Below are 72,089 nucleotides of genomic sequence, written 5' to 3'. Positions count from 1 at the left end.
CCTCCCCTCCGGGGGACCTAAATGCACACGAGGGAGCATTTCAAACATAAACGGACAGCAGGTTCTAACAAACTGTAAAGGTCCTGGTAGAGAAATAGTTGTCAAAATTCTTCTTGTATCACATTTGTGAATTATCCAAAGATTATTTTATTTTGGTGCAACGGCATAATTTTTATAGGGATCACTCTCCTTCAGCATTGCACGATCTCGAATTCCTTCCACCGAGAATGCGGCTCTTTTTTATCCGCTTTTTCCTGCAGTGTTTTATGTTTTTACAAATTTGCATTTTTAAAGATATTTTTCAATATTAATGGCAATCTCGGGTCTTTGATATGCTAAGTTGTCCTGTTATATATGCATCTGAAGTCACTCGTTAAAATGATGGTGTGAAATAAATTTTAAAGAAATCTGCTTGGGATCTGCAGTATGGTGGTAGGTGCGTTTGCTACCCAAATCTTTAAAAATCAATAATGCTCTATTATCAGATTGCCATTTAATAAAACTGACTGTCCAAACTATAATTATTTCAGCTTATTTTTTCTTCAAAACCTGAATTTCACATTAACTCCTTTATTTCAGTCTACTTCCTTCAAAGCAGCGAGCTTAAAAGACCCGCGCGCCACCACAGCCATGCGCTGGGGGCGCAGGGAAAGGACTAGCAGGAGCCGGAGAAACAAGCAAACGCAGAACCAGCAAAGGAGATTCAGTCCTCCCCGTGTCAGCGGACGTCAGACAGGGCGCGATGGTATTGCCGTATAGAGGATGCTGGACTTCCCGTCCACAAATGACAATTTAAATTTATCATCCTTGTCATCTTGACCAGGTGCCTCACCTCTTGGTGCTGTTTGTTTGTTTGTTTGCTTTTGGTGGTAGAGCATTAAGATGTTTCCAGTGCATTCCACAGCGGAGTACCGTTGGGGCCGGCTAGATCAGAGCGAGCAGAGTTGGGAAAGCCGGGGTTACACGTGGACCCAACAGAGCAGTATGGACCTAGTTTCCTACGTTCTGACGGTTTCTACGTCCAAGCCATGGAGCGTGGCATCTGAACGGACCGCCGTCCGACTTTTGTGCCTCGCCCCTTTGGGGTTCTACACTCTTTGCTGTGTCTTTAGCTCACCCCGGTCCTCTTCCTCCTGGCCTCCTACACGTGGAGAGCAAATGTCTGCTTATTTGGGATCCCTTCCACGTCACCCCGACTAGGACGCACTCACGTGGGAGCAGAGGCCACCACCACCTGGTCTCCTGCCACATCTCCCGAGGGAGAGGGACACGAGCGCACGCAAAGCAGACGGTGTGAAGGGACACGAGTTCAGTGCGTACATCAGAAACAACCCACGGTCTCCATCCCTGGATGATTCACCTCCTTCTGTTAGGACGGGCTGAGAGAGAATGCGTGTCTTCTGCAGCCCTGTTCAGTTTCCCTACCATGTAACCACAGACATGGGAAGCAATTTTTAAAGGACAACTTGGAAATACAGCGGGAGCATAAAGAAGCTACAATTTTGAGGGGACGAAGGCGATCTATAATCACTGTGTCACTTCTGCACCAGAGAAGGAGAGCTCCCACCTCGTGCGGTTATTGCGAGGAGAGGCGCCGTGAGCCCGCCAGGGTTGCTAGGACCAATTATCACCGTGCACGGGAGCACGCACATCCTCTGTTCGATGCAACAGTGCCACAGGTGATTAGCTGTATTTCTGTGGTACCGGCGAGAAAATCGCCGCTTGAAATAATCAGTAACTGGGTCACCGAATATTGCAATTCGCCAGTGCAGTGGTATCGATGTGTCTGTGGCTGTTTTCACCACGCCACTCCGTGGTTAGGCGGGCTATGGCCAAGGTGATACACACGGTAGAAGTGCGAGCATCTCCAAGGGAGTGAATTTGTCCTGTAAATTGAAAACGGAAAGCGAGACTATCTGTTACACAGGCAAACGATATCTCACACAGCCACTGCTATACGTTTTCAAGAAGTTGAAACAATTCTGGAAGTTTGAAGCAACTTGTTTCGCTCGTCTTCCTCTCTGAGTTGAAGAATCTTGACTGCGCTTACATCTCCTTCTAAGAGACATATAACCAGCTTAGTAATTTACTAGATGCATTTGTCACTTGTAAGTTAGTCTCTCCAGTTTGAGCAGCGGTCATATATGGAACTCGGCACCCACCAAGGTGAGCTCTTCGTTGGCAGCTGGGAGTCTGTGTCAGCAGCCACTTAGACCGCTCAGATACAGGGCTTGCTGGCAGGAGCAAATGCAGAGCTGGCTAATTGCCTCCAGTTTTTAAGGGAAAAGCATCTTCTTTGCGGCCCTCCAGCGCCACCCAGGCGGGGCCCCGGACCCAGCGAACGCTCTCTCCGCGGCTCTTCGGCGACTTAACCGCTGCCCTGGGTGGCCTTTCAGCAGCGCGCACCGGGCCCCAACGAAGAAAATACAATGCCCACTTTGAGTCGTTATGTAAACATCCGGAGGACATATTCTGCAAGGAAGGCAGTTTCCACTAATACAAACTTCTGTACGGACTCACATTTCACCGCACACAAAGCTCTCTGCGAACATGTTGCAGGAGGAGAGGGAATGTTCTTCTCCAGATGTCGCGCATTGGGTTGCTAACCCAGCCCTGAAACGCGCTATGACAGATAAATGGAAAACGGCTTTTCATTACTTGTTTCTCAGGTTTTTCTTCCCAAGAAGCCAAGTTCACAAATGTGTTTATTAATTATGATACTGTGTCTCCACTTCCCTGAGCACCCCAAAATAAAATAACGAAATACTCTTCTCTCCGTAACTGAGAAAAGTGAGTGAATGGATCCATTCAAGTGCTAGTAAGAGACTTTTAAAAACTCAGATTCAAACATTATGTGAAAACTGTCCTTACTTCAAAGGATAAATGCTATCAAATTCAAACTCCTTCAAAGGCCTTCTCTGTAACCCCAAATTAACGATGTTTCTCTCATTCTTGAAATTAGTAGCATTAAAACAGCATCTCTCGAAAGCTAAACATCCTTTCTCTTTCTTTCTGGCGTCACAAATGGTTGGAAACAGTCCTCTCTTCCATCCGACTTCAGTTCATGTCTTCTCACGCATTCTCATCCCATTACAGTCTAGCTTCCGCATATAACACTTCACTGAAATCGTCCTTGCCCAAGTCACCGAAGGTCCCCAATTCCTCAATCCAAGGACCTCTCATTGGATTTCAGCCTCACCTGTGTAATACCACCATTCGACTAGAACGTTCTCCTGGATGGCCAGATACCTCTGGTTATTCCTTCTCTCCGCATTCACTCAGACCGACATTTATTCTGTGGCTGCCCTATCCGTCATTGCACCGGACCCCAAAGCAAAACAGAGAGCAGAATGGGCCCGAGTGTTTCGGCATGCAGGTGAAATCCGACGACGAGTAATCACCACACAATGCCGTTAGGTGCTGCCAAGGCAAATGTCCACCGGTCGACGGGACAAAGAAACGTTGATTTCTGCCTCCTTCCTGATTTCTGGTTTCCCCTCATGCTTTCACTCACCCACGTGTGCTCCGTGTTCACTCATTTTATGGAGCCCGCTTTCACAGGAGTATGATCAGAGAACAAAAAGTAAAATTTGTACATGATTTGAACACAGAGTTTCATCTCCAGAATCTACTGTAAAGCAACCAGTACCTGCATCTATAATATTTTTATGAAAGTGTTAGGTATTTTACAATTGGAAAATGTACTGGAAAAACCGTCCATTCACAAAATGACAAATGTAAAATGCTGGAAAAAATGTGCCCAAAGGAAATATGTTACTTGTCATTCTTGTGATTTCAATGAAGTAGAAAAAATATTAGAGTGGATTGAAAAGGAAATGGCTACATAAATAATGATGTATAATCAGAGTGGGGGGGTCTTTCCACACGGAGAGTCACGTGGCCTTATCACACTGTCCACGGGGAACAAATCCGGAAGCACTGGTGTATATGCTTTCACACAGTGGTCTCACTGTGCTGTGAAAGAACGTGGGTCCAGGGAACAGGAGTGAGTGTGAAGGAGAGACGGCCAACCTCGCAGTGAAGGGGACCGCTTGGCCTGAGTCCCCAGGGATGGCTTGGTCCCTAGGGACATTACTCCTAGAGAAACAGCTGCTTCTCAGAACAAGACCGTTCCCTCCCCCGTGCCCAAGCTCCGTCTCGCAGGCAGCGACCCCTCTGCACGCCTGAGATACACGCATGGCAGCTGCAGGCGCCTGCTTCGGGGGAGCCCAGGGACCGAGGGCAGGGGGTGGCAGCGGCCGGGGGGCGGGGCTGCCGGGGTGAGTTGTCCCCCACACAGAACTGCTTGCGTCAGCAGAGCCCCTGTCAGGAGGCCTCGGTCAGGGACCGGGGGGAGGTGAGGCTGAGAGGACCCCGGAGGCACCTGAGATTGCGTGTTGGGTGGTCCCTGAAGTCCCAGACAAGGTCACGGTCCCCCAACTTTTTAACTGTGTTTGCTCTAGGGAGGAGAATGGATTTGGAACGACAAACCGAAACACTCACCGTTGTATGTACTTGTCAACTAAATTACTTTATGAGATAGTTCTGTAATTAGAATTGCAAAAGACAATATATGAAATTTTATGTATTCAGATGCCTAAAGGCAGAAATGATTAGGCCAGCCTTAATTAAAAAGCCAGTCTCTATAAAAGCTAACTTACTATCTCACTCCCGACCCTATTTTCTAGGTTGCTGCCATCAGTCTAGAACCGACCACCAAAAATAAAAACTTTAAGTGGCATTCTTAATCCCTCTCTTCTCCACTCCACGTGTAGTTGGTCACCATGAACACGGACTACTAAACAACCCTATACGGCCAGAGCAGATATTTTCAAAGTCACATAAAAGGGCCAAACCAGCCCCCAGGCCCAGTCCACTGTCACTGGGTCACAGGTACTTACATGTTTGAAAAAATGAGTCACTCAGTAAGAAGGGGCACTGGTCAAGAAAGAGCTAGAAGTTTCTTTCCCTCTCTATTCCTCAGTTTCCCCACCTGGAAAATGGACCCTAACAACAGTGCCTGCCTCGTGGAAACTGGAGACACGGAGGTTAATGGCGGCCAGGGGCTGCCCGCAGTAGCCAGACGACCATCTGTGCCGATCAATACTCATGTCAGGGACACTCCAGTTACAACAGTGGCAGCCACTGCCACTGCCATCCTCATTACAGATGTCTCACTCCGCGCCAGGAACGACCCCGATCGCTCACACGCCGCACCCACACAAACGTGCCCGTCACAAAAACCCAGTGGTTACTGCTGCTCTCACTTTACCGATGAGGAAACTGAGGCCCTGGAATGTGAAATATGTTGGTTAAGGACAGGAAGTGGCTACCAAAGGAAGACAGAGTTTCAACCACCATCGTGTCTGACTTGAAGCTCTGGCTGCTCCGGGCAGGACAGTATACAGTATGGCAACACTGACCGCCGTTATTCAGCCCGGCACAGACCAACGATGTTGAGGCTCCAAGTCTAGGAACCGAGGAAGAGACGCTGCGATTTGCTGGCACTGGCGGTGCGCACACGTGCCGGGTCTGGAGAGCACCGGCTCTCACGCGTGCGTCCGGTGCAGCTCCTTTGGCAAGAAGGATGATTTTCTCTCTGTGGAAGAAGAATGTGAACTTTGGGGACAGCTGCCCTGTCACTGCATCCTGTCCTCCCCTTTACTGTTTGCACCATGCTGGGCAAGTTTCCTTGCGTTTTTGTGCCTCGGTTTGTGGGTTTTTGGTTTTTTTTTTCATTTGTTGTGGCCCAACAGCAATCTCTACCTATAACGTTACAGCGAAGTTTAAATGAATTGATAATTGACTTAGAGCAATTAGTGGCACAGTCGGTGCTTAGTCTGATAATTAGTTAACACTATCATCATCTTCTCCGTGGATCGTACTTGAACTCCTCTGTGCAGCGCCTCGCTCTCCGCAGGGAGCTGAGGACGCGCGGGGCGCCCTGTGTTCCCAGCACTCAACGCCGGGATCACTGGGCCCCACTTCAAACACTGGTGGGACGTGGAGTGAGCGGAATGAGAGAGGCTGGTGGTTCATCCACTCCCAGACCCGCTTGTCTTTAAAATCTGCTTGCATCCTTCTCTTCCTGATTATCCCAGCGATCCTCACTCCATTGCTTCCCCATCTGGCCTTCGTTCGTATGTAATCACGCCACACCACATTTTCAAATGACTGGAAGTAGCTAACTTTTAACGTTTTCCTTAAAATATGCATGATCTGTACTCTAAAAATCACCCTTCATTTCACACCAGCTGATCTGGTCACTGCTTTGCTTGGTCAGCTTTACTCCCTTCAGCCCCAACTCCGTTTAAGTGTCTGTTCTTTGGTAAAGACTTCAAGACATGCAGGCCAGAGTGGGGTCCGTAAGCCACCTTCTCAGGCAGGCGATGTTTGTAACAATTTGTGTAATTGTTTGTCTGAGGTTCACTCCGTCCTCTGTACGGTGGGCCTCATGAGAGCTTAGGAATTGTCTGGCATGCTTTCTGTATCTCCAGGGTCAAGTACAAAACCGGTACATGGGATGTTCAGTACAGGGCGGGGCAAAAGTAGGTTTACAGTTCTGAGTACATGGAACAGAGTTCATTCTTGTACTATTTATTAATCATTATATTATTTCCCATACGAACAACTGTAAACCTACCTTTGCCCCGCCCCGTAAATTGTCATTAAAATGATTTTCCTCAGAGCTGTGTTTTGACTTCTCTCCTTTGGCTGAACCTTAAACACAGCACACAGCAGCAACTGTTGCCTGAAGTGATTCACTGGCAAAGGACAGGCTGGTTTTTATTACTGTTTTTTTTTTCCTCTCAGAAACTTGAGGCCTGGTAAAGCCCAGATTGGAACCCTGCCATGCCTCTGCCCACAATGAGAAGTCAAGGCTTCCCCTAAGGAGCTCACTGTGGGAAATACGACTTCTTTCCTGGGGAAGTCCATTCCGATCGGCAATAAAGTAATGGAATGGTGTAATCCAAAATGCTGACGTATTTCCAAGGAAACTCAGTGATTTTTCTAAACTCCTAATTCTAACCCATGATTAACATGGCAAGAAGATTGTCATAATTTATTTCATCATCGTAATGATGTTGTCTTTTCCATATACTCTGTTTATAAATTGAACATGTAATTGGCAGGCCGGGAGAACTCACACTAAAATCATGTATGGTGGACTCTTTGTCTATCCATCCATCTACGCGGCTGCTGAAAAGTCTAAATTCTAAAGATTGTAAAGAGTAGTTGGGGAAAAGATTCATGAGTAGAGTTAAGATTAGTTTATTTCAATTCGTTCAATTTATTAGTGGTTTTTTTCCTACACAATCAGAAACTCAATTACATCTGCCATCTGATTTAGCATTTAGTAACAAAATAGTCCAACCAGAATATATCCATAGTTTTCAAAATCAAGTGTGAAAATAATTTTAAAAGATAATCAATATAATGAATAAATAAAGCTAAACTAGACAGGAAGTTTCACAGGCACGCATTCATCTCAGGAAAATACAAAAACGTTCAAGTAAATGTCCACAATCAAGGTCTACAAAGAAGAATGAGTGATATACTAAAATGGGTTTCTATCCAAGACCTTCTTTAAGTGAATATTTCTAGGCTAAGTAACACATTGTTATTCTGAGACCTGATTATCTTGATTTAGAAATAGAGTCAGTCATTTCTTTCAATTCAATGACAATAGGATGGAATGCTGAATTTTCTCACCCTGGGTCTGTCTCACTGTACATTGTACATAAAAATAATTAGAAATTAATGTCAATAAGGTAATAATATGCAGGGGAAAAGGCTATCATTTCATTTGTAAATAGAAGTATCTTTTTGTTCACTGCAAAATTCAAATATGCCATGTTCTTTGAGTAAACGTGCCTATTTCCTGCCTAGGCATCACCAAGCTAAGAAAAGCCCAGAGTCTGCAATTTTAAAGAAATCTAATGGGCCACCGATCTAGATTTTTAAAAAAATGGGTTATTATGGGAAAGTCTCCTAGCAGTGGGGGGAGGCAAAGGATAAAACTTGAACTAGGGTAGGAAGAGACTAGTTCATTCTTAAAGTAAACGCAGCCAAGAAGAAAGTATCAGAGCTGGGCGCTCAGAGAGGAGACCCACACTGGCTGTGCTCCCTGGATGACGGGTCCATCGAACACATACAACAGCGCGCCCTGCGGGCACCAGCACAGTGAGAGGCGGTGCTGGCCAGCTCGGCCCTCTGAGATCATCTTTGCCACCAGAAACCTGCCTGACATCACCTGGTTCAGGAGAAGCATCACCACGTCTCATCCGAGCTCCCAGGGCCAGGGAAGAGCTCCTTATCTCATGCTGAAATACCACCACCCCAGTATCTCAGTGACACATAGGGCAACTACTCCGGCGACAAGTACCCAGGGCACTGTGGGCATGTCATCTTGTGTAGTATTTTTATTTGTTGTACTAGATATATATGAGGCAAACATTAGAAAGGTATTTTGTGACCTCCGACATCCACATTTACTATTTTCTCTCTCTCTGTCATGTGTGTCCTATTTTCTTCCTCTAACAAATGTTCTCTTTGATCATATGCAATTTAGCATTGATTTTATTAACTTCTATTAATGTCAGGTATCATTTATGTTGTTTTTCATTTCATTGATTAATTGTTGAGTGCTTCTTAATATACAGAATAACTTACATTTTAATCTTCACTGGTGTTTCAATCATTGCCTTTGCGGAGTTAGCTTTCTGCATTAATGAACAGTAGCGCATCAGCTGGCAGATTTTTGTTTTCAGTTCTTGTTTTTAATGCAGCGAAAGCCACTCATTGACCACTTTCTGTAAGTTTGGTTTTATGAAGTTCACAAAGAACCAGACCTGATGATTTTCAAGAAATCTTGCATCCTAAGATTGAACACATTCCATAAAAATAAGAAATGTGCAATTGAGACAAAAATAAATAAATCTAGAGTTGTGATTGAACTTCCTTTGTAAGTTCAGATTGGCATCTGGAATACATGTTTTTTACACTGATTTATCTTTTGCTCTTTCCTCTGGAATCCTATTACATTTTTGCTCAATAAGCTATGATCATATACAATATTTTAAATGGCTTAATTGCAATGCATCACCTCCTACATGCTCTTCATTGACCCGGGCCATGTTGAGAAGGTCGTGCATGTCCTTCCCTGTTGCTCATCTAAACAGTTCCTTACTCCTTGCAGTCTGGGCGACAAGTGCTTTTGCGATGCATACATTTTTGTTTGATTGGGAAGGTGGCATGAGGGGTGGGGACTGTGAGGCACTGATGATGCCTTCCTGCACTTGCGGGGCCCCACCCTAGGGCCAGGACGCAGCCGTGCAGGAGGGAGGACAGCGGCGGGCAGAGTTTACCGCCGGATCAGCCCAGACCCGAGGTCCCCGAGGAAGCCAGGGCAGGGGCAGAGGCTGTGGGACACGGGCCCACGGGGGCAGTTTGTGCGGATGACAAGGGCTATAGGAGTGTGTGCCCACACAAAGACGAGGTCGCTGGGTGGGCAGGAAGTTAAACCGAAAGACCCTAAAAACCAAGGTTAGATCATGACTATGAGGATCGTGTAGCTAGAAATGCTTTTACCACCAAGGGGACACTGCAAAGGAACACGGCTTGTCAGATTAAAGAACGGTCATTCTATTCCTACCCATCCAGCTTTAAGAAAGTAAACAGATGTTGAAATTAAACAAACCCCCTCCCAATTTGGAGGTGGTGTCATGGGTGTTGTCCTTTGTCTTGGAGATGTGACTCCAAGCATTAACAAAGGTGCTAATACTGAATGATACTTAGTGTTACTGGGATCAACCGCACAGGTCCTTGGCTGGCTTGAATGTCACGTGTTCATTGTCAGGGCCATCATTTAAGCTAGGCAGCTTTAACGATGACTCACCAGGACCATGATGCTCCTTTCTCACGTTACACATGCTTATTTTCCTGGTGAAGTGTCAATAATTTCATATGGAAAAAATGTCACTTACAAAGCCAGGTTTTATTGCCGTATTAAAAATGATGACAAATGCAATGGAGAAACTTATAAAAATACATATCTCCAGATACGCTGCCATATACAGAATGAGCAAAACTAAGTTTCAGTGTGCTGCAGAAGGAATACAACACAGAGCAGTGTCTTTCAATAGAGTATCGGTGCCTTTCTCTGAGCCACCTATTTGAGGGCTCCAGCTGTTCTTCAGCTCTCAGAAACAGCCGACTCGGAAGATTCAAGAAGCCTGAGGATTTTACGTGTGTTTGTCTTTACACGCATATCCGCATGTATACACATACATGTGTATCGTCTGTGAATATACATTGAAACTGTGCCATCGGAGCCCACGCATGCAGCGTCTCCTGGATCTCTTCCCTTAAAGAGAGGTGAGAAATGCCAGCACACGTCTTACCCTTCAAACAACATAAAGAGACAATGTGGGTATAGAGACAGGCTTCCCTATTTGCATTTGACAAACTAAGAAGTTAGTCTGCAAAGTTCTAATACAAAGTACTGACCTCTCTCCCTTGCTGACTTGTTAGAACTTTCAAGTACCTTTCCTTATCACAGACTTTGGGGTTTTCTCCATATATAGAAATCTAGGTTTCACCCCAGGGGTCAAGGCCAAAGCCTCTGCCCTAAATCAGTGAGGACGAAAATGAACTGTCTGAGGCTCTCAGGCACCACCACGAGGCTCATCCCTGAAGTGGCCACACACAGGGTGACTTTGTCAGAACACGTCACGTGTCAGAAGACAGCCCCGAGAAGGTATTCAAATCGAAGGAGAAGAATCACAGCTCCATCTGCAACTGAACAGTGACGCCAAAAAGATACCCTTGTTAAAGCAACCGTGTGCCCCTGAGAAGTGGGGTTTCCCTTTCAACAGCCGCAAATTAAATTACATGTCATGCCGAAGTGTTGTATACGTATCAACGGCTTCACTAATGCCAAGCCTGTGGCCTGCTTCTGAATACACGTGGCGCTCGGTGTAATCTCCACCGGGCAGGTCCACGTGCTGGTCCCGTGGCTTAAATTACACAAGATCATTCCGATAGAAAACACAATGGCTTCTCTTATCATTCAGAACACAGACCCCATTCAAGCCATGAAATAGGTTTCCAATTCATTCCTTAGCACTTCCAGGGGTATTTCTATCGCCGTATTATACGATTTTTGTCTAGTTTTCTGCCATCACCTCTCACATAGAGCTTTATTGATTCCATGACAAATAAGTCACTCAGCTTGTAACTACCATGTTATTTGAAATTTCTATTCAAGGTTTTCTGGACCATTCTCCTTTACAAATAGAGTCACTTTCTTATTATTTATTCTAGTGACTATAACAAAAGTGGATACAGAGGAAGTGATATTAGCTTTCCCAGGTGAAGAATAAAACTGACTTATGTTCTATCCCTGGTTCAGTTATAGAGGAAAACTTCTGCACATTCAAGATTTGTGCACCTTGCTCCCACTTCCTGTTTAAAATTTAAAACTCCATTATATTATAAATGTGAGTACGTTGAAATCATTAAGTTTTTCTATTTTGAATGAGAAAGTAGTATGTACCTGTGCGTAACTATATTTTTTAAAAAGCTCGGCCACAAAGTAATTTAAATGTAATTTGATATCATTCTCTTGCATTTATGAAATGCTGACCCACATTACTGACCGTACCGGCAAACTACCCCCGAATCTCATTTTAACCACTGGAAAGCACTGGTTAGAAACTGAGCGACTGGAATCGAAGGGGTGTGTGGGTATGTTAAAGCAGAACCACCAAGGACCACGAACACAGGATCTGCGATGAACAAGGCACAGGAAGGGGAAGTCTGGGTGCCAAGCGAGAGTCGCCTCCTGCTCATCCGGGGAGCATTAACTCTGCACCCCAAGGAACCAGGGACGGCGGGAGCTAGGGGGCTGGCTGAGGTGTCACCCCGACCTGCAGGAGCCCGTGGAGGCTTGCTCGTGCCTGTGGTCCCCGGTGGGGCCAGGCATCATCACACCACGCGTTAGGAGGAGTACAGTGGCAGGCACGCCCCCCTGCCACAAGGGAGGCAGCTCCCAAAGTCAGGAACAGCGGGTGAAGGTTCCTGAGCCAGAAAATGTCACAGAAGATGTAGCTTTGGTAGTAAACTCGGAAGGAAAGTCAGGAATCCACCCAAGTGTCCAACGGCAGGCAAAGGGGGAATGGAGGCAGGAAGGCAATGAAAAACCATTTTTCAAGGGGAGTGGCACGTAGAAAGTATGGATTTAAACAGGGAAGTGACATATCCCGCGAACAGAGTTTTCTGTGACCCAGCTGGGGCCGTGCTGCGCGCCCACGGCCGGCACGCTGGGGGACGAGGGGATGGGGAATCTGCCCCTGAGAAGTATCTGTTCACAGGTGGCTGGAGCCAACTCGTAAGCCCATGTGACAGGTCCAATTTCTGCAGACTAGACTTCTCTGTTCTGCTTGCAGCGGTAACCTAACGCTCCCTGATTGGGTTAGGTGTCGTCAGAATGATGGCTGTGGTCACAGGCATGGCTGGAGGAGGCCGCTCGATATATCAGTTTAATTCTATCATAAAAAATTAAAACAGCGGGACACCGGTATCCTCTATACAACAAGGACACGCGTATGAGCTCCCACAACTGGGAAAGACCTTACGAATTCTATCTCCAACTCATTTAATTTTCCAAATTAAAATGTGCATCAATATTCACGGTACTGAAGCGACATGCCCACTGTGACACAGTTAGTATTTCGTGTCGAGCTTCTTTGATATGCAAAAACACGTGATTGCTCCTTTTGTGTAACTGATCTGTCTTTGAGAATCCTCCACTTCCTGCCCCAAAATAAATTCCATGCTTTGGAGGAAATTTAAAATTGACTCCTTCCGTTTAAAACTTAGGTTGAATAAATGTCATTAAGAGAGTTTAGACTTGCGGGCGTCTTTGATCCTTGCCTTGCCCACGTGGTACGTCCGGTCAACGTGCCCTTTTGTGCCCAGGGATGGAAGTCGTTCTGGAGTCCACACGGTGTCCTCTCGGCCCTTCGGCCTGCCTCCATGTCCTTGCCCTTTTGATCCTCGCTACCACGTGGGCGAGGTGGCTTAATTCGGAGGAGGGGTTCACTCACAGGGAAAACCCCCCCTCGACCAGGTCAGGGTCTAGCCATGATCAGTGACCAAGCTGGCCTCCCCCGACTCCTGCCCGCACTACAGATCTCTCTGCACCTCCATGACTTCCTCCACTGAGCCCCGCTCTGGACCGTGCATCTGCAGAACCACCAGCCTCTCAGTCAGGTGGGCCCGTGGCCGAGCTGCGCATTCGCTACTAAGCCACCTTCTGATCCCGCCTTAGACCACAGGGCTCCCTCCACGCTGCACGGAAAGGTGGGGCAGTCGGGATGCTCAGTGGCAGCTCTCTGTCACCACACTGTGACACTGCACTTGCCCTTGAGCACCACCCTGCAGCTGTCACGGGCCAGCCTGCTGGCTCCCCCTTTCAGAGCCCCAAACACTATCCAGTCGACAACCCCCACGTGGGCATTTCTAGATTGCCTGCCTAACCCGTCTGGCTTGCAAGGGAGAGAGAAGGACCCACGTGCCTGCTCTCCGGCCTCTCTCACCTCCTGACCCATTCTTCCCGCAACCCCAGCTCCGCAAAGAGAGTTTCAGACGCCGCCCACCGCATCCTTCCCATTCAGATCTGTCCCGAGGCTCAGCCCTTTTCTCTCCATTAAAAAGGGAAGGGCTTCATCTGAGGTCTCTGGGTGCGGCTCATAGCATTCTTTAGATAAACCTTTAATATCTGACTCACTCCAAAATGCTACTTAGAAAACACCTCCTTTTCTTTGCCTTTCTTTTCCAAGAGTCCTAGCTTCCCAATCACACTGCCGGAGAGGAGAGTGCCGCAGGCCCACCGGGAGAGACTGGGGACAACGTGGAGGAAGGCGGGTGTGCGGCCCCGGGGTGTCCCTAGAAAACGAAGGCACTAATGAATTAACACATGAGTCTAAACCGAGACTCGGTACATCCCTGGGACGGCAATCATAGCCCATACTCTCGTTTTAACTTCCACTGAAAATGTGACAGGTGGGTCATGTCCTATAAGAAGAATTACATTTTCTTGGAAACTTTATGTCCTAGGAAAATCCAGTGCCCGCCACCTTTAATAACGTCCCTCCTGAGCTTGGGGAAGACGCTGTTTGGCCACAAAAACAGGTGGATGTAGGAAGACCTGGGGATACAATCTGTCCAGGGGGCTGGGGAGGAGGGGGCGGCGTGACGGTGAACAGGTGAAATATGAGGCCCAGAGAAAACTGGGTCAAGACTGACAGGGGAAAACGACTGGAAAGGAATGGACGATTTTTAAGGAGCTTCAGAAAATTGAACATTCTAGGATAGATACATAAAAAAAATGGGAAAACTCTGGGGGACAACAAGAAAACAGCTAGAAATTATTTCTCCATAAAGTGATAACCCAATCCATAACCCAACCCAATCACGAAATCCACCAAGGGGGTGGATTTCAGAAACTGTGTTTTCCAAGAGAGCCAAGAGTCATCTCTTAAGGGGAATCAGTGATACATGCCAGTTAGGGAATTATGCAAATCTGTCCAAGAAGCGGATTTGCGACAGAGCGCAGGTGGCTTAGCTAACAAACTCAGGAGGGCGTATTCTTTGGAGGCCCGCGTCATCGCGAGGCAAACGGCATCTGTGGGCAGAGGACAGAGGTGTGACGCTGCTGTTTCACCCTTTGAGACACAGCGCGTGTTCCCTGTATGAAATCTTCACCTTGTCTGTAAACCACTCAGCACCCCTCGCTACCTAAGTGCCATGTGATCACTCACGGGCGGTATGTCTAAGAGTTCAACATGGTTTCCTCGCTCCTTTTCCCTGGCTTCCCCTTTCTGATGAATATTCACCGAAGTTCTCCCGAAGTCCGTTGACAGAGGATGGGATGGCTGTGTGTGTGTGATTACTGTCCAAGGAGGGACACAAAAGAACAGAATTATCTTGTCGAGGGTGGGCCCCTTGTAGTCCAGGCCTCCCCCACTAGGGGAGTGCTCTGGGAACCCATCTGGATCAGGGGACCAGCTGGCATTGTTGTGAGAGGCTGTGTTCGGCTCCAGGGAATCTGTTTGAACAGTCTTTCAGTGCCTTTGCCCATTTCATGATGGCCGATTTACCAGCGCACCTGCCCACACCACGCAGAGTGCTCAGCAGTTTCTGATGAAACAGAGCACAACCCCTGTGGCTTACTCTGCCCATTCACCCGCTCTCACCTGGAGTGGGTTTTTTTGTTTGTTTCTTTCTCCAGATGAAAAAAGTCCTCAAAGGGAAAAGTTTTTGCTGATGTGGAAGAGGTGAAACAAACAAACAAACAAACAAAAAAACGGCAGAAGCACTAAAAGGCATCAAAACTGATCAGTTCAAAAACTGTTTTGAGCAATGGAAAAAAAAACATCCCAGGAGGTGTATTGTATCAATTAGAGAGTAATTTGAAAGTGAATGAAGTTTAGACATGTAAGAATAAACACACACCTTTTTATAAATAAATTGTTTGTAGGCGCCCCTCCCCCACTGTAAATGCAGTTACGTGAAATACCCCGCGTCCACAGATTTACTCAAAAATATTCACTGAGCACCTGGCACTCGCCAGGGCCTGTTCTCACCGGGGTCCACACAGCGGGACTGAAGTCTCTGCCATCTTGTGGCGTGTGCTCCTTGGAGGAGACAGGCCTCCATCGGCCACCGAGTGTCCCTGCACCGCCGGGAAGCCAGGGGGGCCCCGAGGGCGCACCCTGAGCTGGGGGGCTGATGCCCAGCACTGTAATTCTGCCCCAGCTAACAGGTGAGGCGTGTCGGCCGGCCACCAGCCTGCAGGCGCCTTGGAGAAAATTTCATGAATGTGTTCTTTAAAGGGTCATTAAAGCTGAAGTGCCCTTTCCCTGGGCAGCCCCACGTCAGAGCACATGTAGTGCGGGTTCTGGACACAGGTTCATCTGCAGGAGAAGGAAAACGCAGAAACAATTCTCTAACACACCCCCTTGTTGACAATGCCAGTTTGTGGTTCAAGTCTTAGGATTCCAAAGGCGATTCACGAATATACCTCACATATACAGGGTGGGAAAAAAGCAGGTTTAAGGTTGTTTGTGGGGAAAATAATTCCATGATTAATAACTAGTAATAATAAATAATGAACTATGTTTTGTGTACTCAGCGCCGTAAACCCGCTTTTGCCATACCCTGTATTAAGACCAGTGTTTTTTAAAAACAAAATCGTAATGTGCTGCCACCTAGTGGAAGCTTTGAGAGCCTACTGCTGTACTTGGGACTCAGCCACCCTAGGAGTATCCCTCCCTAAGGTGCCTGTACAAATTCAAAGTGATAACCACAGAGTAGCACTCCCATGCACTAGGCAGCCCTCACAGCAGCGTTCTCCCTGGGCGTAATCTGTGCTATTTCTGCACACTCTGTCCCCAGTGGAGTCTCTTTTGATCTTGGTCATAAATGTTCTCTTTGTTATGCAAAATAGCAAAACAAACAGACAAAAGGAAACCTCCCATCTAAACTATGAAATCTATAAAATATAAACTAGGCAAAACCCAGTGCTCTGCCTGCACCTCGCACTCAGGGTGTTCGGTGGGCTTGCACACGGCTTCCGCGAGCATTTCGCTTCCCTCCCATGGCTGAACACCAGCCTTTCCCTGTGGATTTCACACTCTCTGCTTATACCACGACTTCAAAATCCTCGTTCCTGGGCCCTGTCCATCTCCAGTGACCTGCCCTCCGCATGACTCCGTGCCTGATTTTCTGAACAGAACAGCCGGGCGCTCTCTGCCCGTGCATCTGACCCACCGCCCTCGCCGCCTTCCGAAAGAGCACCGTGACACAGGCAGAACCCGGCTTGGCATGTCACTGGTCATTTCTTTCCTGGTAGATCTTGCCGCCCCTCAGAACTGATGGATTTTTCAAGTTCTTACATTCTACAATTCCTCCTTCTGGCTGCAGCCTTCTAGGATTTTATTTTTGAAACTACTGTTTTACTTATTGATACTCTTCTTACAAAAGAGCACACTCTTAAGTGACGCAGGGAAAAGGGGGTAAAAATGAGAGTGGTCATTTTTAGGGGGCTGATTTTGTTTAGACCAGAATAGGACTCAACACTGGGACCTGACAGATGTCACTAACCAAGTCAGGATGGGCCAAAGATAGAAATGCAGACTCTCTCTCCATTTGTTTCTCATTTCTGCTTGTTTTTGTTTCTTTTAAAGGTAGGTCTTGGCCTTGGCTGGCACAGCTCAGTGGATTGAGTGCAGGCTGCAAACCAAAGCATCGCAGGTTCCATTCCCAGTCAGGGCACAAGCCTGGGTTGCAGGCCACGGCCCCCAGCAACCACACATTGATGTTTCTCTCTCTCTTTCTCCCTCCCTTCCCTCTCTAAAAAATAAATAAATAAAATGTTTTTTTAAAAAAGGTAGATCTTTCTCTCCTATTGCAAGCAGGCTAACTCCACAGTGACCAATGAAGATTACCACCAGCATCTCAGTTTATCCACTCCCAGGGGAAAAAAGTATTTCTTCTTATCAGTGTCTAAACAACAATCCTAAAAGCAAAATTCAATTGGCTCTGCTTGGGTCACATGACTAGTTTGTGGGCCAATCATTGGTGCCAGGCAGGTGGAGTGATATAATTGGTCAGGCTTGGGTCATGTGCTTACCACATCTGTGGTCAGAGCTCCGAGTTTATTCAAAGAAGGGGGTGAGGGATAGACAAGTTTACCAATGTGCTTGGACAAGTCAACTCATCCTGCCAAAGTATCTAATTTCTCTCTACTGGTCTCAGGGGTTGCTTGTTCTCCCCTCAACGAATTTCTGCTCTAGACTCTTCTCTCCTCCGGGAGGAACTCTTTGCTTAATCATAAGTTATTCAACCTTATTATTTCTCTTGCAAATTTTGCTTTAGTTCCTACTCCCAGGTAACTCAGTAACACATGTTCCCAACCGTCAGTCACCAATAGCAGTCTCTAATTGGCCAGCAGTCACCAATAGCAGCCTCTGATTGGCCAGCTCTTCTTTTGGAGGTGGGAACGGGCAGGCCTGGGAGAGTCACTTCCCCCACACCCACCCCACTCCAAGGAGGGGGAGTAACCAGATGAAGAACACAGTCAGGGAGGGCGGTGGGGCCTTTGGATGACACAGAGGCCATAAGCTTCACCTTGACTTTGGGACCCCTTCCTGTCTGGTCAGCTGGGGTTTCCTGCCCGACGTCATGCTCCAGGAATTTCCACGAGGGCACTGTGAGAACTGGCGGTTTCCGAACCACCAAGGGGCTTAATTTTCCCCCTAGTGATTAGTTTTGGGAAAATTAAAGTCGAAATTGTTTGAATGGACCAAAAATTAAATAATAGTTTCATTTTATTAGCCTCTTCTGCAACACACTTATGCACAAGATTGTTCCACAATACATCTATTAGAGAACAGTTCGATTCACGTGCATGCATTAAAATTAAATCACCAGGACAAATTAGGAAACAATATTGTCAGCCTCCAATAGCCTCCTCTCTGGGTTCTAAATTTATCACCTTTTGGGTTGAATGGGCTGTTTCATTTTGGACTCTTCCCAGAGCTCTCTTGCTATGTGGACATTTCATTTGCATACAAGAAGTCACACAGCACGGTTGGATGAACGGACGACCATCTGGCCCGGGCAGTTTATCTGGGTTGTTACTGAACTGCACCAAACTACGTAAATACAAATCCCTACACATTTCCAGCCGCTTCCTTCTCCCACTGCCCGACTGTGTTTCCCTTCAGGCACCCCAAGCCGACAGGAATGTTTGTTTCCCCAACTCCTGATGCACACAAACATACACACACACACACACACACACACAAACCTTCCTGCGCCTGGGGTTAGCAAGAGTCAGGTCGTACAGCCCGACCAGCCGGCCCACTGCCGGTCCACGCTCTTCACGAATTCTGCATATTCTCCCACATCACACAGGTTCTGTCTGGTTTTCCAAACCTGTGCTTTTGCATGCCATCTTCTCTACCCAGAATAACTTCCCTTAACCTTTATTTTCATCCTTTAAGTAACATGCAGCTTTAAGTACGTTTACGTTTCAGCAAGACACGTGTCAATTCCTCCAACCAATTCTCCACGCCCGGGCTAGATGCCCCCTCTCTCTCATGGCATCCCTTTCCCGTATGCTGTGCTATGTTCATTGCATTTTACTTAAGCCGTCTCTTAATACATTAGATGCTCTTTGCTGGCAGGAATAATGTAATGTGTGTACATATGCCCCATCCCTTTCAAAGTGCCTGTTCTTTAAAAGGCACTCCAAGCTATTTATCGAATGGATGAAAAAATGATTGGATGAATGAGTGGTTGCATCGGAGTAGCAAAACTCTCCAGAAATTGACCCTGGAAAGATGCTCAGTAACCTCCTTCATAGAATTCGGAAACCTCATTCATCCCCAAGACACAAAGCCGGCTGTGCTGCCCTGGTCTTTCTTTCGTGCAAAGACAGCGAATCACGTCGAATCACAGCGCCGAAGACCTCCCAGCCCATGCAAAATGCCCTGTAGGACATCCATCTTTCGTGCTGCGTTATATTTTTCAATGATAATTGTTGTCATGAGTGTTCTTACCCACAGCTCAGCTAGTTAAAAAAATGTTGCCTGCCTCCACCAAATGAAAGATGCCAGATTGTTTACAGATGAATTAATCATGACATTATCCCTGGAACTTTTAAATTACATCAATTACATTGCATTTAACATCACAAATAACCTGCATATTAAACAAATGGAATCTTTTCTCCTATTAATAAAGATCAAATCACTAACCACCACCGCCAAATAGCAACGTGTCTGCAGTCAGTGGCTCCCAGGACGCACAAGAAATCTGGCTCTGTCACAAAATATATGCTTTCCTTTGAGGGGCCTCGCCGATCTGGATGGAACCTGGGACCACTCGTTTTCTTCAGGAGCCCGTCTTTGAAGTGATGATAACAGGGAGATGTGGTGGGCTGCCCCGTGCTGAGAGCCCCAGAGAGCGCCCTGAAATAATTCTGTGTTAAAGAGCTCAATGCTCAGGCATCTCTATGAAACGTAGGACAGGCCTGGCTTCCCAGTTTCCTATTTAACTTTTCAGACACTGAAAACATTTGGATTTTCAGCTAATCAACGTCTTTCAAGCAGGAGCTTGGCGATGCTTGAATCAAGTCAGGCAGAGACATAAAGACATTATTTCCAGTGTCTTCTGTGAGTCATGCGCAAATATAGAATAAAGATAGCAATGTGCAATCAAATAAAAAAGTCTGTTTAAATATAATGATTTCAAAACATGCATAGAAGGAGTAGCTTTTAACTATGCTAATTTTTCTTACCCTTTATATATTGTAGAGTGCTATAAATGACAAAAAGCCTTCCAAAACCAAATTTCTCTTATCTGTGATCCATAAGTATTATGCTAACAACAACAACAAAAAACCCAATTACGATAGTTAGCCCAAGCATCGCTCTCCACACCCTCCTTCAATGCCAGCCTTCTCTCGGATGGGCAGGAGGAAACTGGACGTGGCGGCTGTGGCCCTCAGAAGCCACTTGGCCCCACCCTGGGGCGGTGCTGCAGCCTCCAGCCTCACCTTGTGCAACCTTGGTGGATGGGCTTCTTAGTAGAAACACTAAAATGCACTAGAACCAATGGGAACATCACAATTAAGACGCTAGCAAAAGATGCACAAGGGCGGCATCTTGTAATTCGTGTCTACCATCACTCCCAGTAATAACTGGATTTTTCAGACCACTCCGCGTGGAGCCCACAGCACTCACGGAGCTAAAACAGAATGTTCATGAAAAATGCCTAACCATCTATGCTTTTTCTCTTCTTGGCTAGTCTCTTCTCCTCTGTGTTTTCCCATTCTGTTTCATCTCGCTTTCAAAGGCTGGCGCACTGAGTCGACTGCAGGGGCGCTCACAGAGGTGCACTGTGGCTCCAGCAGCAAAGGCATCTGGGAAACACTGGACTCTCTGTTTAACTCTCTGAGACTGTTTAACTCTCTGGAGCCACAGCCTTGACTGACTCCCCAGAAAACCAGAATTCTGCCCAAAGATAAACACCTTGCACCCCGGAAGGAGGTTAATGAGTGTATGGAGTGTGATAACTGCCAATGTCACCTGTTCACTCAGGAATGCATCCTTTCCAGTGGCCTACCTGATTACCCACCACATGGTTTTACCAGCAACTTCCTGCGAGAGATAAGACCCTGCGCTGGGAAGGTGGGGATTCTTCCTGCCCGACCACCTCTGGAAGCACAGCTGCCTTGCCCACACACGTAAGGTTCTCCTGTTAATGCTCTCGTGCATCCGAATACGGCTACCTGTCAGTTCTTTGGAATGGATCCCGATTTTAGACTTGGGGGGCTCTCCCCCAGCCTTGGCCTATTATGAAGGATGGTTTTGGTGGTGAGCATTAAAGATATCTTTCAGTATCACGGGCCGGTTTGGGCTGGGGCGGTCAATACCCCGTTGCACTAACATTTTCCCCCCATTCACTTAGATGAACATTTTCCTCTCACTCCAAACATCGGTGTTTCCCACCCGTCTGCGCTTCCCATTCTATCTCTGCCTTTGCCTCGTTGTCCTCTAGATCTATTCTCTTTTTGCAAATGAATGTTGGATGCCTGCCTGTCTCACAGGTTGTAATTTCCCAAGGGTGATTTCCTTCTCAACCCCGTGGTAAGAAACCCAAGAGAAAAACAATACATAAGAGTAAAGAGGAACCCATAGTTCCGGGCTCCCCGCAGTGCGGACCTGCCCAGTTGCCATCCCGCAGGAGCAGCCACAGAGAAACGGGGCAGGGCTGGGGTTCGGCGGCACGTCTGTCCCTGTGCCCGGCAAAGCGCCCCAAACCACCTGAAGTCCGGCGTCAGGGTCGTTTCAAACACATGGTCAAGCACGACCGTCAACAAGTAGTGAAGTGCAATTGGACCATCACTGGCTAGATTTTTGGTTACATAAAAGATGGGGGAAATCCATCTTTTTAAATTTTTTTTATTTTTTTAATTAAAAACATAGTTTCTGAAAGGAAAAAAACTGATTTCTTCTGTTTGGCTTTTATTATGGAAGTCAGGAGTCGGAAGCCCAGCTTTGATTGGGAAAAGCCAGAGAAGCGAAATTGTTGATCAGTTAGAAAACGATCAGTTCCCCCCAAAGAAAAACACCTCTTCTGACCCCTCCCTTTGGGTGACAACCAGTTTGCCTTGGCTGCGGCAGAAACGACGCTCACAGGGTGAAAAATTAATTAGATTCAAGTGTCCACGGGTCGTGGGTGAGTGAACGGAGGTAATGTTTTCTTTTCTCCTGAAACAACGTAATATTTTGATGAGTAAACAGGAAGATGTAAAGAGATATACATTTTAAATATTTATTGAGGGAGTTTTGTTGTATCTAATTAATTTAGATCATATTAATTATATATATGAAACAAGGAACTCAAAGCCACCAATCCACTATCTGTGTTCATAAAGCAGAGTCTAGAAATAGCTAAGCCAGCATTAATACTGGTGCCATGATTTATTAACTTAATGGACTAATTATTCATTAAAACTCTTCTCACTAGCCTTTGTCATCAATCAACAAATATTTACAAAACAGATCTCAGGTATGTACATGTTCCCACTCTGCTATATTAAAAAAACCTACAGAAAGGAAAAAATAACAACAGCCATTTAGACCCTAGATAGGGAACTAAGATGAAATTTTGAATTTTGGGGCTTGAGTGTAGATAATCTATGAAATTAGAAAACAAAATTAAGAAGACCAGATTGGTTCACAGTTTATCTCATTTACTTCAGAGATTTGCAAGCAGAGCTGCTGACTAACACAGTGCTTAGATGACGAATAAAAGGGACTGGACAGGCGGAGAAAATGGAATACACAAGGATTCCCTAACTTTTATGAAGACCTCACTTTTCCAAGAAATCTACCATTACTCTCATTCTGTCTTTGCTCTGACTGAGGTAATGACTTATTCCTCCTGATTTAGGTTTTATATCTAAAGACCAATTCCAACTGAATTTTGTCTCAAGTAACATGAGGATGAGCATTTTCAGGCATAAAAATACCCAAGCTGGTGATGAAAATTTCCCCCTACAAAATGTTTTATACTAATTTTTGCTCCGAAAATATTTATTGAAATATTTCAATAAAATGTTTATTTTCTTTAGAGTATATTCTATATCTTTATATTCAAAACTAAATAATAATATAACAGTATACTTGGTGAAAATAGCACTTAATTTACCCTCTACCCTATTGGGCAAAAGTGTTATAACAATACCAACATCCTCCAAAAGGACACAGCAGTTTAGGATTTAACGATGATATATATTTACCCAGAATCTCCATCTCCCTGATGATTATTACATAGATTATAAACCATCCTAAGCCCTGAACCTGTCTCTTATATTTTAATCACTATAACCAAACTGCTACCAACTAACTTAAAAGGCGGAGTTCCCCGTATAAACCTTTCTGTGGCAACGTCAGAAATGTCTGGCCCTCTGGTCTCCATCTGCGAACAACTGGAATTGTGGGATTATCACCAGGGATGCAGGGGAAGAAAAGGCTCGGTACCAAGGAAATCAGAGAGACAAGTAAACCAACAATTTGAAGCAGGAGAATGTCCTCAGTTTCTCGATCCTGCACCACCCACAAGGGCATCTGCCTTTGGGTGCCCCGAGCGGGGAAGAAAACCTGCACCCACAGATCATGACTACGAGGTGATGGTTTTAGAGTTGTCCGTTTGGCTAGGCTACCCTTTGCCACCTTCAGTCAAAAACTAATCCGGGGGTTGCTGTGACTGCCTTTCGTATTTGTGATCAAAGTTCATTATCAGTTGCCTTAAAGACAGGTGATTATACTAGATGATCCCTCACCTGTGCGTGACGTGTGAAAGCAGCCAGGGGAAGCCAATTACCTTAGATAAAATGCGTGGGTTTGACTCAGTCAGGGGAGAGGCACGAACATTATTGCCAAGGCTTCCCCGGTAAAGGGGAGGTTTCCCCGTGGACAACAGCTTCAGCCCGTGCCCCGGAGTGCCAGCCTAGCCTAGGGATTTCGAAGATGCCCAGGCACCCCCCACAAGTGCTCAAGCCAATTCCTTGCAATAAATATCTCATCATATATATATATATATATTCAAATGCCTATCTCCTACTGGCCCTGCTTCTCTGGGAGAACCCCTGACAGCTCTCCACCCCCTCCCTTGGCTGCAGAGGACAAGGCCAGTCACCTCAAGGAGAGGAAGCGGTGACATCGAGTTTCCAGGGCCCTCGACATGTGACAAGCCCTATTCGGCCTCCAAAAATGGAGCTTCGGGCTGAGCTAGAAACTTTGCGACTGTTCAAGGAGAAAGAACACTACAAGATTAAAAAATGGTCTAGGTAATGTATAATAATTTTTCAATGTTATCTTGAGTAGGGGGAAAAAAAGGAACTTTTGTGGAAAATCTTTTTGACTGATGTCTCTATGGAGTTCTGGACCTTTTACTCACTCATTTATAAAAAAATAACCTATTCATTTATGTGGGGCCTGGCAAAGAGAAAGGCAGTTCTCTTGAGCTTAAGTCAATAAATCCTTGAAAATCTTTCCATTTTATTAAACATAGGTGACCTCACATATTAAAAAGAAATTTATTTTCTATATGGATCATTGGTATTTAATCATTAAAAACATTTTAATAAACTTTTTATCTATTACAATCTTGACATATACTTAAATTGATTTTTATCACACATATATATTTATGTAAATATGCATATGATTATGCCATTTGGCAAACATATATTTTTGAGAAATTATACTGGGGTTGAGGACTGTGCGTTTTATCTTGATTATGTGCTCCATAATAAAAGCCATAACTGAAGAATGCAAAATAAACTGATTTATACGTCTGAAAATATTCCAAGTCTCATTGCACCTGTCTCATAATATCCCTTTCTCAGGACTAATGATATAAAAATTCAGGATTAAAGATCAAAACCCATAAATCATAAACAAAATGATACCTGTTTTTCTTCCTACAAATCATTTTCCTGAAACCACAGAGCAGAGCAGTGATGATGGGCCAATCCATCACGCCTGAAGCTAAACCCAACATCCGCCCTCGAGGGTGTGCACGTTCAGGGTGCTGCGAACGCTCATTCGCTTCGTCACGGATGTTCGAGAAGACAGCCGTCGACAGGACAATAAGTAGAAGGAATTTACTAAACGATTTTTGACTTTTATGTTAACGAGGAAAAGCAGAGAGGCAGGCAGCTCACTAATCTGTGAAATACGAGCAGCATCCACCCCAGGGATTTTCCTGACGTCGCGGTTGTTATAAAAGAAGGGTGTGTGACCCAACAACTTTCTGCAGCAAATGGCTGTGAGCAGGCTCTGAAGTCCCTGAACTACGTGCGCCTCCAACACAGTTCAAGTGTACGATAAATGCAGCTTGAATTTGTAGCCTGGGAAATAAGAGTGTCAAAGTGTAGAGAGAAGCCACGGGAAGAGAAAAAGAGAAGGCGGGAGAGAATGAAAAGGGAGGGGAGACTGAAGAGGACGTTGAAGAGAATTTCACGGCTGGTCCCTAAAAGCTGGCCCCCCCTTAACAAACATTTTCTTATTCTTCTTCTTCCCACCCTCTCCCTCTCCTCCAGCCCGCTGCCCATCTCTGAGGCTTCCATGACGCCGGACACTGCCCGACGGCCTCTTCCAGGCGGAGCTCCCTAAACCCTGCAGATCGTAGGACTTGGAGATAACACTTGTTGGCACAGCCCATGAGCCACTACAAATTCATTTCTTCATGTAAGTTATTCAATACTGGGTTCAGGGCTTCTCCCTGGAAGAGGCACCTTCACGTCACAGGTTTACCATCATCTCCCCTCTCCTGTGGGCAGAGTTTCGACTTCTACTGCAGAACCTTTGAAGCTGCCTACTAACGCCCCAGTTGTAGTGTTTGCTGGATTTGCCTCTTTATTTCCACGATGGCTCTTCTGTTGGTAAAAGCAGCTTCTTCTGGGGGCAGCGGATGAGAGGGGCAGGCAGAGCCTCCTCGGTTACTCCTCATTAGTGCTGGCTCCTGCCAAACCAGCCAGGTCGGAAGACTTCCATAAAAATTTAATTAACTGGTTAATCAGGTGGACAAAAGGTCTAGCTGGATATTTAAAATCCTTGAAGGGAAAGCTAATTAATTACCTCAGAGAGCTCCTTATCGAAGAACTCCCAATTCCTAGGACCAGATTGAGTTCATTGGGCCCCAGTATTTCTGCCACCCAAGAGACAGAGACCTCTGCTGCCCATGAGTCCTGTGGGTGGGAGCGGATTTTTGTCCAAAGCAAATGGCATGTATTAATTTATGATGACTTCATCACTTTTATTAATCAAATGTATCTAGAACTGCTAATCAGAATTTCTAATAGGCTCTTTGCAATCAGATCCTATGTGGTCAAATGACAAGAAATTACCTTAGTGCCAGGTTCTTTCAAAAAGCAACCGCACTGATTGCAATCGCCTAAAATATGAGAAAATGTGCATTTGCTTAAAAAAGTCAAATTACTCACAATTTTGAGAATTTGGGGAGATTCCTACTTCACAATTAGTCATTATCTTTTAAGCATTACATTTATAAATTCAACATCAAAATATTTTTGTTCAGCTGATGGGAGAAAGAAAAAATGGAAAATAGGAAAGAAAACCAGATGCAGCCTTGCGAATTTCCCTCCAGGCTTTCTAATCATGTGTTATTCCCTTTTAGAGTTACGCGGAAGATTCAAGTGTGGTAGAGACGGTCTCATCAGCTGCCTGATTGGAAGAACTAATTTAGGTGGAACCTGAATGTGCTCTCCGCGGAGGAGGAAGGGGTTGTACTGCAATGTACATACATATTTCCTTTGAAGACTTCCTAATTTTCAATCGTAACATGCTCAATCCTTCATAGAATAATGTTTTTGTCTTATCCCGTCATACTGATTCACAGAATTTATACCACTGAGGATGAGCACACTTTATGTAAACTTTTGAAATGGAGTAGTGCTTTACACAGAATGTTTGACAACATGAAAATAAGTAGCTTCATGTAATTGCATGTGTTTATGCTACAGGTGACCTTAAACCTCTCCTAAGTGGTGGACACTGCTCATTCTGTGTTTCCTGTCTGAGTGTCGACTAAGTAACAGACCCTGCAAAAACAACAGCAAGTAAGACAGACAGGTCTCTGTCCTCGCAAGGCTTAAAAAGACCTTAATCACGAAAGCTGGCATTGACAATTTAAGTGGTAGGTTTCAGAGTGTCTTGTCTACACACTTGTGTACACAACTACCCTTAATTCCCTTTTTCAGTAAACTACCCAATAACATTGGTTAATCTCAACTCAAAATTATTTTTAAGATGCTAAAATGTATCTTAACACCAGTAGCTTGAAAGATGAAAGAATGGTATATTCTCTCGATTTAGAGATATAAGGTTATACATACATAATCATCAATAACTGAACCAAACTGCTACGATCATGATTTAAAATTCAGTTGTTACAAACTTTGAGTGCAGAATTGAGAATAAAATTCATCCAAATTTAGAAAATGTAAGAATTTCAATGCAGACAACGTATTACTTTTTCTGCCTACCTTTTCCATTGACAAGGAATTAAGAGTCCTTATAATTCACTACCTCTTGCCAGAATGCATAGATAAACAGCTAGATAAAATTTTTGAAACATTTTCCTTTTCCATTGCAATAGGCTTCCCTTCAGTTTTATCTTGTGGTACCAGCACTGTGTCTTCCTAAAAATGCAGTCCCTTTCCCTGCCAAGACCTATTTGTGGAATTCTCTAAGCTTCATGACAAAATTCTAATCCCGAATACACGGCTGGTCACAATCTGACCCTGACCTGACATCCTATTGATCACAGCACCCCATCCCCTCGGAGGTGATGAAGGAGACAGGAAGGACCCTGGTCTAAGAGTCGGGGGGCCTCCGTTCTGCTTCTGACCCCGCCCTCACCCGCTGTGGGAACCGTCTCCTCTTCCCCCTCCTCCTCTTCTCCTGCCTCTTTTAACCGGAATTACACGCGCAAGTGAGACCTGATATTTAACCCCTTCCAAGGAAGGGGAGGGGAGGAAGGGAAGCACAGAAGACTTTAGGGCAGGGACAGTACCGTGCGCGACATCGTAATGACCGATGCATGCCATCGCGCACTAGTCCAAAGCCAGAGCAGGTACAGCACCGAGAGCGAAGCGTGATGTCAGCTATGAACGCTGGGTGAGGGTGACAGGTGCTTGTAGGCTCATCCGCTGTGACAAGTGTCCCACGCCGGTGGGGGGTGTCGGCAGTGGGGGAGGGCGGCTGCACATGTGTGGGGGCGGGGGTATGTAAGAAAAGCCTGAACCTTCCCTTTAGTTTTGCTATAAAGACTTCTCTTAAAAAAAAAAAAGCCTTTAAAAAGCACACTGTACAATTGAAAGAAATACAATTTTATTTTTAAATTATGCCTCGATCATGCTGGAAAAAAAATATCACAAAAGGTTGACAGCAAAGAATTTCCTGATTAAAATAATTTATGCTAAAAATGGGCCTAAAAGTTATTATAAATGTTAATCCTGGGAACATTGTTTCTGGAAAAAATACTAATGTCTCCTCGTTGGGAATTGTGTAGACATTACTACACAAACATTCAGCAGGCAACCAATCCTGTGTGTGACGGGGGGGGGGGCGTGTTTGTACTCACAGATATACTCAACTATATTTAACTTATCCAAAAAGAACCTGAACACATTAAGTAATTAATGCTTGTCAGCCGCTGTGAGTGAGTGCCGCTTTAGTCTAATGCTGTATTGGCGGTAAGTAATAACAACCATCAAGGTAATGGGCTGTCCAATTACGTAGGTTGTTTGCTAGCAGCTTTAAAGCATACCATATGTTTGCCCAGGACGCAAATAGTTGAGTTTTTCTTAAAAGGGAAGGCCAGCCCTCATCGACCTAAACGAAAATGTGTTCAATGGGAGAGACGGATTGACCTGGGTGACGGCCCCAGAAGGGTCAGCCGGTCGGGCGGTGGTGCACCGGCTGCACAGTGAAGACGAGGCCGCCCCCTCACCTTCCACAACCACGTCCCTCGGGAGGGAGACACGTCCCAGTGCGGCCCCACCCGAGAAAGCCACCTCCTTCCCCGGGTGCCCTGGTTCTGCACAGCAGCTCCCGCCCCTCTCGTCAGGCCGCGACAGCCATCAGAAAGCACCCGATCACACCCTCATCTTCTGCAGGTAACCACTCAGAACGGTGTGGGACACTTGTGGGCAAAGGCGTACACGTCAGCCCCTTGGGACACAAGTCACTGTGGCCGGAACGGCTGCATCCCGACCCCTGCATTTTGGGATATCTAACCATGCTGTTAACAGCCCCTCGGAATCACACCAAAGGGGGGGATGCCTTTTCTGAAAAGAAATGGTGGAGGTCAGGAAGAAAAGCATTAGTGGCTGCCTTCTACTAATTCCCAATGGCCACAAATAACCCTTCCTGCCATTCACACAATTTCTTAACTTCCCAGAATACGGCGGAAGTGCATGGAGCCCGTTCATAAACAACTCTCACTTACTCTTCCCTCCCGGGGACACACTGAGGCCTTCCCCGATTGGCTCTTTGTGCTCTGAGCCCAGGTTTTCCGAGCGGTGTGGTGCAGTCTTCTCACTCCAGTCCACACAGGACCTCGAATCTGACAGTCCATGGCAAAATAACACAGTTAGCCACCACGGCACACTGAGCACTGATGGGGATAAAACAGGATAACCATCAAGAATCCTCCAACCGAGAAGGAAGCCCTGAAAGTTTACCACCCCTCGGTTTGGCCCTGCTCGTACAGAATTGTCTTTGCCTCTTGCCTTTCTCTAGGCAAACCTCTCCCCTCACAAACGAATGCCTCTCTCCGGGCAGTGGCACGGAGCTGCCCGCATAGTGGCCCAGGTGACTGCTTGCAGCCAGCGAGCCGCCGCCTCCCGGGGACGGGTTCTGCACTGAGGACGAGCACCTCCGCTGGGGTGCTCTCCCATGGCGATACGTGCACCGCTAAGATGAGGGCTGAGTGTCTGAAACCGTCCGAGTTGGCTCCCCAGATATCACCGAGAACCTGTTAGGGAGGCCCAGCTGAGTTGATGGCGTCCAGCGGCCAGGGAGAGCTCGGCCTTGGCAGTGGGTCCGAGGGGAGACGGGAGGGCGGGGCAATGAGGGGGAACTGGAGATTTGATTTAAGGCAGTTCTTTCAAAGAGGGAGCCGGATCAGGATGCGGCAGGACTCGGGACACAATAGCTCGGGGCTGGTGGGAGCGTTCCAAGAATCTTAGGGTTCAGACTCCAATTGCAATTTTAAATTAACCTGCATTTTTATCTTCCGGGACGACATAATGAAAGCAATTTTGCAGAAAAGTGACCTTGGATGCTTGGATGTGTATTCATACTGTCCCTCCAAGAGTCGAGGAGCCTTCTGAGAAGCGACTGTGATGACCAATCAAGCCATTTGTCTAGGCAAAAGGGTCCCCGAGACGTAAAGGGGCACCCAGGACGAGGGCAAAATGGCTAAGTCAGGCTCCTGCATGCAGGAAGGCGCGGCCTCCCTTCTCGGGGTCCCGGTGGAGCGTGGAGACAGGTGTCACTCTGGGACTGGGGGCTGCTTCACCCCGCTGAGTGTGCTGCCGACTCCGGAGAAGCCGAGGGTCCCTTCCAGCTGCAGGGGCTCAGAGTCCCGGCCGCCAGCAGGGCGGCGCTCCCACAGGAGGCCCCGGTGACCCAGGCCAGCGGGATTGACCTCGGGGGAGACTGTCTGGGAGGGACAGGTGGCCACGAGCACCCACGTGGACAGCCTGACAAACGTAAATATAAATCTTTTCTAGAAATTCACACATGCATTTGTGATTTGGGTAAATTATTTAATCTCTCCGAGTTTATGGGTCTATTCTGCTAGCTGAAACAGCATACAGAGGACATTAGCACGTAATAGACCCAACGAACATTGTTCTCCTTTCCATGCAAATCTATCTACTATGAAGAAAATGACCCAGACCATAATATTACACGAGCACTTATTTAATGGGAAATTATGAATTAAAATGTGATGCATCGTTCTACGGAGTAATCAACAAGAGGATTGTTTCCATCGTAAACATAATTGCCTGCTGACTGAAAAAACAGACATTGTTAGGTTTACCAGATTACTCTGCCCTGAAGGGGGAACTGTTTCTCAACAGTTACAATGTTTCAGTTTCACAAGAAAGATAAGTTCTCAATCTGCTCTACAACAGAGTATCCCTAGTTAATAATGTGGGAGAGGGTGTGCCCTTTGAAATGTGTTCACTGAATGGATTTCATGGTAAGTGTCCTCACCACAAACAAACAAACAAACATACAAAAAAAACCCCAGCAAAACCCACAAAAGACCATAAGGAAATTTTTGGAGGTAAGGAATATGTTTAGTAGCTTGGCGAGTTAAGGAGTCATTATAGTATCATGGGTGTTTGCCTATGTCCAAGCTCATCACAAAGTATGCAGTAAATATTACAATTTTTAATACATTGATACTTCAATAAGGCTTAAAAACATTCCTCACTGAACATGGAAGTTCCCATTAAAATTGCTTACTAAATTGACAGCTATCTAAAAGTTATTACATTTTAACTTCATATAATCAGACCCCTGTTGGATATTTACTTTAAAAAAAGTCAGGCTCGATGACATTTTAAGTTAATTTCACCAGCTTCAAATTTTAACTTTAAAAAAGTTCCCTGTTATTTTTTAATCCGGGTATAGTTGGTATGAAGATGTAATTGCAATTTTAAATTAACTTGTCTTGTACCTTCAGGGACAACATCATGAAAGTAATTTTGTAGAAAACTGACCTTTCCTGTATTGTCTCCAGCAAGAGGTGCCCCACCAATAATGAATCAATATTCCAGATTCTCTTTTCGCGGGGGGGGGGGGGCGGGGGGTGCGAGTTGGGGCAGGGATCTGTATGTTCTCTTCATAACCATTTCACTGCATTTCTCTTGAGTTGATTTCTCATCATAATCCAAGTATGTTTAATTTACATTTAAAATGAAAACAACACATTAAGCACCAACAAGTTTAGTGATACTTCTTCCTGAGTAGGGTGTTAATCTTCTAACCAAGCTTTGAATGGAAACTCACGCCCATGACCCTTACGAATAGTGCCGATATGTTCTGTCGTTTCAAAGTTACTTTGGACCACCTCCTCTGGTCTACATTTTGGTTCTTCTTGGTTCAGTACTGGGGGTGAGCAGACCGTAGCGGGATGCTGATGGGATGATGAACTCTTCAGGGGCAAGACCTGGAGTCGGGGCGGTCAGAATGAATAGACGCCCGGACAGGACACAAGCGCTCCCCCATCCCTCTTCTCTAGGGCGACCTCGTCTGCCTAGCCCCTAATCAATTTCTTGTTAAACATTCTACGGGGCATTTCAGCTTACACTCTGCTTCTGAACAGCATCAAGTTTGACAGACTTTCTAATATTATGGTTCGCCTTTTGTCCTTCAGTCACCTTCCGAGTACACACTGAGCCCAGGCCCATAATTGCCACCTGTCACCAAAGGGGATATGATCTGTGTTCAGGCTCTCGGTCACGGTGCCTCCCGACCAGGCGGGCTCTCTCAGGCCCCATAAGTATCTGGATCTTCCCCAGCTCACAGACGTCAGGTGGACAGACCTTGGAGTTCCCGGCTGCCATTGGTGGAATCAGCTCTGCGGCACTGTGGTTGGACGCCGGGCCCTGCTCCGTGCCCTGGTGAGGTCATCATGAGACCCCAAATCTCTGCCTGCTTTGCTGCTGGCACCCCAACACGCTCCAACAGGCACCTGTGCACAAGTGCAGCGCCCACCGTGGGGTGTGTGGAAACAAACCGGAGACAGAATTAAGGGCTGAACCTGTCCACGCGACGACACTCTCCCCAACTAACTTGTACCCACAGCAACTTTGTCCTTCAGCGAAAATAAGCTCTGCACGCTGAACCATCTACCGCAGCTGATGTTCACCCCCGAGTGTTCAGAGAATATCAGAAAACTTCAGACTGTTAGACATGACCCCTGCCTGACACGGGGGCCCCAGAGCACACACGCTTTCCCTTCACTGGGAACTGGACGGACACTCCGAAGTCTGACAAACTGGAAGACAACCAGGAGCCTCAGGATGGCGCAGCCGCTGCGGAATCAGAAGTACCCGAGCCCGGGGGGCAGGGGAGGGAAGGAGAAGGGCGCTTCCACGGCAGAGACTTAGAACTACGTCCACAAAATCTCCCATCAGACGCGGTGACTATGGACCAGAGACTTCCTTCACACACACTTGAAAGGAAATGTCATAGATGCTTCACAATTATTAACATTCTGTCAGTCCTGTTCACGGGAAGTCCGTTGACAGTGTCACTGTATGGCTCCCAAGCACAAACCCTGCAGTCGGACTCCTGGGGTTCAAATCCACACTCCCCCACCCAGAAGCTGGGCAAGGGTATTTTCCCCGCACCTCGGTCTCACCTGTGAAACAGGGAGAGTAGTCACAATCTCAAAGGAGTGCTACGAAAGCTGAGTTATTGTGTAGAAAGTCCTTAGAACAGTTGTTGGCTCATAAAAAGTACCATGCTGTGTGATATATGGCAATTTTATTAGATAGTAGAAATAAGGATCATTCTTTTTAAAACAATAGCTCCTTAAAGGAGAAAGCCAAGATAAAAAATATATAAGAATGTTTCCCTCATCGAATAAGAAGCAGTGACAATGGGATAAGAAAATGTTTTCTTTAAAGCTAGAGTAGTATGAAAAAACACCTTTTGATTTCTCTGCATCTAGCCATTCGTCAGGACGTGAGGCACCATTTACAAGTCTTCAGTGCTACATTTGTGCGACCTTCGTACCAAAGGAAAACAAAAACAGTCACAACACAGCACCGTGATCTGGCGACAGAAGACCGCGTTAAGAACCTAAACAAGGGAGCAGTGGATTTGGGACACGAGCTGGCTCCTGTAGGCATCACCCGGAGTGTCGCAGGCAGTGACGGTGACCCACGTTCCGTCACAGCGCATTGCGTCAAAGTAGCGTGGCGCCCAAATGAAAAGCATGCGTCACCCTCCAGATAAAGCACACGCACCTCCTGGGGAAAGCTAGAGCAAAGAGCTAAGCCAGCGCTTTAGCAAAAGATCGTGAAACGGGTTTTATGCACAAAGCGCACATCTCTTCACACAACAGAAATTGCTGTGAGTTTCTTTAACGCAGTCCTCTCTACCTGGTACAACACCTAGCTTGTCGCTCCGTGGCCGCTAATGACAGACGGCAGTCATTCAAGGCGCTGAACAGTCTGGCCAACACCATGGGTAGATCGTAGCAGGATTTGAACCCTTACCCCCAAACCTGTGTGTGTCTGCGTGTCTGTGTGATGCTTTTGAGTTAGTTTTTCATAGCAGGGCTTTCTCTGCTTTGGCAATGACATTTCACAACAGACTTATCCGGTAAGAAATCAGACGTACATTTTGACATGGATTGATGTTTATCATCTGCGTACTGACTGGCAGACCGGATATCGGAAATGTGGTGGAAATCTAAAATGGTGGCATTTTCAAGCCGTCTGCATAGAGAGTCATTTCAGAACCATGGGACAAACTGTCTTTCTTTTTTAAAAGAGAGAGAACAAGAACATATTTTCATGACTATCTACAAAAAGCCTATTCTGAAAGCCTCACACCCATTCCTGAACAAAGGCTACCCCTACGCAGGCAGGCCCACGGTTACAAGTTCGAATCCGATAGCAGCCACATGACAATGGATGTTTTTCTAGTCAATGGGACTGAGTTTAGACAAAGTTCGCACCTTTTCCTACTTTGTCTTTAAAATAAACCAGAACAACGTAAGCGATGGAGGTGGATTAGGGGTAGGCAGGCGAGGGAAGGGCTCGCAGGCCGCCTGCCGGTGGGCCCCGGGGTGCAGTGGATGTGCCTGCGGTGGTTCAGCCTGGTCCTGACAACAGCGGTGGGCCCCGAACGGTGTCTACACGGCTGCCTCCTGGGTAGCTTTGGAGGGCTGGCCCCGGACACCAGCAGCATGAGTTCTGTTTTTCTACATTGTTTCTCTCTAAGGGAATAGTAGGAACGATTCCACAAAGAAAAAAGCAGAAGAAGGGAGAAGCCTGAAGGAAACACTGTGCTGGAATGGACGGGACAGGGTCCTCCCGGCACCTCACCTGAGCAAGAAGGTCCTAAGCTCCGGCCAGGCGTGCCCACGGTCCGTCCCGGGAACCTCGGGTGACGGTGGGATGGACCCGAACTACAGGTGTACCTCGTTTACTGCGCTTTGCCTTGTCGCGCCTCACAGGTGTTACGTTTTTGTTGTCTTGTTTTCCATAACCAACTAAAGACAAGAGGCTCCACCAGCTAAACGATTACGATATGCTTTGTTATGCTGGTCCAGAAACGACCCTGCGGTATCTCGGAGGCGCACCTGTGCTGGGAAAGTCTAAAGGATCCCTCTTCGGCTGCTACGTGGTGTTCCCTAGTTAATGAATAAACAAGGGTGTTATTAAAGAAAACACAACTACAATTGAAAAGAGGGGTTTTTATCGCCTATGTTTTAAAAGATTGACAGCACACACACAAGCACTTCTGCATTTAGAAAATCCCCCAGTTCCTGAGACATGAGGAGGTAAAACACTTCATGACTCAATTATACACAGCTCTTCGGATAACCAGAGGACGAGTCTACAGGAGGAGGCAGAGCAGAAAGGCAACACGCTTTCAAAAACCAGTTCTCTTGCGCTATTTTCCACTGCTCTCCTAAGGAATCCCCACGGTCCCGGGAGGCCAACGGCACAGGTCTGCTTCCTGTCGTCCTGCAGGGGAGCACCTGACGCAGGTCTCTCGGGCCGGACAGCGAGGTGATGTGCGGGAGGGTCCGGGTGAGACTCTGCTTCTCTGCCTTCTCCAGGCCACCCGCATTCTTTGGTTTTTACCCTCCCCCCAACTTCTTCGAGCTTCAAAACCAGCAACATACCCCACTCTGAGCAAAGGTGTGAAGGGTGCTCGGCTTTTAAAGGGTCACATGATGAGATGGGCCCCACCTGGCTGATCCACAACACTCTCCCCGCATCTGAAAGTCTTTACCTTCAACAGTATCTGCAGTAGCGGCCCTTGGCCATATAAGGGAGTGTATTCACAGGTGCAGATACTTGGGGGTGATTATTCTGTTTCAGTGACATTAATTATTTTCCCAGTGAATTTACATTTTCTTCAAGATAATTTTTTAAAAATTCCCTCTCAGTTGCTGTCTACCCCAAACATGCCTATATGAATACAGATTTTCTCACAATTAAAAATAAACATAAAAGATAGATTATTTTATGTTAATAATAACTAAATCATATTCAAATTTGGAATGTCTAATCATGCCTAGTTTTATAAAACCAATAGGGGATGATCATTTTACTTCTATAAAAGAGTGAGCCAGGTCTTCTAAGACATCAACAAAGAAGGAATCAAATTCACTGACAACAGTCCCTGCTTTTGTGTGGAGTCTTTCGAGAAGGAAAGCACGAAGCACAGCGCTGATGCAATAGACTGACAGCAAAACAAACAAACAAACAAAAAACATAAAAAGACATCCTGATGTAGCCACACCAACGTTTTCAATACGCAAGGCCCTTACCTGTGGCCGATTCCTGGCGGAAGTTCCCCGAAGCCAAGGGAGCAGGGGCCTGCCAGCACAACAGCTCTCCCCAAAGGTCTCTGGGCACGAGGGACCAGCTCAGTGTGGCACACTCCCGACTCCTAGGGAACAGGGGCGAGAACTTCCTTAAATGACAGGAGACCCCGGCATGGGCTTGGTTGTGCTGTGTGTGCTGTAGGTACATAAACTTGGAGTAGGAAGCTAGGGTGTGACCCAGTTCATTGAGGGTCCGACTTGGCCCTCCAATACCTCCTGAGGGATCCCGTAGGTAATATGAATCCACTCTGCAATACACCCCTAGTTAATAGGAAATTCAAGGTTAATTCTGTATTTAAAACGCCCAGACCGACACTGTAACTTACAATAGTTAATAAAGAATGTACGTGAAATAATGTGCTGGAGAAAAATTCCAGCTGACTGGACATTGTGTTTCTTGAACAAGGGCAGTTAAGATTTTGGGGAGTGGAGAAAAGGAAAGACGATTCTAGACTTCGATATGGTTACTTTGTAAACCAGAGTTCGGCCTGACAGTGCAGAAACTCCCATTGTTCAACATCGTCCCCAGACCATCCATCAACAGAAGGATTATCAACAGGAATACAATGTGGCACCTGGGCCTTTAAACTGTACTCAGACAGCACATGGATGCAAAAGAAATGCTTATTCTGGAAGCAGTTGAAGAAAAGTCGGTGGTATCTTAAGAGCAATAAATAGAAATACTTTTATGTAGAGATACATTTAGTTAGAGTTGCTGACACATCATTCCTTTTATCTCCGGAAGTTAGGTAGTCAGGGTTCAGCCAGCGCTGTCCAATCTGTGAGGGCAAAGCAAAGAGTGTAAACCTGTGGGGAAAGATTTGGAGATCTAGGATAAGGTTTCTTAAAAATGGAGAGCTGGGTACTGGTTAGTGGGACTCAGTGGATCGAGTGCATGCCTGCAAACCAAGGGTCGACGGTTCAATGCCCAGTCAGGGCACATGCCTGGGTTGCACGCCAGGTCCCCAGTAGGAGGGGTGCTAGAGAGGCGACCACACCTCGATGTTTCTCTCCCTCTCTCTCTTCCTCCCTTCCCTTCTCTAAAACTAAAGAAATAAAATATTTTGAAAAATGGAGACCTGAGAGTTTTAGTAATTTATTTCTTTGCTATAGAAATCTGTATTCATTTCCTAATATATCCTGTCTGCTACTTTATTTAAAAGGTATTCATTCTAAGAATAAATGATGTTATATTGTTTCCCATGTTCAAATTAACCTTTAATACTCCATAAAAAACCAACAATGGAAAACCAAACCTAAAGTTAGAAGATCTATTTATGTGCCCATTCATATCACAGAAATTATTAGATATTTCTAAGTGTGACTCTGCCAAAACAGACCTTCTTTATAAGAATGGGCACTACACACAGTTTGCAAAAGTTTGATATACTTCTCTTTACCCTTTTCAGCTTGGTTTACAAGAATATGTCTAACTTCCACATGTATTTTATGAAACGTATCTGCATATATGACCCAATGATTCCACTTCTGGGAATTTACTCGAAGAAACCCAGAACAGTAATCTAGAAGAACCTAAGCACCCTATGTTTACCGCAGTGTCATTTATAGTCACCGAGATTTGAAAGCAGCCCAAGTGCCCATCAGTAGATGAGTGGATATAACAACTATGGGGCATTCACACAAATATTATTTCACCAAACCTGTTGGACATATAAAAAAGTTCATTCATTTTTTAATGCCACTAAAGAACAAAAATATAATTATTTAGCTTATCACTATCAGACTTGAGAAAATAATATCCAATTATCTCAACTCCAATTTACACTTTAAACTCAAATGCAAACAGAATTGTACCAGAGGCTGTGGTCTGGAATAGGCATGGCTAATCCAGACTCCATAAGCCCTCAGAGTGCATTTCAGGGAGGTTGTTGAGTCCGTGCCCGGGAGACACCGTGTCCATGTTTGCAGAACAAAACCCTGCCCAGTCTAGGACCCCACCCAGATTCAGTTTACAAAAATTGGACCAAAACGGGGAATAATACTTCACTAGGGATTTAGGTTTCTTTGATTAGCTTTTAAATTTCTTTACACATCATTAACCACTTAACAAAGAGGCCGAAGAACTGTAGACTTAACACCGAATATAGATTACCGCTGAAGGACCATTGGAACTGAGTGTACAACAGTCCTATTGCTGGAATCAAACATAAAAGTTAGGACACTAAAGGTCAGTTTATGTAGAATTGTTTGATAAACAGATACAGAGTAAGTTACACCAAGATTATAGGGGACTTATTACACATGACTTTTGTTTCTTTAAAAATGCCTGTCTTCTCTTAATTGTGAAATAAAGATCATATGTATTTTAAAGGACTTTAAATGCAATACTTTAAATATCATCTACTAAGCCAGAAAAATGATAAAAAGAATTATAATTGTCTTTAGTGATTCTGTTTCGTTTGTTTCTGTTCCTGGTTTTCTCCTCCAAATTATTTCTTCTCTTAAATGGAGTGTAGAATCACTACCTGCCTAAGGAAGTCCCAAACGATCAAAGAATTCCACCACGATGCAATCACTGGATACTTCAGATAATAACACATTTGCAACAGAATGCTATCAATACCCTTTACTTTCTTTGATAATGTTGCAAATATGTTTTTCTAAGGATTTATGAATTAGGATGATAATAAAATAAGCAAAAACTCTGACTTTTATGAATCTTAAAAAAAACCTTTATTTCCAACTCTCTCTCTGGTTCCCATTTCAGGGATCAAAATTTCTCTCTTAAAAAAGAAAGATGGTGGAAAAGGAAGGGAGGGAGGGATGGAGGGAGCAGATAAGAGAGATGGTTGAGATATGAAAGGTGCTTCTGACAACCGCTAGCCTTGGAACTTAGTACTTACCAAGACAGTCTTCTGCAAAAGTACACTATTTAATCCTTAGCCAAAAGAAAACCCAAGCCAGCAATTATGGAACCCGTTTGATCTACAGAAAGTAAAACCTCAGTTGTTATTTTGTAATTGTTTGTAATGTATTCATTAATAGTACAATTACTGTGTTGTAATCCTATCAAGGGTCTGGATAAAATGTATGCTGCTGCTGGCCCTGTTCTTCATCTAAAAATGCTAATACAACCTTCGCGTTGAGAATTTTAATATATTGATCTATCAGTCGGCGATCTGTAGGTCAGCAGAACTGCAGCGCTGCGGGTCAAACAATTCTCAGTATTACAAAGCAATGTTCCCGTGTACACAGCTGCTCCAAACACGAAGTGTCACCCTGCGGTTTCATTCATTCCGTAAAGATTTACTGAGCACACCCGGTGTGGAGGGGGCGACTGCTCTGGGGATGCGGGCGCTGTGCTGAACACCACACGGCTTCTGTAGGTGGGATATTTATTCAAGGAAATACTTTGTCTTCTGAGTGAAGGGGGTGATTCTTTAGTGGCACAAATAAATACATGCTAAATTAACAACCCAACTCTTTCCAATAGTGTCCCCTATTTTTCTGCTCTTGCTTTTTCGCTCTGCGGTTGTTTTTTTTTAATTTCCAGAGTATTCAGTCTGCAGGTTGGTAGCCATATCCCCTTGTTAAGTCAACAATTCAACTAATCGATCCCTAGGTGTTTGCAGTTTTGTATTAAATGTGGTAATAGGTTTTACAAATTCTCCAAACTGAGAAATCTTAGCAAATGCTGAGAGTGTCAGTAAACACGGATTAGCTGTCCATCGCTGATTGAAGATGAGTTGATTGGGTCATTACTATAGTTGACCAGCTTTAATTGTTTTATTTCTTGATACTTTGAACTTAAAAATATGCATCACATCATACTTACATTGTTGGATCTCAGTACCCATAAACGGGCCCTGGAGGCAGACCCACTCTCATTGACCTAATTTGCTGTGTTTATTCCCACCAAACATTCAAATTTACTTTGGTGTCTTCTGAATGTTTGGCAAGACTCGAACACTTAAAAATGGAGGCTCATCTTGGATCATTCATTCTGGATGTTGGGCTTTGGTTGCTGCAGATAAGCTTTTTGACATGTTTTAAATGTCTATCCCATGCAATGTAGTCTACAGATACCTGTGGTACGAAAAAATATCAAAAGTGAGCGTTCTACAGAAACACTTTTTTTGAACAAGTCAAATCGCCTGTCTTTGAGGTTCTTTATTTGGATGGCATGTCAAAACACTCCCTTCAACAATGCGCTGACCTTTCAAAGTGTGTGGTTCCAGCTCTTTTAGAAGACTTTTGAAATTATGTAATAGACTGTACTGCGTTTTACCTTCTGTACTTATAACTCATATGAATCATGTTCCTTACACTTGATTTTTCCTCTTACCTGCTTCCAAGTAATATAGTGAGACACTTCTAAATGTGAACCATTTGAAGAAAACATTGAAAATATGCCCGTTATTTGAAAGGAAAAACAAAAGGATGGTTGGCTCTTATTTTTTTTCTGTCAATTTTCTCTATAACTTCTCACTTATCTGGTCAATGGAACAATGGATCTATTATTGAAAAGGGGGTTCTCTGGGATTTCTCGCAGCACTGCCTGCAAAAATGTTTTACTGCCGTAGATAAACTCCGGTGAAGGTCGGGCTGCTGGCAGCATTTAAGGTATGCAAATTAATGCACACCAATTAATCTGTGATTTGGAGAAATCATTATTAGTTACAACGCATTGCGTCTTCAATGAGAAGGATGTATGTGTGACATTTGCTGTCTGCCTATCTCAGGAAGGACATGCATCATCGTGTATTTGGCAGCACTGGAAAGAAATAACACATTTTAAAGCAATTTCGTAATGCGGGGCTCTCCAAGTCTGCAGGTGTGTCTGTCTTTGGGAATGCTACCTAGTGAGTGAGGCTCATTTCTTTGCGCATAGCGCCCCCTGCCTTCATAAACAAAAAGCGTGTTTACCAAAGAGCTTCCATGCAACCTTACGTAAGAGTTGTGATTCTTAAAGTGCTTCTTTTATGTCTTCTGTGTAAAACATAAGCTAAAAGGAATAAAGAGATAAAGTGCAAAAAATAGCAGAGAGAAACAGAGCACCCGGAGATCATGACAGAGAAAAAAAAGGAGCCGCAAAACCAGCGTGTGCGCGCTGTGGGCATCGCCTGCGCGTGCGGAGCGGGCTGGCGTGGAGCTGGATACTCCGCCTAATGTTAGACCTCCGGGAAAACCAGCTGAGTGCAAGGTTCCAGGGCAGCACCTCTTTGACACTTTGCATGCCATCAAATCCTCAGGGAAACGGAGGCCTTTCTTTGTTCCCCTGTCCACGCCAGAGTGACAGACAGTTGCAGTTACGAGCGGCAGGTGGAGGAACACGGGATTTAAAAAAATCAGAGATTCAAGAAGACGAGATTGATGCTGGCACTTGCTTTAACGCCAGGGGACCTGTGGGAGTGGAGGGGTGTGTGAGAATGCTATGGTCTTCCTCTGATTTTCTTTAACGGCAGATGTGACCATGATTTTCTAAAAGGGAGGAAAAGAAGAATGTAAAAGAAGAGAGAAGAGTCGGATACCTGGTGGGAGGGGAGACCCCGGGGTGATCGTACCTTCACCTAAAGTAAAAGCAAATTAATTTCTACCTCTCTTCTCCCCTCCATCAACCCTGTGGGTGGCATTAATTGTTCTCTTACTGTCCTCAGCCCAGATTAGGGGGCGCTAGAGGGCTGGGACAGCAGAGATGGAGGTCTACTTGGAGGTAGTGGAAGAAAAGAGGACGGCTTTTTAATTCACTGCCTCTCCTGGAGGCAAGACACAGGTGGTATCAAGAGACAGAAGTGTAGCAAAGAAAGAGAAAAGCGTAGTGGGGTGGCGGCAGGGGGAACAGGACTACAGTTTAAAAAGAAAGCAGAGAAGGAGCAAACGCAGGCGGGCATCTGGAGGGAGGTTTTCATGGTGCGCACAGCTCCCTGAGCGACGGCTGGCCACGGGCTCAGTCCTGCAGCCCCGCGCAGCCAGAGATGAAAACGACGGGTCCCGACAACAACGGCATTTTTGCTTGGCATTACCTCTAGCAAGAAACAGTCAAACGGAAATCAATAAAAGTGTATGCTGTCATCATCGCAGAATTCTTTTCTGGGGTGTTGTTTGCTTAACGGTTTCCAAGCAATTCAAAACAATAATCCCTTAAACATGTGTTTCGCTGCCACTCACATTTTTTTTGACATAGCTTTCTTCGACCAGGTTCCTTTACGGAGTCGCTTTCTTAAACGCTGTTCTCCCAGGGCCCCTCAGGGACCTGCTCCAAACGCCTTGCCTGTCCGGCCCCCCTTCGCGCCCCAAAGCTCCCGGAATCGCCTCTCGTACCACCCCACTGCCCTGCTTCGTGATCATCTGTTTCACCAAAAACAAGGGAGTTCTTGAGGATAAGCTGGGCCTGACTGTGCTTTCTACGCCCATGCAAGAGATACAGCGAGGATTCCATCGAGGCCGGGTTTTCCATCTCAGGACCGGCGGCGTGCCCGGTGACTGAACTCCTAAAAAGCAGCGTGAGGAAACACTCAGTATAATGTCCTCAGGCACCCGCACGGCCCTCTCACTTCTTTGCTCCGTCGTCTCCACGGCGGCATGCCTGCCGTTTGATAGGTCTTTATGGCGCATCATCGCCGTGGCCCAGCGAAAAAATGAACAGCGTCTGAACTGTGATGGACTGGTAGTGACAGCATCAAAGGGCGTTTTAAAGTTAAATGCTAACATTATCTTTTCTCATTATGGGCACATTAGGTTGTTTAATTTTTTTGTTTGTTTGTCATTATTCATCATTAAAAAACAATGCACAGCTATCCACTCTACAGCTGATGAGAGAGTAAATTTTTTAATGAAAAGGCTTCAAGCTTAACCATTAAAAATATACTTACTGGGAACTCCATGGGCAATAGTGAATGTGGAATGTGATCTCTGACATGTGTAACTTTCAAAACTGTCCTCATTTCGTAAACTATACAATCCACACAAATACTGAGATGTGCCGTCTGCCCGTTTAATCTAGGGGGACAAATGTCCCTTTACTACTGAGTCTATTGAGGAAACGTGAAAGCCATTCACTTTTCAACATTTCATTATAATCAATTCTCAATTTATAATAGCATTCATAAATGATAATATTAGCTACTATTAATTGGCCATCCATGCTTACTAAGCAAAGAGCTACCTGTTCTACAAACATTATTACAACATCTCAAAACTTCTGCTGGGAGAAGAATCACTCCCCTTCACAGACTGAGGAACTGAGCTTTAGGGTCAGGAAGGGACACGCCCGAGGGCGGGCACTAGCCACGCCTCCTTTCAGGAAGGGACATGCCCAAGGGCAGGCACTACCCACGCCTCCTTTCTCTGGGCGGAATCCCAACCTTGACTTCAGAGCCAGCGCCTCTCCGTTTGCACCCAGGGCCCGCTTCACTCTTCGTGGGCCAAGAAATGCCCCTATGGTCTCCCAGGGAAGGAGCTCTGGGTGCTGGCAGGTCCCCCTCTGCAGAGCACGAAGGGACTTGGGACAAGAGGAAGAGGGGGTGGGGGCGGGGGGTGCAGAGCTGTGCCTTCGCCTCCAGGGTCTGTGCGGAGCCTGGTAAGAGAGGTGGCACTCTGAGCATGCCCAGACTTGAGGGCCTGCAGAGGCCCAGCTGGCCTTGACCAGACATGGATGGATGGGCTGAGACCACTGACCCTTAGAAACTAAGGCTACTTATTCGATCAGATTACAGCTCATATAGGCATGACCGCAATGTAGAAGGTACAGTCTTCCCTCTCTTATTCCTGTGCAGGAAAAAATAAAGGAGACCTTCTCAAAAATATTTATCCAGGGCACGATATTGCTGATTTCCTTTAGGAAGAATGGACAAGTCAAGGAAAAACATTAAGATGCTCTTGAGAGTAGATGAGGATGTGCTCCTGGTGGGAAGGAGGTGCCTGTGAAGTCCAAGGACATCCTTGGTTCACACCAGTGACAAGTACTATAGTAGGGGACATGGAATGTGGGATTTATTTTTAATGTTTGGGGACGTTTTTCTCTTTTAAAGAATAAGGATATGATGTATACTTCCTGTCCTCAGAGCTAGGGACAGATTTGTGGAACCATACACGTGTTACTCAATTCAGAACAGTGAGAAGCACCTTCTGGGGTTAAGCCCCAACGAAAGTCGTTGGCCAGCATTTTCCAGCAAAGTTCGAGTTGGTTGTGGGGCTCTGACACCCTCCGTAATCAGGACCAGTGGCACTGCCCCGTTCCTCTGATCTGCCACCTGATCCCCACTGTCTCCTCTTCCGAATGAAGCCTTTGTCCAGACAGAGAAGCCCATTTTGCACAAAGATGGCTTTCCTTTTTAGTTTATCTCTCTGGAGTTTGAGTAAGTGACAAGGGGAACTGTAACCATGGCTACCATGACAAGCCAATGCAGAAGCGGACTGGGTGAGGTGGAAATGACAGGAACTCTGGAATGTGATGAGCATGTCCTCACGGGGGTCTGTGATCGTTAGACAGGGAGGGGGTCTCACGAGAAACGTGCGCTGTGCCTAGAAAAGCAGATTTCAAACACTGCCGAGGGAGAGAGGCCGCTGAATGCAGGTGACAGATTCACCTGTGCTCATTATTTGTTTCCTCCACAATCCCTCCCCCCAAAGCCACAAAAATGAGCATCATTTTTCACTAGACGTAAACCCACAAGGACGGAAGGAGTGGAGAGGAGACGACAGCCGACAGAAAGAAACGTGCAGAAGCTGCAGAAGAGACACACACGTTCTCGCTGACCTGGCAGGAGAAACTAAGCAAAGCAAATCAAAACTAAAAAGCCTACATCCACGATGGGAAAAGCCAGGAGACAACCTAGAACGTTCCAGTGTCTCGAGAACCGGCTACGTCAGTGCCGCAAGATACGCTGGAGGAAGAGCTGAGCTACGGAAGATTGGCTGAAACCTGCTTGAGAAACCAGGCTTAGATAATCCTCCCCAACACCCGACTGTCTGACCACCGGCCTGCACCTCGGCAGACATGGAAGCTTCACTATCTCGACAGGTTAAAACCGAGGTTCTGCAGGCCGCAGCGGCCCCGCGTGACCGAGGGCGGGCGCGCCACGCCGAAGCAGAGAGTAAAGTCTACGTACGTGTGCGGACTGGCTGCTGAACCCTCGATTCCCTTCCACTCCCACCCCCATGTGACTGACCCCCTTGTGGGTTCCAAAAACATTGGCTGGACATCACTGGGTAAGAAAAAAAAAGGAAGATTGTTTTCTATGTAATATAACAATTTCAAAAAGAAATACTTAATCTTAGGGATTCTTCGACAAATAGCCCACGAAAGCCAACAAATGGCTTAAGGGTATGTGGTTACCAGCACCCCCTCCAGGCTCAAAGTTGCCAGTCGGCTTCTTAGTGCCTTGCTTTTTTTTTTTCTCCCATGAAAGTGTAGTTGGCATACAATTTGAGTTTCAGGTGTATGACATAATTATTAAACATCTACATACACTGCAAAGTGATCACCGTGATAAATCTCGCCACCATCTGCCACTGTACAAAGTTATGACGCTGCCGGCTGTATTTCTCATGCTGCAGTCACACCACAGCCCTGTGACTACTTCCTGTGCAACGAAGAACATGTGTATCTCACCCTCCAACACCTTTGGTGTCCACCCTCCGCCCCTGCGCCTCTGGCGGCCGTCAGTTCATTGTCTGTTTCTGTTTCGTTCAGTTTGTTTCACTTTTTACATTCCACATATAAGTGAGATAATAAAGCATGTGTCATTCTTTACCTGACTTCCTTTACTTAGCATAATGTCTTCTAGGTCTATCAAGATTGCTGCAAATGGCAAAATTGGACTCTTGGTCCTGGCTTAGTAACATTCCATTGTGTACCTGTGCCACATTTTCTTTTTCCATTCCCCCATTGATGGGCATCCTTTAACAGGAGCAGACAATCAAAGATTACCAGACTTGTCAGAAAAAGTATTTTTTAACGTGTCACACAGGAACCAAAAAACCAAAAAAGATTTTTAAAAAACTTCGCGGAAACAGAAGCCATGAAGGAGAAAAACAATCTTCAATACTATGTTATTAATAACCTCAGAGAAATAGATATTTCATCCAGGAAAGAGAAGTAGATCTATTAAAGGATCATTCAGAGAAGAATAAAAGAACTCTTAGCAATAAAAAGCTGAGAAAATAATTCACAATGTCCCAGTGGTCACTTCTGGAGCGAGGACCCAGGGGCCAGGGTTGCTGGTGGTACCGGACATGAACCCACTGCGGAAAGGATCAGAGGAAGGCAGGCTAGAGCCGGCCCACACTGGAGCCCAGCATCCACGTGTCTCATCCCTCCCGGCCCCCCATCCGGTGTCTGCAACGCCAGCCAGGGGGCGGGGCCCACCCCAGAGCATTCAGAGAATCCTACTCACCTTTGCCCCCAACATACACCTACCCCTTGGAGAAGGGATTGTTACACATTCACCAGTGGTCTGTTAACTATATGCTTACTTGACTTTTATTTATAACTTCATAAAATATGTTACTCAGCTAATAGTAACAAATAAATAGTTGTATAATAATTAAATATTGAAACATTTCAGGAAAATATTTGTATGACCGTCTGTTCCGAGAGTCTTAAGAATATGGCTAACGCAAGAAGACCTGAAGACTGTAAAAGTTATGCTAATATAATCACACATTATTCCAGGGAGAAATGGAGGGGGGTGCAGGGGGAGGCAGTTAAATTAATGCAAATGACAGGGAGCTTTACGACGTCCTCAGAATTTTTAATGCCCTAGACGGATGTTGGAGAGAAGGCTGTGAGAACAAGGATGATTGCTTGAAAGAGCCACAATGTCAGGAGAGCACACCAAGTTGTAAATGAGCTGGGGCACCTCCCAAACTTCAACACCGATCTTTTCCCAGCCATTTATGAACCCGGAAAATAAACGGAAGAGCAGGGGGAGTCTGATGGGGAAGAGGAGCTGTCTACACTGTGCAGCTTCCGATTCCCTGCGGGGCGGCCCCCACCCAGCACCCAGGAGGAGGTCGGCGCGCCGCTTCGGGGCCCGTCCGCGTGTCCTGCAGGAGCTAAGGAGGTGAGCGTGAGCCTGTGACCTGGGGGTGAGGCAAAGTGACCGCCATCCCAACCCTAACACGAACATATTGACAAATATGATGCCGGAGAAAATCTCTTTTTTTTCCCCAGTGACCTTTCCCCTTTACTCAGTTCCCTCCTAATTCCCAAACCATCCGCCTGTCACTAGGTAGCTATCCTGTGGGCCTGCCCCCCGAGCCAGCACCAAGGCTTTGGCAAGTACCCCACAGTCCGGATATTCAGCTAGCAAACAAGATTATGAAGAGATGGAAGAGTAGAGAAGTGCAATTCTGTTTCTGTCTCATGAATTAGCACTAAATATAGCAGTCTGGGACAACGGTAAAGAGGAATTATTAAAAATAGCTCTTCTGATTAAAGAATCCCAGTGCTTCATTAGTGAACCTCCGATACTTCTCCAGTTCGGATTCCTTGCATGTGAAGAAGCACTCCTCATCAGTCCCCCTGGCAGAACTGGGCTCTGCTGACAAGGGCATGCAAATCCCACGACTGAGCCGTCGGACCTGTGTCCCCTTGTCCCCTCACCTCTTCACACGCAGTGAACAGCTGTTCTCTGGCGCACAGGACAAAAGCTGTATTGCTTGGGCCTGCTTAACTACTTCTCCTTTTTTTTTTTTTCAGATGAAATGCCCTTCCTGAGCCGAAACCCCGAAGCACAGCACAGAAGCGATTCTCAAAGGTCACTTCATCATAACACGTTGATAAGCCATCAAATGCCGATACCGTCTTTTACTAGCTCGCAGCAGAGCACACTGCTACCTCCTAGAAACTGATAGCTCAAAAGCCAATTGATGTCACAGACAGTGCTAAAGTGGCTCATGAATTTGAAATGACAACAGATGCTTTGAAAACGGAAAGCCGGCTGGATTTTGATTGAACATGCTAATTTTCAAAAGAATCATTTGCTCACTCAATTTTATACAGTGTAACCTGTTAAGGCTATTTGGAAATCACAGGGGCCGGCGATAAAATAGTGTTGAGCTCAATTACCCATTAGCGGAGCAAAAGATACCAGCTTCCCTTTTGTCCCTCTGCAGGTGTGTTCGACTGCACAGTAAGAGGGGAACAGTGAGGACGACTCGGAGACAAGTGGCTGTGTGCTCAGGGAGCTATCAGCGCGAATAAGTGGCAGAATTCGGGGATAGATGCCTGCTAATTTGGTTCTGCATTGAGATTACAGCTTTAATTTCTACCACTTGAGAAAGGAGAGTTAAACAGCCCGTGTCCTTAAGGGAAGATTAAATGGAGTCCTTTGTTGTGGGGATCCACAGAGGACGGGATTAAGAAGAATTCTCATCAGTCAGTTGACTTGAGAAGATATTTCAGTGTAGGGCTCTCACAGCACAGAAATGCTTCTCCGGACCCCAGTTACCTTCGGCCACAGAGAACCAGATGTAGGAGTTCGGGACGTTTTGGACTGATGAAGGGATGGATGGCAGCAGCCCTTGACCTCTCTCTGCTCAGTGAGAGGATGTCCTTGGGGCCCCCACACTAGTGACGAGTGCTGGCTCCAACCACCGTCTCCGGTCCCTGGCGTCTCCTCTGGGGGACTCTTTAAGGCTCTCCCAGGGAGACAAGTTTGCGCTTGAGATTTACCATTTGTCAGGGCTGGTATTTGTCGGGTAAAGCAAAGGAACCACTTTCTGGAAGTCACCAGAAAATATAGTAATCAAGATAAATAGTGCTGTACCTAATACTTAAGAAAATTAAAATGAACACAAGGACTTCCATGAGAAACAAAATATCAAAACTTCAAAGGTGGTCTGTTTGTCTTCTGACCTGAGACTGCGCAGTGAGAACACCTTTCCCCCTGGGCTGGGTCCCAGAGCCGCTGCGTCCTCCTCACCCCACCCCCCCCAGGTCCCCCACCAGGCGGACTTGTGAGGATGGACAGCAACACACCCCCAGACTGGACAAGAATCCCCAGAATCATGGGGATTCTGTATAACGCTTCTGTTATAAGGCTCCATCTATTTTTGCCACTTGGTTCGAAACACGGAGTCCACTTGAGTAAGTGAATATACAGAAGTGCGTGTTTTTCCACTTGACTCAGGCACGACACTGTCAGTATTTTCAACTATTTAATATAAGGTGACGTGAGTTAGCTCATTAACCACCTCTGAATGTTAGAATGGAAATACTTGAAATGTCAAATAATTTTCCTATGTATGTTTTTTAAGAAGCTACAGTCCTGCTGGTGAATTGATGGTTCTGTCTTCCAGTGTTTAATTTGTATTAGAGAATCCTTTGAAATATGATTAGCCAACCTTTTCACAAATCCAAAACAGGGATTTTGTGTTTTAAATTTAGGAATATTATATCCTGATTGACAAGCAGTCAGAAAGGTTAGAGAGAACTGAAGAATTCCATCCTTCCTCTGGGCTAAAAGGTCCGGCTTAGAAAGCTTCCTGTAGAGGAGCTTAAGAGAGATTTACTAGAAACATTTTTTTTGGCCTTTAAAGCCCTTTTTAATGGGTCACCCAAAATGCATCTCACTGCAGTCTGCAGCCATCCAAAGCTAGGGAAGTGCCCCTTCTCATTGGCTACCGCCACGGCTGAGGTCACGTATGCCCCTCAAGATAGCAGACACTTTACAATGTATCAGTGGGAGAAAGGAAGACTGAAAGAACCATTAAGTACTGTCCGCAATTTTCCTTCTAAAAAAATATAATAGTGGGAAGCTAATCCCAGAGCTGCCATACACTTGTTATTTTTCTCATTAATTTTAAAGATGTGCCTTCTTTCCTATAAAATTTCGCCAACTTAAGAAAAGTCATACCAAGTGTCCCTGGTCCCATTTTAATTCCTACAGGTTTTATCGTAAAACATTTAGACTATCCCAACCAAGGTGAGGGTATGAGAATGTCGGCTTTTGGGGGGGGAGGGGGGTGAGGGTGCAGTTTAAAAGCCAGTGGCATTTTAGATGGCATTTCCATCCAATTTTCATAGATGACTTAAAACTGTGAAGACAAAATAATTCACTGAATGATCTGTTTCCTAGGATTCCCTCCTCTAAACCTTGCTCCTCCTGTTTTTGATTTGTTGTCATTTGTTTTCCATTGGAATTAACCTGAGAAAATGTCTGAATCAACACATCAAGAAAGCAAGTACTTTATTTTGAACGTGGAAAGTCCGAAGTCTTTCAGCAAACAATGGGAGAAGGAGAGCTGAAGACACAGGTTGCTAGGGAGCCAGTTTCATACTGTCAGTGTAGGCAATGACCTCATCGACTGAGTCATGTGAAGGAAGACTTCCAAGTGAAATGAAGCCCACGGTTCACTTTAAGGAATGAAGCATCTGGCTTTAGAGGCATAATAACAGAACGTGAGAATGAGCGTGTTGCCGACAATTTAAGGGAGCTTTTCTGAGAAGCTCTTGGGACGATTCCCCTGGCATCATATCACACACACAAGTAAGTGCATAAATCTCTTCAAGCAGGATTTAATTTTTCCCCTTCGAGAAGTTTTTTAGACACAAAAGCCAACAGAATGGACTCATTTTGCAGGCCTCGTGTGAAAAAAACTACAATTATTTTCACACCTATCTTCTGACACTCCCTGTTCTGCTCTGAAAGACATTGTTATTTTTAAAGTTGTAGGTGTTGATTCATGTAAAACATAAAATGTATGTATATTTTTAGAAGACTTTAGGGGTTGGCGTATTCTTTTTCTTTATCAGCAAAAAAGATAAACAGACAAGCAAATTCCATGATGACTAGCAGTAGAAACAGAAAGATTAAAGAGAAGTGGCAGAGACTATATAAAGACAAAAGCTTCTAGTACAGATTCTTTAACTCGTAAATCATATTTTTATATACATTGCCATTTAAAATGAACAGTACAAATGTATATTAACCCAGAACAGTACGGGATGTGAGAGTGGGTGTGTTCGGAGCCCCTGTTAACATCCTGCGAGCTTACGACTGGGCTGAAGCCATGGGCTGCCCCGCCCCCACGGCCCAGGTCTCCAGGTTTCATTGGACGCGCAACAGTGACAGGCATTTGATGAGCAGCAAGACTAACAGCGGTGCTGCCTTTTCCTTTCTCCACTTTGTTTTCCTCCGCACCACAGTACCCCTTCAACGTTATACAGTAACTTGCTGTTTTCACTATTACCTGCTCCTCCTGCCTCCGCACCCAGAAGATCAAGTCCATGAAGGTTAAGGGCACAGTTATTGCCTCCTTCATTCACCGTTGAGTCCCACACACATGGTCTGGTGCATAGCAGCTGCTCACACAGGGTTTTTAAAAGAATAAGAAGTACATTTTAAAAAATCTATCCAGATCATTTTTTGAAAGAATTTTAAGCACTGTACCAAAGACGAGCAACAGTGATATATGTTAGGTATTTACACATAATCCTAGTTAATCAGAAATTCAGATTTGCGTTTTCTGGAAATTCATTTGACAACAAGTAAGAAATTCAGATACTTTGTTAAAGTAATTTATCTTATAAAATAAAATTCTATCCTAAAGTAATAACCATAGATATAAGAAATTGTTTTGGAGAAAAATGTTTATTTTAGAGACATTCAAAATAGTAAAGATTGAAAAACAATCTGAATTTCCAGTAATAATATTATGGTTAAAAACATTTGGTATGCCTACTTAAATATTTGACATATTTAAGATATCAAATTAATGTTAGGAAGATTAATGTTAGGAAAAAATGCTCATAATGCAATGCATTTGCAGCATAAGATACTCTATTAAAAGTATACACTGGCTAAAGAAAAAAAACTAGGGGAAAATTTTCCTATCAGATTAGACAGAACTTTCATTCCCACCTTACCTTCCTATTGCAAAGCCCTGGAATGGAGTGACTCATTAAAACATCCAGAACAGGCTGGAAAATAGGAGGAAGTGTCACGATTAGACTGCGACCTCGGGGAAAAGGTGAAGAAGGGAGGCGGGCAGGACCTGATCGACAAAGAGAGAAGCAGAGCCCGCCACACGAACAAGAGTGAGCTGTCCAAAAACTGGGCGTCGTTCTGGGCACCCCGCAAGGACAAGGGATGGCTTGCAAGAGTGGGGAGCGCCTGGGCCCCTGTCTGGGCCATCAGAGAAGACAGGTGGGCTGGCTTCTCGCCCTCCCCCTTCCGGTTAGCAACCAATTCACACCGACTTTACTCAATCCCAGCCCACAAAGGTGCAGTGAACAGGGCAGTTCACTGAGGTGGGAACGGAGGTGGGGGAGGTGGGGGGGTCCACACCCTTCATCTCTCTGCTCTTCGGCAGTGGCTCCGATCCCTGCAGTTCCCTGGGGAAACAGTGTTTCCTTTCCGGGCATCATTTTAGTCAGAGTACGAGGGCAGGAGAGTGCCAGGGCCTTTTTAAATTTGTCCTTTTGAAAATAACAGCTCTTACCCAATACATAAATATAAATGCACTTAGCAACACAGTCTCAGACTATATTACACAATAATAAAAAAAGAGGAGAAATATAGGGATAAATTTTTTAAAAACCCCCTCACCATTTATTAACTATGGACTTGGGAAACGGCCACAGAACGGGGCTCCAGTCCCGCTGGACTCGCTGCGAGGGTGCCATGGCCAGACCCTCTTTCTGTCCCGACTTCCCGTGAGCCTCGCTCCGACCCCCGCCCCACAGTGGTGCCCTGCTCGGTTCAGAGCTGGCGTGCAATGACTCCCAAAGCTTCTGGACGTTTCCATCTGTCTCATGCACGGAAACCCTGGTAAATCATTTCAAGTCCCTCTACTGAAGTCTGCAGGGGAAGGTTTATTTGTGGCTATTTCCTGGGACCTTTCTTGAAAGGACTTGGCCTCCCTGTCAATCAAAGGGCGCTGGGACCCGGATAAGACCTACTCCAGTTACTTGAATCAAGTCTCTGCCTCGCTGACCTAGAGCTTCACAACCCACAAGATGAAGCAGCACTTTGGTGCGCCCCCTCGATTGTTCCGAAGGCCACCCTAGTCCACCTGCCCCCACCCCAGAGGCTGTGGGTTCGGCCTCCGCACCTCCGCACTTGGGTTCCATGTTCATGAAGCACCATTTCCCAAATCTTCAAAGATGGACTCCGTGCCGAGGTCACCCCCCAGAGACTTTTTACCACTGAGGTTGACACGCCACCGCCCTACCCTCATTATTAACGTGTCATACCCTCTAGAGCAATTTTCATTAATCAAGGATTTAATTCTCCTTTGCTTATTTGTTCAGTAGCCACTTTCCCTGGCTAGAATATGAGATTCATGAAATCTAAGACCTTACCGTGGGCCCTAAACAATGTCTAATACACCAGGTGCACAAAAAATATTTGAGGAATGAGGCAGCAAAGGAACCAGTTAAGCAAGGCAAAGAGTTACAAGATGTTAATAGGAGATTTGGTCAATGGCCAGAATTGCTAGTATCTTTTAAAAAAAATGAAAGACCAGTTATTGGGTTTGACCAAAATATTGTTGACGGCAATTAACAGTTACATTGATTTAATTTTCTAAGTCACTCCTTCTTTCTTCTCTCTAATCTTATTGTTTGTAATCTGCAGCACTACTTATAGAGGCTGTTTTAAGTATTTTTGTTGAAATGGGCTACTATAATTTCAGGTAAATTATACATTCTTGGTAACTGAAAGTGGGGAATACTGACTCAAGACGATCATTCTTTCCATGCAAATAAATCCCCAAAGGACAAGAGAAACCAGTCACTTCAATAAAGTATCTGAAATTCGTCATTCAGGATATTTCTCTGATGAGGAGCTGAGATTCATCCACACTTAGTTCTATTTGAGAAGACACATCAAAGAATGGGTCATTTAAACCAAAATAACACATATGGATATTTATAGTTTTTTCACACAAAGAAGAATGAGGTGCATCTATTCATGTTAGCTGAACAAAAGAACACGACATATTTTGTGTCAACTTGACCAGTTAAAAGAACTCAGCAATGAAAGATTATCAGTTTGCTAAAATAAAGTTTACTTAGGGGTGATACAATAAGGTTCAATATTGATTTATGAGAAGGCTTTGAAAAGGGAAATTCTCTGTAAACATGCGTGCTCAATGGACCATCAATAACTGTGGCCTTCTTGCCTCATTTATCAAGATTTTACCCTAACTAAAGAGACCAAAAATAAACACCAGATGCCTAGAGAAGAGTGTAAACAACACATCATTCTAATAAAACTCTTCAGAGATCTCATTTTTAAAGCCAAAATCACCAATTTGTCACTTACTTTTTGTGTCAACTATACTTATATTTGGTATGCATCTCTGAGCAATCTTCTCAGGAATATATTTGTAGATTGTTGACAAAAATCTCTATTTCATGTACTAAGTACAATTCAATATTCAAAGGACAAAAAATGTATCTGAATTTTGAAAACTAAAAATTTATTTTAGACTAATCACTTGCACCCAAGATTGTTTGATGAAAATTTAAATTACTACAGATTGGAATTATATTGCTGGCCTACAAGACATAGTTTGAAGTTTCATTTAGTTTGAATAAATATAATAAGTAAATGTAATAACATCAAGTGATATTCTGCCCATAGTGGCTGTAAAAAATTATTTTAAAATGACATATTTATTTTTTAAGATTTCATTTATGTATTTTTAGAAAGAGGAGAAGGGGGGGAGACACAGAGGGGGAGAAACACGGATGTGCAAGAGAAACATCAATCGGTTGCCTCTCGTGTGCCCCCTACCGGGGACCTGGCCTACCACCCAGACATGTGCCCTGACGGGGAATCGAACCAGTGACAGTTTGCAGGCCAGCGCTCAATCCACTGAGCCACACCAGCCAGGGTGAATAGTGACATACTATTTATGAAATAACACGCAAAATGTTGGTCAATAAAATTACATAGGTTTAAGGTGTGGGAACATTTTGAACGGGACCCCGTGCCCACTGACTGATAGCCCTGGTGGGTATCAGAACATACAGAGAGAGGAATGAGGATGTAGGTGAAATGTTTCCTGTCTATCTGCTCCAGGGTGTCTCCTGAGCAGTAACCTGGGGTTCACCTGAAAACCTGACAAAAAAGCAGAACTGTGGGCCCCACACTGACCTCCCCAAGCTCAACTCCAGCCTCCTACCAGTGGCTGGTCTGCACATTAAAATGTGAGCAGCAGCAGTCCAGAGATTAACAAGAGAAATGAGAACGATGTCCGAGGATACCTAAATCCTAAGGGGGATCGAAGAAACCACAAACATCAATTGAGGGTTTTAGCGGGGATTTAGGGAGACAGAGTGCCTGGTTTCACGAAACAAAAGGAAAGAGGGTCTTGAGGAAGGACCACCAATGTCCAGTGCCTCCAAAAACGGTCAGTAAAATAAACACTGATACGTGCCCCTAAATTCCGACCATCGTCCAGGCAGGAGGGATGCTTCTGGAACAACTCATAGTGAGCAGCCTTAGGGAGAAGCCGGAGTGCTGTGGCTCAGCGAGCAATTTGGCGTCTGAGGAACTGAGCATGGTAACCAGAGAAGAGATCGAAGCCGTTTACACCGTCTTGGCAACGGGGACAGCATGGCAACAGGAGGGCTGGAGGGACGTTTTTGTCCCGAGAACAGGAAAGAAGGAATAGCTTCTTCTGAGACAGAAGTCAGGGGTCTAAGGATGAATGCAGAATGTGGACACTTACATGAAACACAACTGAAAAATCAGTAAAAGAATAAATAATACTTAAGGAGGTAAGTTGAGAGGCTTTCTAACTAATCGTATTTGTGTTTTTCTAAAAATAGAATGAAATGGATGGTGAGCGTACGAGTCTGAACTCTGGAATCAAACTATTTGAGTTGAATTAGCCTCTTTTCTGCCATGTGGGACTCAAGATCGAACCTTTATTTCAGGAGCAAACTCCAGAAACTGTCCATAGGTGAATAAAGCAGAAAAGGAAGGGATTAGAAAGAACGGTGGTGGGCACAGAAATTCCCAGCAGTCCCGACAACTGAGGTCAGACATGGGCAGGGTCAAGCGCAGGGCAGAGAACATCTCGCCCGAACACCTTCCCACGTGGCTCATTCCCTCCCACGCCGTCCCTGGTTCCGACCACAAGGCGAGGTCAAGGAGGCTGGGAAGGGAAGGGAAGGCGGGGGACTGAGATCTGGAGATCCGTGATACTGGGACGCCCACTGATAAGGAGCAACTAGAGAAATAGACAAGTGTCAAAGGTGGTGGAATCCAAGCCAGAAGAATTTGGGGAAGAGGAAGGGTAGATGGTCAACATCCGAGGTCTCAGAGGTGGAGTCAGAGAAACAGAAGTTCACAAGGGTGTCTGTGGTCAGAATAAAAGGGATATATTGATGCGTAAGACTTTGAGGGAACATCACGTAATCAGGGTTGTGGTATAGGGTGGGAATATTCACAATGATGAGTGTGAATGTGTGTGTCTGTGTTCAGTGGCTGAGGGATGTGTCAGTGTAAAATGTGGGGGGGGGGGGGGTAATATTACCCATGTAGGTTTGGGCCCAGTCACAGAGAACACCAGTACTCCACTAGGGAATTCTTACTTATTATAAGAGCTGACTTCCATAAATTCCCATTCAATTCTCTAGAGGTGATCACTGCAGACACATGAGTCGATGAACTCTGTGAGAGAGGAAACGCCAAGACAGAAGGTTGGAAAAAGGAGGACGGAGATTTGCCAAGATCTCACAACGAGAGCACCATTCTGAAAACGACTAAAAGAGAAACACGGGAACGCCCACGCTGCTGCGGGGCCAGCATGGGGAGGGCAGGCTCAGTGGGCTAAGCGCCGACATGCCGGTGTGCAGCGAGCTTTAACGCATCAGCAATAGAGACGTGAAAGGGGTCGGTACTGGCGCACAGATGCAGGCAAGTCTGCGGGAGTTTGCAGTCCGGGGGCGCGGCGGCTTGGGTACCGCCGACTCCAGGCAGGTGGGAATTCCTGAGCTAGTGGAGTGCCCGAAGTGGGTGGTAGTGCTAAAACAGTGGCTGGGGCGTGGGGGGGACAGAGTGGTCGATCGGAAGGCACGTGGCAGCGGCAGACGTGCTTACTAGGGCAATCCATTTCGCAGTGAAGACTGAGATAAGGCCAGGGGAGAATCACGTCGAGTACGTGCCAATACTCACGCATCCCCACGTGCAGGGGAGGTAGAAATGCCCAGCCCGGATGCCGGACTATGCGCATTGCTTCGTGCCACGCCCTCGCCTGAAGGGACCCACACCGACTGAGCTCGGTGCCCGCTCATACTGAGCCCCAGGCACACCCTGGAGTCGCTCTCCACTTGGGGCTGGTGCAGGCAACTTGTCTCTCAAAGGCAATCTGCCCGCAAAACAATCCAACCTCACTGCCATTCATGGCTCGATGGGAAAGAAGGGTGAAAGAACACACTAAACAGAAGTCTGGTTGTTAGGATGGGGGTTCACGTTAGGAAAGTTACAGAGGGCAGGGGTTCAGAGACCCACGTAGTGATGCCGGCACGATATAGAAAATAGGACATTGGTAGACATGGTAGGGAAGGGACATATGTAAATGATCGCAAGCATATTCTTGCTGTCCTAGGTATTAATTAGCTAGCACTTGCTTAAAGAAAAATTTAGTGTTTAGCATGAGATTGAAAATTAAGAATTGCTAAATTTATCCAATTATGAGGTACCTGGTTTCTTCTATTCCTTTGGTAATGTGATAGATCACAGTTTATTACCTAAGCAATTACCTGGGTTGATGCTTGCTTTCTGTTCTACGTGCAAATATCAGGAGTTGTATTTTAAGAACACTTCAACAGTTCAAGCAACTTTTCACTCAAAGGTGTTGTGACATTTGCCCCAAGAACATAAAACTAGAATGTGCTATGGAAGGTGGGTCTCAAGGTCACTTTTAACATGACTGGGAGGAAAATACAGTGAAATCTCCCAAATCTCCCTTTTTCAAGCAGAGCAGATTTCTTTACATATTTAAGCTTGTTTAATTGCATATCTAAGCTTTTCCCCCTGAAGTCCTTAATTATAATACCGGCTTTAGCTCAATTTCATCTCAAAGGGATTTTTCTGAGACAATAGCCACACAATAACTTGGTTTTATTATTAAAATAATTACAGCAATACATCAAATACTATCAAATTACATAAGGGAAGTGTAAGAACTAGTTACCGATGATTAAAAAGAAAGATGGTTTCTAGGAAGAAAACATGATTATAAATAACCTTGAGACAAGAAAGAACAATATCCCAGCCATGCAATGCCCAGTGTTATGGTTTATCACGTACATGAGAGAATCAGAGGAAAAAGGATACAATAATGAGTTGATAAAGAAAAACACGTCAGCTACGAAAATCCGATGATAGAGAAAGTCCAGTGTTTAAGTCACTATAACATACGGGGAAGGTAATTCTGTATGCAATTTTATTCCTGTATCGTTTTATAAGAATCAGAATCAAAGGAAATTGACTGAAGTTATTACTTCATTTAAACTGGACCTAGGCTGCACCTAGCAAAAGAAAAAATTTAAGAAGTATACATATGTGTGTGTGTATGTGTAACACAGAGAGTGGTGGCTGGCCAGAGGGCGGGGGAAAGAGACAGAAGTCATGTTTCTCGGGTAAACAAACTTTCCCGAACCCCAAACATCACACCCATCACCAGAGGCAACAGGGACCCTGTGGAGCAATGACTCAAGACCTGTACATTTGCTAAAATTCCAAGGAGAACTTTTTTCTAAATCATGCCTGGGAACATTTCCACTGAATGTTACATATGTAAGAAAAAAACACCGGTTGCTAAGAAACAGAAGTGGAAGAAACGGACGGTAGGAAATCCAGGATCCCTCCTCTTCTAGCTCTCCTGTCAAAACTTAGTTCTCATTGAATTCCTTACAGCTCTAACTTTATATAGATCTGAATCTGGGGAATAGTTAGTGCAAAATTTCCATAACACTTCATAATAATAATGTCATACCTGAGCATTGTGCTTCTTTTCAATACACAGCTGACCCCTGAACCACGTGGGTGTGAACTGCATTGGTCCACTTATTGGCTGATTTTTTTAATAAATGCTGTGCATGTATTTCCCCTTCCTTACGATTTTCTTGACAACCTTTTGTTTTCTCTAGGTTACCTTATGTAATAATACAGTATATAGTACACGTAACAAATGAAATGTGTGTTAATCGACTGTTTCTGTCATCAGTGATGTTTCTGGTCAAAGCAAGTTATCAGTAGTCAGGTTTTGGGGGAGTCAAAAGTCACACACCCATTTTCTCTGCCCCTAACTTCAGAGTTTACAAGAGCCAACGGTATAAACTCTTTATTTATCATTTTTTATTTGAACTGGTATCTATTATATTGTTGGTATTGTAGCCTCTACCTTCCTGTGACAATCCTCTACTAACCCAACTAGTGTGTGTGCAAAGGGCAAAGAGAAGCTCTCAGCCTTGGAAGGAACTGTTAGCTGCTGCTGTGATTATTACCCACAACGTGGTGAGACCCCCGAGAAGCCACCCACGTCCGAGACGGTGCATGTCCTCCTGGAAGTGCAAATGCAGGCACACCCTCTCCTGCTGTGGGAAACCGCACTGAGGCTTTATTCAGTGGTTTAAACGCCAGGAGGAGGCTTCCGGGCCTGGCCGAGCTCCTTCTCCCATCAGCAGATATTCATTCGGACTTAGACTGAGTGGGCCACCAGCCCCACTTGCCCCCCGTCTTCAATCCAGGCCGAGCCCCCTGTACAAACGCACAGCACTGGCCACATGCAGACAGCAACACTGATGACGAATCCAACTACACTGCAGTCCACCGAGTGCCAGCTTACTCAACACCAATTCAACTGTATCCTAAGAGTCCATTTTATAAAATGTTGTGCAAGGGAAACACAGTAAAACAAAAACAAAATGAAACAAAAATTAAACAAACAACCCCGCCCCTCACGGAATCCGGATAGAACCTTCTATCCCATGGTGAAAATATATTCAACAAGTATGACAAGCACAATTAAACACGTATGATTAACATGTTATATGTCACACAGGACTCTTACACACTATCTAAATATAAAAAGAACATGTAGAAAGTGAAACAAAAATCAAAATCACAATGTAAAAATCCAAATGCAGCCCTTTGAAGGATTATACAGAATTTTGTATTGTTCAGGTCTCTGTATTTCTCTATGTAAATTTAAAGAAATGACATGTTATTAATATGAAAACATCAGATTTTCAAATAAGTTAACAACATACAATTTTAGTGTTCCATCTAGATTCCTCAAAGGGGACATATCAAAGAGCCGTGTGACCATTGTGTTTGACGTGTTTTCGGTCTCTTATGTGCATAAATTATCTGTGCATATATAAGTGTGTGGCTCCTCAAGGGACCCGACATAACTGTCCTAAATACATGTTATGCACAGATAATGCTCCAATAATTCAAACGGACAAACATTGCGTAAAAGAGTTAAAGGCAAACTGCAAGAACTCCCAATGAAGTTGTACACACTGGCCCTCGTCCTGTCTGCTGCTGGTAAAGAGACGGAGGAGTGCACCACTGTGACTCAGTCACCGGTGCCCAGGAAAGTCATTGACCACTTTCAGGACTCCACGCACCACCTCTCCTGTTCACACGCAAAACCACTGTTGGCTGTACAGAACGAACTCCGTGTGCAAAGATTGTGAAATCAAGTCGTGTTCTACGAACAATACTTCCAGAGCCTTTATTTAAATCTTTGAGTCATCAAATCGCACCTGCCTTTGAAATGGATTTTACCCACCATCCAAGCGCTCGGTTAAATTAATGTGTACATAATTGTGTCTGCCATGCAACGCTGAAGCCATGGAGTTAATTTTTTAAAGTCTGTCAGAATGGTAATGGAAAAACAACTTGCAGATGTATTCTGCATTTGCTTTAGAGCACTACATTGTACTTGCTTGCATATTCTATTTTATCTCCCACTGAAAATCAACCCATCCTGGAATTTTATGGCATTTGCTCACATCAGTGTGGGGTGTGAGCACAGTAACATGCATTTTCATAAAATGTTCAAGTTTTGCACTTTTGTTTTGAATATTTCAACAGTAAAACACACACCTAGAGTCATAGGAAGGCATTGCTATGACATTATAACGATCGCGAAAATGTACACTTCCTTCATTCAAGGGCTTGAAGATCCATATTTTAATCAGGCACATCACCTGTTTTGTTAGGAAGTCTTACCGCGACATGTCACTGCCTGTCACGGGGACGAGTACCGTGGAAAGTGGGTCAGCGGGAAACGCACAGCGGGGAGCACACGGAGGAAACAAGGACGCACCATCCACGAGGAAGATCGGCACACCTAACCGGCTGGTCGGATCTAGGTCTGCCAAGCTTACGGGATGCCTGACAGCCCTGAACGTGTGTCTTCAAAAAAGAAAGGCTCAAAATCAGAAGTCTAGAGATTCATCTAAAAACATTACAACAATAATAGAAAATTAAAACCAAATAAAGTGGAAAGAAGAAAATTACAACCAAAATAAATAAATTAATTAAAATAGAAAGAAAATATAGGATACAGTAAATGAACTAAGCCATAGTTGATGGTTTGAAAACTCAGCTTGATACATCCCTGGGAATATCTATTAAGAAAATAAGAAGGCATCCATTTCCAAAATCAAGAATGTAAAAGAGGATAGCTGGATGAAACAGACATAAGATTACGAAGATGCTGTGAAGTGAACATTGCCTCTCAATTTCAAACTTTATATGCAATGGACAAGTCTATAAATATTCTAACTAAAACATGAAGAAATAGAAAATCTGAATACTGCCATGTCAAAAAAATCTTACAAAGAATAATTCTGTCGAAAATAGTAAAGTCATTATTTAGAGTCTTCCTATTAAAAAGCTCTATGCTACAGAGCTTTACAAGTAAATAAATCCAGGATTTTAGGGAACAAAAAGCACCAATTTTGCAAACATTCCCCCAGAGAATAAGAACGGGGCTCACGTCATGGCTCCTGCTGCGGAGCTGGCGCCACCTGGACGCCAAAACTCGACAAGGATGTTTCAACAAAGAGAATTGTCCAGCCGATGTCTTCCATTCCCATGGACGCCAAAGTCCTCAACGAAATATTACATTAGTAAACTGGGTCCGGTGATATGAGTAAAGCAGTGTATCTAAATAAAGTTAAGCATATCCCAGGAATTCAATCTTAGCTACCATTGAAAAAAATCAAACATTGCAATTTATTATATGAATAAAATAAAGGAGAAAAATAAAGCAATCGTTTTAACACATATAAAGAGATAGGTGATAAAATCTAACACAAAATCGTTGAGATAATACCTTTAAGCCAAATAAGAGTAGAAGTAAACTTTTGTTTTTCTCTGTTTAAGAGCCCATCTTCTGAACTCCTGGTGGATGGGTGAAACCAGAGGGAAGAAGTGCTTTTGAAAGGGCTGTGGTCTGAGGTTCCTCAGAATGGTCTGCACATCTCCGTGACTGAGCCCTTCCCCAGGTGCCCAGTTCTAACCCCCGCACTATGGCAGGCTGACCTTGTGCGCAGCCTCTGACGCCCCACAGAAACTCCACCCCGCCCCCTCAGTCTGCACCCAGGGTCCTCCCTGACCCGAGTCACACCACTCTACCTGCTGACCCCAGCAGTACCTGGTCTGGAGCGGAGTAACTGGCCTGAATTGGGTTTTGTGGCCAGTAGAACAGAAACCAAGTTATTTTTTCTCTTAGAAAGTTTCCCAAAGCAGAGCATCCCCTCCTAGTTTATTTGAAATAAAAGTTTCTTACACAATCACAACTTAAATAACTTTAAAACAAGAAATGCATTAGCATCTTTATTACAAGTGTAATTGGTTTTCCTTTATTTTGCTCTGTGGGGATAGGGTCACTGGTTAAAATACACCACTGTAAAATCTGCAATTTAAATTTCATTTCATGCTGCATTGTAGAAATAGTTTACATAAATAGCATCCATTAATCATTTAAAACAAAGGTTAAATGTAAATTAGGATCCTGCTATTTATTTCTATGATTATTTATGGTTTTCTAGTAAAGTTTTATTTTTCTCAGGGTGAAGGGATTGTTTTTGAAAAGCAAAATATCTTTAAACTAAAATTGATAACTTGCAGAAATACATTGACTGAAAAGAGTGTCACAGCATCATAAGTAGCATTGGAAGTTAAAAAGCATGTTAATTCACAGTGACAATTTTAATTATGCCACGATTTAATTATTAGATGTTTTTCTTCGAGAACCCTATCTACTCATACTAAACAACTACACTGAATACAGTTTGAGAAAGAATAATATTTTTCTGGTGGCTATAACTTTTTGAAGAGGGTTCGAATACTGGTTTTTCTTTTAGTTTATTCAACACAAGAAGGTAGTAAAAGGAATAACATTACTATAAGTTAATAAATACTTAGTTTAAGCTGTATGGACAAAGGGAGGAAATATCTGAATAAATACTTGGTTTCAGGTGGTTTGCATAAATTATTATTTATTCCTTTATTAGAAAATACTTTAGCCCTAGCTGGTGTGGCTCAGTGGATTGAGCATGGGCCTGTGAGCCAAAGTGTTACTGGTTCGATTCCTAGCCAGAGCACATGCCTGGGTTGCAGGTCAGATCCCCAGTAGGGGGCGTGTGAGAAGCAACTGCACATTGATGTTTCTCTCCCTCCCTTCTCCTTCCCTTTTTACTCATTCTAAAGTACTGTTGTCAGGTAATCACAGTCAGCTTCTTTTAAGTATTCCTCTTGATGGATTCATTTCGGATGTTTTTACTCTTTCATCACAGCTTTGATATGGTATGTCAAGAATCACAGTCTGCATTTTAGGAAATAAGGTTAAGTAAACAGTTACATGTTTTAACATTTTACCAAAGTTCAAAATGAAAACCTGAAAGGTGCTATCTGAATTAAAGTTATTTCGAAGAAATAGCATTTGGATGTGTGAGGATGAAAAGATAGTGGAGATCGCATTGTATTATTAAGAACAATGACAGCAACTGACCGTGAAAAGCCATCTGAATGTGGCCCTCTCCCAGTCTCATAACCTCTTACTGCACCGCGCACACAGTGTGGACAGGCCGCGCACAGTGTGGACAGGCCACGCACAGGGACGATTCGCACTTTAAAAGAGACAGGACCGGGTGGCTTTTCAGAACGGCACACAATTTAAAAGCTAAGACGTGTTTATTCTGGAATCTACCACTTAATAGTTTCAGACCCTGGTGGACCGTAGGTAATTTCAACCACGCACGGAAAGTGAAACCTCGGATGAGGGGGGACTGTGAACTTTAAAATTATGCTCTAAACATATTTTGTGTTGCTCTTGACTAGCTCAAGACAGCAATTATACTTGAACTCTCTCTGACAAAATAATCACTAGCACGCATTGACATGTTAAAAAGGATACATCACTAAATTCAGTGTCATTTAGAGATGTTGATAACAGCAAATCGTTCAGGGAAGCTAATCTACAGAAATTACCATGTGGCACCTAGGTCTCTATTACTACCTCTAAAGGCCACACGGCTTGAATTCCATCCTTCACAAGTGAGCCTTGAAAATAAGCAAAATCTGTATTTTAATGTCTCCTGTGAACATGAAGCAACACAGTAGCAGGGACTCGAGGGGGGGCTTTGTAAATTAATGTCGGGTGAGAACAAATGTCACAGGAAGTGCACCAGATCCCATCCGGACGGGCAGACGACACCAGCCCGTGAGCGCCATATGGGGGCTGCGTTACGGCTCCTTGGCGCCAGTCCACAGTCTATTTCCAGCCGTCACCACCTCAAAAATGTATGAGGATGGGGAAAGCACAGGGGCTAAGGAAGCCACTCGAGTTCTGCTTATTAGGATACTCATTAAGCCCAATCAATAATGGATGAACCATTTGTGAAAAACATATGGATTAAATTACATCCTGGCTTAGACCATTGGGAAGAGTCGTGAGTATTTGGCCCCACTGTTTGCTGTGTAAACAGGATGTCAGAACCAATTCCGGAACAAATAACTGAAAGGGCCTGGGCTTCCTTTTCTCAGCGGGCCGAAATGATAACGAGCTGTGCCATATTTTAAAAATAGTTTAAGAGAATTTATTGTGGACACTGTGGGAATGTAAAATTAGCGGAATAAAGTGAGAATGTTTAAAAAAATTTCCAACAGCTCCTAAGAAGTGCTAGAGGGAAAAAAAATCAAAGACATCTCTGAGAAAAGTGCTGTAAAGACTGAAAACACTAGGTTATATGTCTACCCAGATGAAGTATATTCTTATGCTACTGATTTGGGGGTAGCTTCGGTTAATAAAAATCCATGTTTGTGGTTATGTGACTAGCGGATCAAAATACATTGAGAAAAAAATCATTTTCATGGTGATATTTTTCCTTTGCCTTTTGCTTTTCCTGTTTATGTACTGTGATGAGCGTAGGAGTGAATTGCAAATTATCCTAAAAATTGGGCTATTCAAATGTTATAAAGTATAATGGTGAAAAAACAAGGGCAAAAATGAGATTGAATATTACTAAAAGGATGAGAATGTCCTGCATTTTTCCTCTTGTTCGCAGTGACCTCCCCCTACTCTTCTTGCCTCTACAAACAGAAAAGGTTCTTTAACATTTCCTAGCTCCAACTGAAGCTCAGGTTCAGCTCTGTGAACAGCCTTTTGCTACTTATCACAATCCCATAAATGACTTTGAAAGAAAAGCAGCTTTCAAATGCAGAATGAAACTGTCCCTCGGAAGATAGGGAATCTTAAAGAACATTATGTAATATGATCTGACTGTTATTCTGAAAATTCATTTGCACCAAATTATTAGCACCAAGCAACGATACTTTTTGGAGAGATGATTTAATTTCCCCAAGAGTTACTGGTCCGTATCTGAAAAAGAATAGCTAGTTTCTTCCTCAGTGATTAATTAGAATGGGATGTGTAGTGTCAGATAAAGGAGAAGACCGTGGCATATATTAATGATCCTGGAATTTGGGTAGGTGTCCCCTAGAACAAATACTGGTGGCACCTTAACAAAAGAACAGAATGGAAATGCACACAGCAAGTCCTATTTACAATACAAACGTTTAAATAGGAGAGTTTGCCTTAGTATAGCTATGAAAATATTTTCATTTCTTAAGTGTACTTACTTGTAATTACTTTCTGCCATTTTTTACTTGCTTTTTCCCTGTCCCTACTCAAGTCCTTTGGCCTCTGTGACTTCATTGTAATTAGAAATCCAAATATATGCACTGGAATTTTTAATATTGAAACTGAAATAACTCTTGAATATCAAATATTGGAGGGAAAACACTTTTAAACAATATTTAAAAACACTAAAACCCCTTCAAGGGCTAGTAAAAGGTCCTCAGAGATCATTCTTCTGTATGAAACTCATATTTTCTAAGGAAAAATTAAATGCTGCACAAAGATAACACATCCCCCGCCCCGAAAAAACAAACAAATGGTATCGAGTTAGATTTTAGTGCAAATCTCCCATCAATGGAATGTTATGTTATTTTCTTTTGAATTCTAGTTGGATATTTTCTATAAAATATTAAAACCATTTCTCTGAAAATGCAGTCAAACTTGTGATCAAAATGTCTGATCAGAGCTATATGATATCTAGAACTAATCTGAATCATCACCATTATAGGATGAATAGGGAATACATTATTCCCATTCTACTTGATGAAAATTCAGTCACATTCAAAAGTTAATTTTAAATGTATCAATTCATTTATTCAACAAATATTTATGGATTGCTCACGGTGTCCCAAAGCCTGTGCTGAGGGCTGGGATAAATCATTGCATAGAACACACATTGCCCATAACCTCTTGATACTTGCGACATAAAAGTGGGTGTTAAATATATTAAAAATTAAATAGTTAGTAGTAAAGTGTGTGATGAAGGAAAGTACATAGTACTCTGAAAGTAAGGGTAGAACAAACAAACTTGGTCTGCATAGTAAAATAAAACCAAAAAAATGCCACACACACAAACACAAACAGAAACAAGGTGTTTCAGCTAAGACCTGAAGAGTGACGGTAACTCTGCTCAAAAAGAGAGGCGGTGAGACACACAAAAGTAAACTGGGCTGCAGGGTCGAGTAAGGAAAGTGTGGGGTCATAACTAAAACGGCATCAGATTGGTGAAACTGATGGTCCACTCCAGGGACTCCAAGAAGGAACCGGCTGGACCACATAAACGGAAGCAGCGCAGGGTGTGAGGGGATGGGGGTGGGGCTAGATCGGGCAGGACTTCACGGGCTGTAACACAAAACTCCGCCCTACTCTTCAAAGTGATGGATACACAGCAACATGACTTGGACAAGGAAATGGGATGACAGATGCGAATTTCTTAGTGATCTCTCAGACCATGAGGAAAGGAGACTGAATTACAGTACACTCAGGGTAGGTGTTGCTAGAGACTATTGCCGTCACCTAGGGGAGAGATGGGCGGTTTCAACTGTGGTGGCATTGACAGAGAAGCGAAGAATTAAAAGGGTTTTGCCCTGACTGGTGTGGCTCAGTGGATTGAGCACCAGACCTCGAAGCAAAGGGTCAAAGGGTTGTTGGTTCTATTCCCAGTCAGGGCACATGCCTGGGTTGTAGGCCAGGTTCCCTGGGGTGGGGCAATGCTTCTCCCTCTCTTTCTCCTTCCCTTCCCCTCTTTGTAAAAATGAATAGACAAATCTTTAAATAAAAATAAAAATAAATAAAGATCAAAGATCTTTTCAAAGATCAGGTGCAGAAGTCATGCCTTTGGTACATGGTCGCTCAGGGCAGGGGATGGGATGGGCAGAGGAGGCCAAAGGGGGAAACACTGGGAAAACCATAGTCGAGTAACAATTAAAAGATGATTAGAGTAAAAGAAGAAGAGGAAATATGAGTCAAAAGTGATCCCCGAATTTCTGGCTGGAGGAGGCTGATGGACAGTGAACGCACAGCGCTGCAGGGAGACCACACTGAGAGTGGGGGAAGCGAGCTCAGTCACAGACGCACCCAGCAGGCGGCGCTCACGAGTCGTCTCGGCACAGAGTTCAGGGAAACACGTTCACTGCACACGCAGGCCCGTGCAGAAGAAGAGCGTGTTCCAGCACTTGGTTGTCACAGTCCGTTCGGTCGTTCAGCAGCAGTAATTGCAGCCTGTTTTCCTGGGCGCTGTTCTGGCATTCACAACTTAGAAATGAATAAGACGAATAAAATGAATAAGGTCAAGATACCTGCATTTCAGGGTTTTATTTGGGAACAGGAGTCACCGTCTGTCAGAAAAAAAGAAAAGACTGAAAAATTAAACCTTTTTAATGATGAAAGAATTTAGGAATTTGATGTTTTGATTTTCAATCCCTGCTCAGGGCACATCCAAGAATCAACCAATGAATACATAAACAAGTGGAACAACAAATCGATAAATCGGTGTATCTCTCAAAAAAAATCAATCAGTGAAAAATGGACGTACCGACAGGTACATGTGCATACCGTTTATTGGGGTTATTCTCAAAACACGAGTAGCCGCGACTGTTGGCTGGTCCCTGACACGTGTAGGACAGCCCCTCCCGACTGTGTCCCCACCAGACACACGGTGCAGGTGAGGGTGACGGAAAATTCGGGTTACGGTGAATTTCATATACTTGGGGTCGACTCTGAGGGGTGAGGGGAGGAAAGGGGCAGCAGAATGTTTATTTTAAAAAGCCAAGTCTGTCACTCTTTTTCCTCAAGCTACAGAATATTAACCTTAAGTACTTTATAATCCGGTTAAGTGAGAAATACAGGAAATATGAGTTGAAGAAACTGTCAAGGGACGGAAAGCACTGCGTTCAGGACACTCCAAGTGTATGTGATTCACGGCAGAGCAGGGACATCACAAAAGTAGTTGATTGTATGAATTATATGAGAATATTTTTCAAAATTTACTGGCGGAGAGTTTAAGCCGTCACAATGTGCCGTTTAGCATTTTAAGTCCCATTAATTGCAGGATAAAGTCATGCTTCATTTTTGACAATTAAATACAATTGTACTGGAAGGAGACAAGAACTCTGAATTGGACTCAAAGGAGAAATCTTCTTTAAAGGTCACCCTTGCTAAATGGCATGACAATTTGATTATGCCACTCATACCCAATACCCCCAGTCTATTCCCAACCCGGTGGCTGAAGGGGTGCTTATTATATCTTATCCTTACAGAAGGATTTTAAAAACCTACTTGTGGATAAACATTCAGAAGAAAACGGATGTACTTTTGGAAAGACAGTTGGAAAGAGCGTTGATCTTACTTAGACTTACAAGGAAACACCCCCAAATCTGCAAATTCATGTGTTTTTTTAATGCATCAAAAGTCAACAAATTAATCCTGAATCTAGGGGAAAAAATAAGCATTGGTAAAGAGAGACCCATTCCAACTACCAAATCACACTCAGCAACATATAACCTGAAAAGACCAACTACATCTTTTAAAGAAATTAAACCCACAGGGAAATATCTTGCAACCAAGAAAACTCCAAGCCCATACTATCTCACATACGTAGCAGGAAAGGCAGCCCTGCTTACTGGGACGCCCTCTCTCTGTCAGTTAGATGTTATGGAGCTGGCCCTGATATCTGAGTCACGGCACAGGAGAGATTCATTGCTGAAACTTGAATACTTTCGAGAAAGATCATGCAGAGTTATGGAGCACCAGATAAATTTACTGGGCATGGCTACAGCTGAGAATCAGGCTGGAAATGTGGGTTTCAACAACCTTCATAGATGCTTAATATTTCGAGAAATTATAGCCTCTCCCGAGATTAAAAAAAAAAAATCAGTTGTAGACATGCCTGGGCTTATTTAGGGTCCTTAATTCACTTCACTTGCTGAAAAGATTTCCTGAAGTTGGAACTGGTACTGGGGAGGCGAGGATGTTAGGTGTAGGAACAACCACCCCAGAGATGGAGGCAAGGAGGCTGATTGCACGGTTTTAAGGTACTACTGAAATCCTTCGGAGACGGAGGGCTTGGAGAAGAAGCGATGACAACTAACGGAAAATCCACAAATTCCTTGATGTCTGTGGCAAAATGTCTGACAGCCTTTGAATGTGACTTTTGCAATATGGTTAAGCTGTCAGGACGCAAATGTCAAATGCCTGACCACACACAAGTAGAAAGGATGGAAACAGTTCCTTCACAAGGTAAGGAACTGATAAAAATAGTTTCTTCACAGGGTATGAAACTGGAAGGAGGGGGACGGGAGTTCTCAATAGCGCAGTGAGCGGAGACACAGTGTGGAAAATTAAACCCAGGCTGAGCAGATCCTTACGGGGATAAAACACTCATTCCTAGAGAAAGTCAACTTCCCCCCAAGACCGCGGAGTACGGACACGTGTGAGAGTTGGGGACGTGAGGAGTGTGGTGACAGCTCCGCAACGTGGCCTTGATGCTCTGACGGAACAGACGCTCTTGTTCACTCATCAGAGCACACGCTGTAAAAAATCCTCAGTCTCTGGGCATCCTTTTCCCAAGTCAATGAAAAAAAATCCAAACAGTAGGCATTGTATTAAATGTATTAGCCTAGATAGTGGGAAACAATGGGGATGTGTGGAGGAGTGGGAAAGGTTTATACAATTCACAAGATGTGCCAAGAAGAACATAACCAATAGTATCTGAGCAGAGTTTGCTTATCCTTCTTCACAATGGCCCTTCTCCATTCCAGCTTGGTGGTATCAAAACCTTTGACCCTAAAAATATATGAAACATTTTATGCTTCAAAATATCTGTCCCATGTATTTGGTCTTGTGGACTATATACTTTATTTCACCCAGAATTTATCATTTTATATAGCCTAAGATAAAGTCTGTATATATGAACAATAATTTAATATGTATGGTTGAGTAAAAACCACCAAATTAACTTAACTCGTGATCATCAATATATACTAATACCCTATATAATATTTTCTATTACAATCAAAGCTTAACATTCTTTGATTTAGAAAGTGTTTAATTTGATTGAATTTCTTGCAGTCTTACTTTCAAAGGTTTAATTTTATGTGCAATTGACTTTTTGAAATCTCACTAACTATGCTCCATAAAAGTGCCAGCAATAGAGTCTTTAAGTTGGCACTGTATTCATACGGCAATTGTGAGCCGTACTAGAAACTTAAAATAAATAAAATCAAGGTCTTCCTAAATCGTACCATGCTGGAATTAAGCCAAAGTAAATATCACAAGATCAAAGCACCTGATGAAATTAAAGCACCTAATAGGAAGATCATCAACATCAAGCCTATGAGAAGAAAGACATTAGCGAGCAAGAATGTGAACACATGTGGTCATTTTGTGATACAACGACTGTGCTTCCCTGGGCCGTTCTAACCCCTCCCCACCAGCCGCTCTCTTCCTCAGGGCAG

Source organism: Phyllostomus hastatus, unplaced genomic scaffold, assembly GCF_019186645.2.
Source record: "Phyllostomus hastatus isolate PE091 unplaced genomic scaffold, TTU_PhHast_1.1 phas_contig_148, whole genome shotgun sequence".
Taxonomy (NCBI): Eukaryota; Metazoa; Chordata; class Mammalia; order Chiroptera; family Phyllostomidae; genus Phyllostomus; species Phyllostomus hastatus.
This window is presented reverse-complemented; position numbering follows the sequence as displayed.